The sequence below is a fragment of the Notolepis coatsorum genome (assembly GCF_963971535.1).
Source record: "Notolepis coatsorum genome assembly, chromosome: 4".
NCBI lineage: Eukaryota > Metazoa > Chordata > Actinopteri > Aulopiformes > Paralepididae > Notolepis > Notolepis coatsorum.
Genome location: NC_140168.1, coordinates 84,912,588 through 84,984,676, shown reverse-complemented (window position 1 = coordinate 84,984,676; position 72,089 = coordinate 84,912,588). Strand labels below are relative to the sequence as shown.

At 44.6% G+C, this 72,089-nt stretch overlaps 1 protein-coding gene across 1 annotated transcript; it reads left to right on the top strand.

The window, feature by feature from the left end:
* Positions 1-27,180: 27,180 nt before the first annotated feature.
* On the top strand, positions 27,181-59,368 carry LOC311227858 (lens fiber membrane intrinsic protein-like; the record flags this gene model as incomplete). Its single annotated transcript, XM_084313702.1, has 4 exons — positions 27,181-27,355; positions 55,758-55,907; positions 57,623-57,757; positions 59,307-59,368. 4 exons carry the CDS (start codon positions 27,181-27,183, stop codon positions 59,366-59,368), a joined length of 522 nt encoding a protein of 173 aa, XP_084169828.1.
* Between the last annotated feature and the right edge of the window lie 12,721 nt (positions 59,369-72,089).

Sequence of the window (72,089 nt, the reverse complement as noted above, 5' to 3'; positions counted from 1 at the left end):
TCCCGTTTCTGTATCCTGATTGGTTTATCAGCTAGAGGTGTCCAAAGATATGCATGAGCAAACATTTAATTTAAATGTAAGATTACGAAAACCGATGACCACCAGACGGCTGGCCAACAAACGTATTTTGACTCAACATAATAACTAGATATCACACACAAAGAATTGTGTAGTCTCCCAACATGGATCAATCAAGTTCACTTTAGACAGACTCGGCCTGCCATCTAACAGGACTAATGTTTTCTCTGGTCTGCATCCCCTTAATGATTGTGTGTATTGGGCTAGCCCATTCTGCAATATGATAATAGAGTTTTCGTTCATTCATTTATCCCGTCACGGGTGCACACTGCAGGGGAGGTTGTTGCATGCCTACTAGTGGAGCAGTGCTTCACTAGTAATAGACTTTGGTCAGCAGCCGCCACTGGTGTTCCGTGCTTAGTGGTGCAGGTGGCATCGGTCCTTTGCCCTGACATGGTGGAACGGTATCCCGCCCGGCCGACGCCAAGAGGCGAGTTGGCCCGGCAGGTGGCTGGTGGGCTGTTGAAGCTTATACCGCCGCGGTACAAAATTTAGCAGCAACTAACAACATTGTTCAATTGGCTGCTTTTCTGTCAAAAATGGTGTCGGGTGGTGGGGCCTTAGGGCTAGCCGACGTCAAAACCATCGCGCAAGGTTTTGAGGTTATTCAGTTTTTGACCCAGCCGCAAGCTATAACCGCAGGAAGGGCTAGGATGCTGTCAACGGTTGTTCACAGGCATCTTGGTTGGAGCAATCTCCCCTTGAGGAGGAGATTGGAGATTGGTCTGTCCACGGAGGCGCAGGCGGTATTTGACCTGGGCTCCACGCCGCCCCACACCGCGCAGCCAGAGGTGAGAGCACAGCCTTGCCAGCGGCTGCGGCGAGGCCCCCGGCCAGCGGCCATGTTTCCCCCGCCTGAGATACCCTGGACACAAAGGAAACAGGTGATCACAAGGCCGACAGCCTCGGCGGCCCGAGGGATTGGCTATATTAGATGGGCACACCCTAAAAAACCGTTGCCATCTAGCTGTGTCTAGCACGTTCTCCGGTTACTCCCCCCGCTACGCTACGGGACTCAGGGCTCTGATTTGTCCCCTTTGGCTGTGGGCCACGTTCTTCCAGTGAAGCGCAAGCAGCCCCACATTTCGCTTCTCATGGAGACAGGGTTTGACACCCAGTTGCTAGCTAGGCCTGGGTCTGTCTATGAGAATGCTGTGCTGTCAAGTGGCTCCCACACCACACGTCCTGCGTCTGTGTTTGGTGAGCCTGGTGTTGTATCTGTCGACGGAGCAGGGTTCCCTGTATCTAAAAAAATGTGTCAGAGACTTTTTAATTTATTTATATAGCACCCTTCACAGCACGAATGCACAGGGTGCTTTACACTACAGCTTAATAAGAGTCTAGGCCCAGGAGGTCGCAGCGTGGGTTCCCCCAGCCCCGCCCTCGCCAGGCCGGGTATTACGTTAGTTCCTCCCCCGTCTGGACTTCCGATCCTGCGGTGGTCAGCAGGCACGTGTAATTTTGGTGGTAGTAATATCACTACAGGGCTACGGTGTGTAGAGACCCACCCTATCGGGCAGTGTGGGACCACACACCATGCATGTCCAGCTGCAGAGCAGGCTGTCCTCAGCAAGCTAAGCCGGGAAGATGCTCAGCGGGGGAGCCTATGTCACCAGGGGTGATGGCCGCTCCTCCCGTATCAGACCGTCCTTTCTGTCGGGGTCCACCCCTTGGGTGTGATTGCCTCGTTGGGTGCGATATCCCGGCTCCGCGGGACACCCTGCTTGCGCGGTTGGCGAGACCAGGGTTGACAACGCACAGCGGTATCTACAATTCCTAGCGGACCAGCGGCAGTTGCCAGCGGGGGCGCTTTGGAATTTTTACCACGTATGGCTGCAGTAGTAGCCATGTGTCGGTGTGGATGGAGAGAACGCTGAGGGCGGCGCTTGTGTTACAGTTTACACACCCCCGCCCTCTGTTTTTGGGTTTGGTACAGACTCTATTATCAGAGTCCGTGGCAGTGACAGCCCTGGCAGAGGAGATTCGTTCTCTGGCGGCGAAGCAGGGCGTCGTCGTGGTCCCATGGGAGGACGCGATGAGCGGCGTTTCCTCCCGATATTCTCTGGTGCCCGAGAAATCGGGGGGGGGGGGTGGGTCAGACCCATACTGGACCTGTCCCATGGAAGGTTCAGAATGTTGACTGTCACCCACCTGTTAAGTGCTGTCAGGTGGGGGACTGGTTCACCTCCATAGACCTGAAGGATGCGTATTCGCATCCCGATCTTCCCTCCTAGTGCATACCTACGCTTCCTTTTTCAGGGCTTAGCGTACGAGTACCAGAGGCTGCCGTTCGGCTACTCTCTGGCTCCTCGCATCTTCACCAAGTGCGTGGAGACTGCGCTGGGGCCTCTGCGTCGTCAGGGGATACGAATTTTATTCTACCCTGGACGACGTTCTGGTCCTCGGCCGGTCAGAGAAGATCGCCAGGTCTCATACCAGGCAGGTGGTGGAATTCCTCACCAGTCTGGGTTTTGCTGTAGACTGGAAGTAGAGTACTCCTCTTCCCAGTCAACGGGTGGAGTACTTGGGCTTATTTATAAGCTCAAGGTCTATATGGGCATCGCTCTCAGAGCGGCGGCGAGTGGATGTTCTCGGCGCGCTCGGGAGGTTCCGTCCTAGGACGGTTACGCCGCTGTCCGTGATGCGCCTGCTTGGTATGATGGCATCTGCTCACTCTGTGGTCCCTCTTGGCCTCCTCTTCATGTGGAGGATACAGAGGTGGTTTTCCAGTATGGAAATAGACCCGGTGAGAGACGAGTGGAAGCGGCTGAAGGTTCCCAGTACTGGGGGACCTCGCCCTCACTGGGGCCCTCACCAGCGGGGTCCCCATGGGCAGCAGGCTGTCACACGTCACGGTCTTCACCGACGCCTCCCTCACGGGATGGGGGGGACGTGTCGGGCCAACGCAGTAGGGGGCAGCTGACAGGACCATGCTGCCCGGTCTACACTACTTTTCAATGTGTTGGAATTGAAGGCAGTCCTTCTGGTCCTCAAACGGCTCGGCCACCTTGTGGTGGGCAAGCATGTTTTGATCAGGACGGACAACACGACGTCAGTGTTGTATATCGACAGACAGGGAGGAGTACGCTCCCCCCGTCTGCACCGGGCGGCGGTCGAGCTCTGGCTATGGGCGTCTCTCAATCTGCGCAGCCTGAGGGCTCTCCACATCCCCGGCAGGGAGAATGTGGGTGCAGATGTGATGTCGCTGGGCGGTCCTCACCCCGACGAGTGGGGACTACGTCCAGACATAGTCAGACAGGTCTGGGACCGATTCGGGGAGGCCACGGTGGACCTGTTTGCGAGCAGACGGTCCCACCAGTACCCCTTGTGGTTCTCGGTCAGTCGGAAGGCAACCCCTCTCTGGGGGTGGTTACCTTCTCGATGTGTCCGTGGCCGCCCGGGATTCTGTACGCGTTCCCCCCCCATACACCTGATGGCTCAGTTGTTGGGGCGGGTACGTCAGGAGCGTGGGACTTTGATCCTGGTCGCGCCGGGCCAGGGCTCGGCTGTGTGGTTCCCGGCCCTGATTCAGCTCTTGGTGGCCCCGCCGTGGCCTGTTCCGTGGTCACTGCGGGCCCTCTCTCAGGCACGCGGAACTCTGTTCTCCCTCCTGTTCTGGGGCAGCCTCTAGGCTTGGCTGCTGAAAGGGTGAATCTGGTGGGGATGCGTCTTAACTCTTCTGTGGTTAATGCCATCCGGAACGCGCGTGCTCCGTCCACTACCGCGGCTTACGCAGGGAAGTGGCGTATGGTTCGAGAGTGGAGGGCAGAACACTGTTCAGCCACCCTCTCGTGGGACGTTCTTGCTTGGCGCACGGCATCTCAAGCCTGTGGAACGTTCTCTGTCTCCGAGTCGGGACCTCCAACTGTTCTGGAAAGGCTGTTGGGGGCCCCGTTTGAGCCTCTTGAGCAGGCGCCATTGGATCGTCTGTCTACGTCCTTTTTGGGCCATCACCTCCGCTAAGTGCGTGGGTGAGCCATGTGCTCTCTCGGTGCGGTCGGAGTACCTGTCTATTCGGGCCGATGGCAGGCGACTCTGTGGCCTGATCCGGCCTTCGTGCCAAAGAATATCCGGAGCTCTTGTCGCTCCTGGGATATTGTGCTTCAGGCGTTTCGCCCTCCTCCTCACGCTAGTGGGTTGGAGGTGAGCCTTCACCTATCGTGTCCTGTCCATGCACTGGAGGTTTACCTTAGTCCAGAGGTCAGCAACCTTTACTATCAAAAGAGCCACTTTTCCCCCGTCCCACAAAATAAAATGCTCAGGGAGCCACACAACCTATTTACCCTTAAAATGAAGATAACACAGTGTATAACGTTTTATATATCCCCAAGCATACCCCACATTTAGCATAAAACGCCTGACAAGTGCATACCCAAAGTAATTTGCGATTTATTATACTTTATACTTATAGCACACAGTTTGTTGCATTAACACTTTGGTCGCCAAAAACGCCTTTACCACGTCATTCCCCGCCATGCTCATAGTCTTTGAGATCAATATTTCAAAAATCTGTGATCGCAATCATATTTCTCCCCCGGAGACTTGAGATCTACTGTTGATCCTCTCTCAACTCTCCAACGGTTCAAGAGCGCCATCTGGTGGCGGATCGCCCAAACCGGAAACAGGAAACGGAAGCTGGTGCTCATTCCAATTCGGTCCGATCACTCGCTAATAGTCCCAGGACTCGAGCTAGACACAATGGATAGCAATCCGTTACCAATAACTCGATAAACAACATGATTTGGACGTATATACTATTATACAACCTGGAGATGGATCGCATATTTCTACATCCCATAATAGGAATATTTCTGCTCCACGCTCATCGCCCAACGCTACGAGGAAGCTACGGTGAGATTCAGCATTTTTTTTAACGTGTTCGATATAAACTGCTCTGATGATCATATCACCCACACTAGATGAATCATCTAATGTTGGCCACGGAATTATAAACGACCCCCCCCCCCATCCGGTCAACATCAGATGATAAGTAGTAACTTCTAGAAGCACGTACATTAGAAATTTTTTATCTCGCGCAGATCGCTATCAAACTGTATTTGATCATCAATATAATGCATTTAGGGCTATAAATCACGTTCTGGAGAATGCTGCAGAAAACGATAAAAACATACTTACCGTATTTTAGTATGAATATGTGAATGAAAAAGTATAACGTTGCTACACCCTGAACAATAGATACTTGATGTTGAATGGGCCATAGTAATGTCAATTTAGCAATACAATTTAAAAAGTTATAGCCCTGCAAAGAAGGGAAACTTCTCCATAGACAAATAGAGCTGGCATGGGATGGTTTATTATGAATATAAGGCTGGCGACCAAAGTGTTAATGGGATTATAAAGCAAAAAAAAAAAAAAAAAAATTGTATTGTTGTTTTTACCTGTTATAACAAAGGAAAACCTCAAACTCTTATGAAGAGGAGAAAAAATACTGGCTGTGTAGACCTATTTTTAAAATAAAACACAGAAGAGGAGAAAAAACACTGGCATCTGTAGACCTACTTTGAAATAAAACCCTGAGTCCTTCCCTTATTTGTGGAAAATCTATAAAATAAAAAGTAAATTTTTCGTTGTTCGCAAATTTCACACCACAAAACAGGTAAGCCTGCCTCGTTAGTCGTGAAAGCAAATTAATCTGTCCACGCTGAATTAAACCCTCTATTTTCCTCAGATTTTCCTTTTTTTGGATTTATCCATGGTTAGCTTAGTGGGGGGTCGGAAACTCAAGATTAGCCACTTGCAGACAGCAGGGAGAGGCGCAAGGTGTGACGTACTGTATATTTTAGTTGATGAAATATTTTTGTTGACTAAATATCTTAGTTGATGAAATATGTTTTCATTTCAGTGTCACAGTATGACATCGATCTCCAAAATAAGAAAAAATAATAATAATAAAAAAAAAATAGGCCAGTGAGCCGCAGCTGATTGGCTAAAGAGCCGCATGCGGCCTCGGAGCCGCAGGTTGCCGACCCCCGCCTTAGTCGCATGCGGGATCTCAGGGCTTCCGATCAACTGTCTGTTTGTTACGGTGGCCCTCGCGCGGGTAAGGCGCTGTCCAAGCAGCGCCTGTCACATTGGTTGTGCGAGGGCATTGCCCTTTGCTACACGTTGGCTGGACAGGTTCCCCCCGGGGGCGTCAGGGCGCACTCCACTCGTGGTGTGGCGGCTTCTGCTGCCCTGTTAGGGGGGGCCTCGGTGGAGGACATCTGTGCTGCGGCCTTCTGGTCCTCCCAGAGTCCTTTCGTTAGGTTTTACCTCATGGACATGACTGGGGGTTCTGTCTCCCAGGCGGTCCTGAGGTCCGGGACCTCTCCTGCATCCCGCCATCAGGTGGGCTAGCAGGAGTGTGTGGGTGTGGACCACGGGGTGCTGTGTCACACGTGGTCCTGCTTGCGCTTTGCGTTCAGGGGTGCCTGGTTCCCCTTTTTCGCACTTTGGTGGAGTTGACTGCCTCCCCCCCTTCGTTAGGACGGGCGGGTGGACGGGACTCCCCTCCTCCCTGGCTGGGGCTTACGGGCCCTCAGGGGGTGCATTTGTCGGGGCCACGTGTCCGCTCTGCCCTTTATCTCAGTAGGCAGAGCGAGATGCAAAGCCAGATGATATATAACGTAAGGTTATCCTATAGTTATATGAATAGTGGCTGAGCGTCTCGCTCTTTAGCGCCCTGAGGTCCCTTGGATGTTTTCCGCTTATGGAAATCGAACTGGGAAGGGTCAGGCGTGACCACTTCCGACGTAATATAGAGGCCGCATGGGAGTGGCGTGGTCACGTGCAAGTGGGTGCATTTGTTTTGTTTCCCAGAGCACACTAGGTGCTGGAGATAGTGTTGTATCTCAGTAGGCAGAGCAAGACGCTCAGCCAGTATTCATATAACTAGGGTTATAGGATAACCTTACGTTCTTGGTATCTAGGGACATCTATTCAAGATTCAAGAGTTTATTCATCACATACATACCAGGGCATACAGTGAAATGTGGTTAGCCATGCCCGCTATGATTTTGCAATAAAACAATAATAATTATTGTTAATAATTGTTAATAATTATTGTTAATAATTACCAGTAATAATAATTACCAGTAATAATAATAAAAAGATAACTAGAATAGACATGGTAAATAGACATGTTAATTAACTCTCTTATGTGAACTCTCCTCTTCAGTCTATACATATGTCAAGACTGTAGTAATTATGTATGTCGATGACACCGTCATTTTTGTGAAAGGTAAAGACCACTCTGATGCAGCTGCACAACTCACAAGAGCCATGGTTAAAATATCTGATTGGTTACATAACTGCTGTTTACAACTCAACAACACTAAAACTGTTGCAATGTTCTTTACAACAGTTAGAACAAACAAAGTGCACAGAGAACAGGATGTCTTTTTTGCAGGACAGAAGATCAAAATAGTGAAAGAATATAAATATCTAGGTATTGTGATTGACTGTCACCTCACATTCAAAAATCATATCTCAAAGAGAGAAAAAAAATCTCAAGTTCACGTTTCAAGTTTGTTTATTAATTGTCACAATAAAATACACATACTTTATGGTGAAATGCTTGGTTCTGTATGAGCCCCTGAGAGTGTGCTTCATACAGTAAAAAAAAAAGTAAGTAAGAAAGTAAGTAAAAAGTAAGTAAAGAGGAATATACAATATACATTGTTAACAGAATTCGGCTATAGGGCGACAATAATGTGGTCAAGAGGCATGGTTTCTTGAGCCTTAACTGGCGTGGTTTATTATTCACATGGCAGAGCAGCAGTTCTACAGTTCTCCTCTCACTGAGAGGCTGGGGGGAAGAGAAAGAAGTGGGAGGAGACATCTCTATTTATACTCGCCACCTGGTGGTGTTCCTGAGTGTCTCCGCCTAGAGCGCCCTCTAGTGGAAACAGTTATATATGCAGTTAGACAGTTACTAACAATCCTACACAGGACCTCTGCCTTCAACACTCCCACGTAGGGTTTAGCATACTGGATAACTTCTTGGAAAAACATTTTACAAAGAAAATAATATAATCCAAAAACATCAACAGGGTATGACAGTCAATATTTTCACATTAAACATGACCCTTGCAAATCCCTTCAATTTCAATTTGGAACAGGTTTCCTCATAGTGTCTGCTACTCTGTCGTCCGTTGGGTAGTAAACCGGTGTCATTCTTTCTTCTCTGATGACAGACCTGATGAGATGATATTTTCTATAATGGCATGTTTACATCTATGTTGACACACTGGGTTCCTAGCAATCACAATGGTTCCCTGGTTGCCCTCATAAACAACAGCCTTCATATATACACAGTGTTCATCATTTTTAAATGGTGTTGACAAAATGCCCCTCATCTTCAAAAACCACCTTATCTGGTATAGAGGATACATTCCAATTAGACGGTGGGCCGAAGGTCTCTAGAGGCTTCCGTTAATGAAATGATTGATCTGGTTAAACAGACTATATGTTATTGTAATATGAACTACATAATATACTATAATAACACATTTCCGTTTGTTGGCAACGGTTGTTGGGTCATATCTTTATGAAATTAATGTGTTGATAAGATAAAAACTACCTACGTTTGTGAAAAGGGGCGTTGCTGCGGAACCAATCAAAACGCGTTACAACGTCAGGTGACTTGATTTCTCCCAATGACATTCCTCAAGCTCCAGAAACTAGGAAGTAAATTTGCGACTCGTCTGTTGACAATACTGGATTTAGCTCTGCATCGGTAAGCTGAGCTCTCAATACTCATATACATTACTATTGAAATGCATTTTTACTTAACTCTACAGCATTATTCAAACGTGATAGGAAGTTATGAGTCATCAGCTGTTTATATGCATCCGTTTTGACTTCCGATTACACATTGGAAAATATTGTAGCCAGCTCACAGACTAACGTTACGTTAGCATTTTTACTTTCTCAGATAGCAATCTAACATTACGTTAGTGTAAATCAAACAACTCTAACCCACTACTAATAATAGTAACTTGTTTCACATTCTTGCTGTGTGTTACACTATGGTATAGCGGTATGTGTTGTTGCCTGTGACGTTGTACTGCTACATCTATTTATGACATACCAGATTTGTAAATACAGTACTGTTTGTCACAAGACGTTGTCACAACAGTTACATATGTACAAAATATACTGTCTCATAAATATACTCTTCCAATATATAAATATACATATAAATATATTGTTTTAGATGCTGTTGTCACTATGAATTACAAATGGGGGGCCCTGATGTAAACAAGACAAACGTCTTTCTCTGGTCTGCATCCCCTTAACAATAGTTTGATATTGGATGGTCCCTGTGCTGTTGTTTACTGTCTATCTGTATGTTATGTATGTAATATGTTATGATGAATTGAAAATGGGGGACCCTGATGTAAACAAGATGAAAGTCTTTCTCTGGTCTGCATCCCATTAACAATTGTGTGTATTGAGCTGTACTGTACTGTACCCATTCTGCAATCTGTTAATATGATGAATAACGTTATCTATTGTAGTAACAATGTTCCAAAATGTATTGATTGTTTTTCTGTTTCCCCAGATGCTCAACCCTGGACCACACGACAGATATATTCTAGGCCTAATTAACCCTAGCCTGAGGGTTCTATAGTAATCAATCATGCAAGCTCAAAGATTGAGCTCTTGAGGTGACTGCTCTATATCAAGAACCATTATCAGAGTGGCAACTGCAGGACCTGTATTTCCCAAAACAATGAATATCATGATTGAATGAGAGGCCATGGTAAACAGCACAGTGAATAAACAATGTGCAGTCCCTTTATATATTGTTCTGGATAGAAGTGGGGCCAGGCTAATCTGCAAGAGCTCAACTTTTGAACAAGGATGGTCTCACATAAGCTGTCCGGGGACGACTCACACAGCTCTCTACTCTCTGGGCCCTGGACTGGACACCCCTCCACTGTACTAGTTACACATTACACACATACAAATGACAATAACACTATGTAACAACCATCAAATGCACTCACAGCACACACATCCACACGCACACACTCACTATTAAACAAACAACTGACTGCAGCACCCACTTTAGAACACCTAAACACACTTTATATTTATTGGCAAAGAATTTGCACTACAACCCATACCTCATTACACCTTACTGTAAATTGTACCTCATCCCATTTCTGCATTGTACTGTATAGTATATTGTATTGTAACTCAGTTACTTTTCTACTCTGCATTGTACATTGTATGTATATATTGAACAATTGTCTACGTACTTGACTTCTATTTTATACTTATCTATTTTTATCTAGCACAATCTCTGGAGCAAAACAGAAAGAAGCATTTTATATAAAAGTATTCTGTACTTCTGTATGACAACTAATAAAGAAACTTGAACATCAAAAAATCAACATTCTGTTCTCTATGCCAGGCTAGATCTGACCTTGACTCATGTTACAGGATTAATACACACTTTATACACAAATTGCATATAGCATTCTCTTTGGTAGCATTCATTCTGTGTTTATTGTGTCATACTGGGGAATAATATTAATATTATTATGTCCTATTGGGGACATAATTTAAAATTCTGAGCAATTCAATCGTTTTTTTTATGGAGAGGACGTCTGACATTAATTGAAAACTGTATTAACAGATTGCAGAATGGGTACAATACAGTACAGCTCAATACACACAATTGTTAAGGGGATGCAGACCAGAGAAAGACTTTCATCTTGTTTACATCAGGGTCCCCCATTTTCAATTCATCATAACATATATGACATACATGACATACAGATACAGTAGGCCTACTGCTACATCTATACATTTAATTATGACATACCAGATTTGCAAATACAGTACTGTTTATGATACAAAGAGTCCAGAACAATTGCAGATGGGATGCAGACCAGAGAAAGACGTTTGTCTTGTTTACATCAGGGTCCCTCATTTGTAATTCATAGTGACAACAGCATCTAAAACAATATATTTATATGTATATTTATATATTGGAAGAGTATATTTATGAGACAGTATATTTGCAGTCCAGAGAAAGACTTTCGTGAGAGACCAACAAAGTGAGGTATGTAAAAACTTGGAATCAAATTGTGGTCGTAGATCTAACGTTAATATCACGTTAACAATCTAATGGCTAGAAAGCTCACCTGACGTCGATATGGCTTAATACAGTGCGAAATACAATCTTATAGTAAGAAACAAAACACAAGTTGAACATAGTTTTGAATGTTTTATTACAATAGTATTTAGGTCGGACCGTCGGATCTAACGTTAATATCACGTTAACCATCTAAAGCTCATCTGTGACGTCGTTATGGTTAATACAGTGCGAAATACAATCTTATATAGTAACAAAACAATACACAAATTGAACATAGTTTTGAACGTTTTATTACAATAGTATTTACTGTCTCATGTTGCGATGTTTAATACAGCTAGCGTTCCAGTCAGATTCTCCGTTCTTGTTGACAATTTTGGGGTCCGTACTTCCCGTTTCTGTATCCTGATTGGTTTATCAGCTAGAGGTGTCCCAAGATATGCATGAGCAAACATTGAATCTAAATGTAAGATTACGAACACCGATGACCAACAGACGGCTGGCCAACAAACGTATTTTGACTCAACATAATAACTAGATATTACACACAAAGAATTGTGTAGTCTGCCAACATGGATCAATCAAGTTCACTTTAGACTGACTCGGCCTCCCCTCTAAATTACCTATTACATATTAAACAATATACTCATAATCTTATCTCCATCACTTCTAGCAGTTGTTCTGGATAAATGCACTCATGTATGGTCATATCTAGAGCCGTATATTCGGCTTCACTAGTTGATAGTACCACTGTGGGCTGCTTCTTTGTTTTCCCACGAAACCAGTGAGCTGTCTGTATTCAAACTCACACAATATCCTGTACCTTTAAGATAACAAAAAAAAACGTGTTTGGCTGTAATCCAAATGCTCCTCTGTGGGGTCAGCAAAATGCTGTGACATTCTACTCTCTACAAACCATTGGTCAGGGCGGGTACACATTGTTAAATAAATGAGGCTACCCACAGCTTCTCCGTACATCTTTTACATGTCTCAGTTTCTAAGCATCCTCCTGATAGTCTAGTCTTTGATCACATGGTGTTTCCCTTGATCTATATTCCTACATGTCTAAACGTTTCAGGGTCTTTCCCACATAGTTACATCATTGAGAACCTGGTAAGTCATCCACCTTTGTATTTAAACATGGGATCCATTTTTGTATTTAAACATGGTAAATCATCCACCTCTGTACTTAAACATGGAATTAAACAATCATTCACCTCTGTACTTAAACATGGAATTAAACATAGGATCCATTTCAGTATTTAGACATGGACTCTAATCAGGTATTTAAACCTGGATTCTACTCCTCCCGTATTTAAACCTAGAGTATCCTCCTCCTGCCTTTAAGCAGTGTAGCCACCCTCCTTCAGTATTTAAACATGGGGTACCCTCCTTCAGCATTTAAGCAATTTTCTACGAACCATTCTTTGTATTTGTCGTGGCCTTCAATACCCTCCTGGATTGAATACACCCATTTCCCTCCCACTGTCTGTATGCCTTCTGGTAACTTGGTTGAATACACCCATTTCCCTCCCACTCTCTGTCTGCCCTCTTCGGGGGACAATGTGGCCTCTTTAAAGGTCGGGGTTACCCCACTGACTACCCTGTAGTAGTACTCAACGGGGGTAGGTGTACTGTCCTCCTCGTCACTCCCTTTCCGGGCATAGTCTGTCAGATATTTTGGGGGTTTGTGTTCCCTTGAGGGATACCTCCCACTGCTTGGGGCACTTGACGTCACCCTCGGGTGCTCCTCGTCATCGCCCTCTGGGGGTTGCTGACTGTCTGCCTGCACGACCATACTAAGTACACTGGGTTGATGTGTCTCTGTTTTTACACACCTTACTCTGGAGTCCAGCTCTGGCTCCTCTGTCTGTGTCTCGCTCTCACATGTTGCCTTCGTGACAAACTTGACTAGCATGTGTTTCTGCACTCTCCCGTTACCGGGATGATAAACAGCGGGGCTTCCCTTATCGTGTCCTACGAAAAATCCTTTTACACCTCTGGACTTGGGCTTTCCCCTGTCCTGCAGGTACGCATAACACACTGATCCAAATCGGTGCATTCTGGCTAGATTACACTTCTTTCCTGTCAGTGCTGTATACGGGGTGGTGCCCGAGTGCTTATTAAAACACCTGTTTCTGGTGTAAGCGGCTTCTTGCACCGCATAATGCCATAGGCTCTTAGGTAAGTTACTATCTGCTAGCTTACACCTAGCCATTTCGAAAAGTGTGTGCCATTCCCTCTCTGCCACCCCGTTCTGGTGTGGGGGATATGGACGTGACGTCTCGTGTCTTATCTTATACCTTCTCAACAGTGATTGGAACTCTCTGTTTGTGAACTCGGTTTCGTTGTCGGATCCCAAGCATCACTCTTTGCTTTGAGAAAGTAAACAAACACTGCCCCTGTGCACACATCTGTAAAAGACTGTACATATCTAAAACCTCCTATGGACTCGTTGCTTACTGGGCCGGCTAGGTCCGTGTCAACTAATGCAAGTGGTACCCTTACTCTGTCTGTGGGATTTCTGTATCTCGGTTGAGTAAATTTCCCCGTTTTGCACACAGCACAATTTCAGGTCAGGTCTACGCTTTTCTCCTTCAATGTGCATGCCTTCTGACACTACTTGCAGTTTCAGTAAATCCTCGTAATTACAATGACCTATAATCTTGTGCCATGTCTGAATATCGTGACTGGCCGTCACGCTACACATATCATTATTATCATTACACTTGTCATTGTCATTACACTCCGTTTTCAGATAATATATTCTCTGGTACATCTTTATGTCAAATCGTGTACCGTCAGGTTCTACAAGAAATGTTTTACCTTTATTGAAGAATACCTTGGCACCGCTTGCAGTAGCAGCTATTACAGAGAATAGTCCTTGTGGGAACGATTGGTACGTAGAGAGCGCTCTTTAACGTCACCGTACGCCGGCGCCCCTTACTGTCCGTGAGGCATACCTGTGCATCTCCTCTCTCTTGCGCCAATCCGTAGGTGCGCCTCCCGTCCGCCAGCTCCATGCTGTGCCTCTCCGGGTGGAAAGTGTCGTCAAAGTTCTTGAACCGACTCCTGTCGTTGATGACATGGGATGACGCACCTGTGTCCACGATCAGTCCCCTCCTCTGGGCTCGCTGCAGCTGGGCCGGTCCGGCGGTGCACGCCGCCTGCGCCCCCGCAGTCTTCTTGTCCCGCTATTCTCCGGGCGTCATCTCGATCCGTCTCACATCGACCGTCGCCGCCATCGTGTCCGCTGTCGTCATCCTGTCCACGGCCGTCTTCTTGTCCGTAGCCGCCATCTTGTCCGTAGCCGCCATTTTGTCCGTGGCCGCCATTTTGTCCATGGCCGTCATCTTGCCCATGTGCGTATTGCGCGCTCTGGTCGTGTTTCTTCATGCACGCTCTGTCTGTGTGCCCCGTGGATTTGCAGAAGCTACACCAGATAGTCTTTGTCCAGTCGCTTCTCTGATGGCCTTTCTCTCCGCATCGCCAACACGTCAGTTCCGTCGTGGTCCTGGTCCTCTCCCTTGGCGTCGCTCTGGCCTTTAGCACCCTCTCTCCCGCCTCCGCGGCGGCTGGGTGGGTATCTTCTGAGGCCTCGAAGTTCCTTAACTTAGCCTTGAACTGTCCCAACGTCATGTCCGTTGAACCGTGTGTTACCAGGAGTGTGAACGGTTTGTACAGCTCCGGTAGTCCTCTCATCATCATCTCCATCATTAGCCCATCGCTTGGTGCTTCTCCGGCACTCCTCAATGGCGTCGTGATCTGCTCCGCTCTGTTGACGTATTTGGTCACAGTCTCGGTGGGCCTCTTCCTCAGGGCCGTTAGTGCTATGTAGAGGGCCACGACTCTGGGTCTTCCTCGCCCGATGTAATGCTCTCTCAACACCTCCAGGCTTTCTCGGCCTCTGTCTTTAGTGTCGCGGAATATCAGCCCCAGGCTGGTGTCATCGAGCAGCGGCGCTAACTCACAGTACGCGTCTGCGTTACGCTGGTCGTCCAGGGCTTGCTCTTCCGCCGTCAGTTCTCCCGTGGGGGCTGCCAGGATCGTCTCCTTCAGTCCCGCACCGTGCATGCAGCATAGCATGCGCTCTTCCCAGAGCTCGTAGTCCTCTGCTTTTCCATTGAATGAGGGCCATTTGACCCTTCTCTTGTTTTCCATCCTCTTCGTTGGTGGTAGGCGTAGCTTTAGCTCTTGTTGGCCTAGCGTCTAGCCACGCGGTGCTCCCGGCGCTAACCTAGCCTATACTTCAGCTAAGCTTGCTACCCTTATTATTTCGCCCCGGCGTTATCTGGGCCCATAACCTGTTAACAGAATTCGGCTATAGGGCGACAATAATGTGGTCAAGAGGCATGGTTTCTATCTTGAGCCTTAACTGGCGTGGTTTATTATTCACATGGCAGAGCAGCAGTTCTACAGTTCTCCTCTCACTGAGAGGCTGGGGGGAAGAGAAAGAAGTGGGAGGAGACATCTCTATTTATACTCGCCACCTGGTGGTGTTCCTGAGTGTCTCCGCCTAAAGCGCCCTCTAGTGGAAACAGTTATATATGCAGTTAGACAGTTACTAACAATCCTACACAGGACCTCTGCCTTCAACATACATAATATACAATCTACAGGAACCACATGTCCACAGAGGCAGCTAAAATGTATATGTTTTCTCTCATACTATCCTACATAAACTACTGTCTATCCACCTGGTCTACTGCTAACATCACCACAATAACACCAGTTATTTCTCTAAACGGTAGATACAAAACCAAGATCTTTCCATCATTGTGCAATTTTACAAAAATATAGACTAGTATTAACTCATTCTGCGCCAATGACGAAAAAAGTCGGGTTAACTCGCCATGCGTTGAGCACCAATCACGAGAAATCTCAGGTTTTAATCGTTCATTAGCTATATCCATTCATTTTCATCCATCCAGCCTGATGTTATCATTGGGAATAGGTCTGAGCTCGCAAAGGGCAAATACCGCCGCCTACGCCTTCCAGCCGGTATTGCACTCCATTTGATGTAGTTTGTTTTCTGGGCCGAGCTGAGCCGTGCGGGCGGGGTTTAAATACTCCGACGAGGCAAGCGCTTACAACGATACATCTACGAGGCTGCCCCCCCCCCCCCCCCCCTCGTTCATATGCAATGCCAGAGAACGTGGGGCGGACCTCCGCGACCAGTACTTGGAATGGCGACCAGATAATTGGATAATTTCTTTTGCATTACATCAGAGACAAGGTAAGGACTCTATATATCCAATCTTGCGTTGATCTGATATTTTTTTCTCCTGCGATCGAAGCTGTCTGTGTGGACTATGTGTGTGCTGTTTACCGTTAGTGGCGGTCCAACACTGAGTTAATTTCTACATACTTTAGTTTGTGCGCTATTCCACACTAAACATAACCCTTTCCAAAATAATCCACAATTTTTTTCTAGATCGCGAGATATGACGTGTTATATGCATATGCCCAAATCGTTCGGGTTGCTTGCCTGAAACTCCAAATATTTCCAAATCAAAGGTATATACCATATATATATGTTTCTTCACAAAATCATCAAGGTCGTTTTACCTCGAAGCTGCGATCGTTACCAAAAGCATGTTTTAGGTTCGGTAAAATACTAATAATGGAAAATGGATCTAGCAGATCGACGTCAAATAATTGGAATTTCTTTTCTCCAGACGCATCGGCCAGAGGTAAGAGGAATCTAACGTTATTTCCAGCTCGATTGTCCATTTATTTCATTGCAATCTGTCCGATCAACGTATGGTGTCTTACTAAAGAAAGCCGTTAGTGACAATCAAGGAATCATAAACGACCCCCCCCCCTTTCCTTCACGCATGATGGAGCATAATGTATAGCGATCATATGCATTTGAAATTTTTAATATAGCGTGTATAGGGACGAAACGCCAATCGATAATGTATAATACGCGTCGGGGCCTATAACGCGCATTCTAGGAATTACTGCTATACAGTCTAAAAACATACTTATATTCTCGACAGTACTAACACGACAATGTATGAATGGAAAAATATAACGTTCCCACATCCGGAACGATAGATACCCGATGTTGAATGGGCCATAGTAATGTCGATATAACTATAATATTTAAAAAGTTATAGCCCTGCAAAGAAGGTGAGCCACTCCATAGGGTTACAGCACTGGCAGAGTGTGGTAAAGATGGGCATACTGTATGGCACCCAATGTGTTAAAGGGGAATGTCACCCATTTTAAGAATTCACATAATTCTTGTTCTTGTTTATTTGTTTATTTAAAGGATCCTCATTAGGTTATGCCATAGCAGTTTACATTAATAACAATACATTAATACAGTAAATAAATACAAATATATTTAACAACAAAATAAAAGAAATAAGTCAAATTAAGAGAAGAACATACATTTATTGTTACAGTAAAAATAAAAAAAAACAAATCCAGTTCAACCCAAAGAGTAATTGGGTCTCATTCACCAACATTACCATAAGATGTATCTTACGGCAACCACCTTGGAACCACCTAAGACAAAATCGCAGACAATTACACCCGGATTCACCAACGTGTGGAGAGCCTGTCTTAAGTGGCCAAAACGATCCCAGCTGCGATGCTCACAATGAGAAACTTCACTCATTGACAAACTTGAACGCGTGTTTGTGTTTACTGTGCAAATGAAATCCTAATGAGAGCGAAGAGAGTTGAGGCGCACCTGCTGTGCTGGGAGTGGAAAGGAGCTTGTTATATTATTTAGTAGCGTCAGCACACACACATCGACATCGACCTGCATTAAATGTAGTAAACTGCCATGAGAAATATAGGAAATGTGTACGCGGTGGTAAGCTTGACTGAAACCTCAAACGATTGCGGACATGCCGCGCAGAGTGTACTGTGTACTGTACGTACTGTACTACTATAGGGCAGCACAGTGTCTGTGATCTCCTAATAAAACAAATCATTAGAATAATACAAGCCTAGTGTTCATTCATTAGCAGGTAGACTATACAGTACGTGTGTGTGTGTGTGTGTGTGTGTGTGTGTGTGTGTGTGTGTGTGTGTGTGTGTGTGTGTGTGTGTGTGTGTGTGTGTGTGTGTGTGTGTGTGTGTGTGTGTGTGTGTGTGTGTGTGTGTGTGTGTGTGTGTGTGTGTGTGTGTGTGTGTGTGTGTGTGTGTGTGTGTGTGTGTGTGTGTGTTTAAACCATCAGGATTCACAACACCTAGAATCCATTGCACACATAACAAACGGATGTAATGCATACAAACACCTGTACACTGCTCGTCATGACCGTATTGTGGACATTGTGTCTGATGCGGTATGGAACATATCACCATCTAGTGCAGCAATGTACAAACATGCCAGAGTGAAACCAGAGTGGTTTGGCCTTACTAACGATGTCTTTGCTAACATACCAAATACACCGGACGTTGTTTTTGTTGACACCAGCCACAGGGAGGTGCTGGTCATAGAAGTAGGCTGTACCTTTGATCTGTACATGGACCAGGCCTTCTGGGACAAGTATATCAAATACCAACCACTGCTCAGTGTGATGGCTGACCTTGGGTATAGGTGTAGATATAGTGTACTTGTATTCGGAAGTCTTGGCCATGTATACAAATGCACCATGATCGGTCTGAGAATTGCTGCAATGTCTAAAAGAGAAGCCAAACAAATTGCCAAATATTGCTCTGTCTCAGCTATTATTGGCAGCTTAGCCACATGGAGAAGGAGGTGCTATGTGTACCCTTAAGTGTTCAGTGCTGCTTGGCCCCGATACATTTGATTCCATGTTTATGTAATATAATTTGTGGAATCAAATAAAGTATTAAAATGTGTGTGTGTGTGTGTGTGTGTGTGTGTGTGTGTGTGTGTGTGTGTGTGTGTGTGTGTGTGTGTGTGTGTGTGTGTGTGTGTGTGTGTGTGTGTGTGTGTGTGTGTGTGTGTGTGTGTGTGTGTGTGTGTGTGTGTGTGTGTGTGTGTGTGTGTGTGTGTGTGTGTGTGTGTGTGTGTGTGTGTGTGTGTGTGTGTGTGTGTGTGTGTGTGTGTGTGTGTGTGTGTGTGTGTGTGTGTGTGTGAGCTGAACAGGTGGCCCGGCAGGAGCGAACAAGACGGTATAAATATGGAATATTAATACAATCTATAGATATATCCACGCGATTAGCTTGAGTTCTTATTTATTTATCCACTGTCATTTCAATGCCGTAGAATGCCGTCTTCTTGTGTGAGCCTAGGGTGCAGAGTTGACCATTTAAATAGCGCGATTGCTCACTGTTAATTGGATGGCAGGGTTCAATGTACATGATTGCTGTTCAAGTCCACCGGCAAGGTCAAGGTTTTATTTGTCACACGCAACATCATACCGGTAAGATGAGCAGTGGAATGTGTATCCACTGGCTCTTGTCCAAAAATATAAATAAGAACAACAATAAATAATAACAACATTTATCTGATTTATTTATTTATTCAAAGTCATTTGCAGTGTTTGTGTAGTGCTATTATTTATTTTCGGACATCAAATGCGTCGTTGAGGCATGACTTTAAATATGAAGCGTAATTTGTTATCGTACAAATATTGTCATATTTATTTAAATTATGATTAATTCATTCCAAGGAGGCCTGTAGAGTTGACATGAAGGAATCACTATGATTCCTCCCAAATAAAGCCCTTAGGAATACGGCACACACCAGTCTGTCAATTTACGACTGCTAGCAGCTGTCCTAAATCCTGCTCTTAGTTAAGACCGAAGCCAAGACAAGGGTGAATCACAAAATCAGTCCGAAAAGTGGCGCTAAGACCAAGATTAGTCAGATCGTTTGTCCGAAGTCCGTTGGTGAATGAGACCCATTGTCCTCCTATACAAACATGAACCAAAAGCAAACATCTCTATAAGCGTCCAATCAACCCAACTAAAGAAACAAAGACAATTAAACAACCTGTCATCAAATACATATAATAAGTGCATCTTCAGTCTCCTTTTGAACAATATTTAGTTTTTATCTTTGCAGATATCAAGAGGTAAATGATTCCAAGTTATACTGGCTCTATAAAGCACTGTTCTTTTCAGGAAGTTAGTTCTTGGTTTGGCTGGCATAATATCACCATTGTCAGCCTTTCTGGTGTTATGGTTATGAACAGTATTACAAAGAACGATTTGATCTGGAAAGAACTGAGGTTTATGTGTCCACAGTGTATTGCTAAGAAATGTCACCGTGCTTGAGTTTAGCCTCACAATAGGCTAGAGTGCATCTTGTACCCGAGGACAGTTCAGTCAGTATTTGTGAACACTAGGGCTGACCCCGACTAGTCGAATAGTCGACTAATCGATCGAAAGGAGCCGTAGTCGACTGCCAACCTCTTAGCCGAATGCAAAAAAATATATATATTTATTACATGGCGTTTTCACATTCGCCGAAATGCTTGCTTGTGATTGGTCAATAGCCCCCCGACAGCGGTCATTATTTTTCAATAATGACCGCTGTGGGACAATAATGACCACTGTGCGCAGCTGTTCGCAATCAAGCCCACTGACACACACTGTTTCAGTGCAATTAGACACTGCCGGTGTTCTGCTGGCGGCGATGACAGGGGGCGGAGCGACGAGCGGAGCCAGAACGCAGCCAGAACCAGTGTTGCGAGTCGATGTAAAATGAATTAGGTATATTGTTAGTAAGTTAGCCATGTAATAAGCGGGATAATGTATAGCTATACTCGATCATTGTCGCAAAATAATTGACCTTCACTGACGTTTAAAACACCTCGCCGAAGCGGCTCGGTATTTTAAACTCCGTGTCGGTCAATTATTTTGCGACAATGACCTCGTAGCTATACATTATCCCTTACATAAATATATAATAATATATTTTTAAAAAAATCATTCTTTCCAAAAAGCAAAGAGGCCTGTATCCATCAGTGGACCAATTGCATGCTTTCGCAGAGGACAATATTTTTTATTTATTTGTTTGCACTATCGGCAAATCTTGGCCAATCAAAGTCGACTATACAAATCCTTAGTCGGGGACAGGCCTAGTGAACACACACCACTCTCCCCTAAAGCTAGGATTCAGAGAGAGAGAGAACCCTCCAATCTGTGATGTAACCGTAGGATATAAAATCTGGGGCCTCTCCATAGAGCGGGTGATTCGCTCCGCGGAGAGGGTGATCGGCTGTCCCCTGCCCTCCCTCAGGTCCCTGCACGACCTCAGGGCGCTGAAGAGGGCGAGGAAGATCATGGCCGACCCCTCCCACCCCGGTCACAGCCTCTTCACCCTGCTCCCCTCTGGGAAAAGGCTGAGGATCCCAAAGGCTGTGAAAGCTCGTCACAGACTGAGCTTCTTCCCCTCAGCCGCCACCTCAGCCGCCACCTCAAAGGCACTAAAAAACAAATTACAAACATCTCAAAACAAGCTAGTCAGACTACTACTTGACCTGACTCCTAGAACCCACCTCACCCCTGCCCACTTTGACAACCTAGGATGGCTTAGAGTAGACGACAGAGTACAGCAACTTGCAATGGGCCTGGTCTACAAGATACACTACGCGACCAAGGTACCCATGTACATGTCAAAATACTTCCCAAAGGTCAGTGAATACCACGATCACAACACCAGAGGGAGCTCCACAAATCATGTAAAACCCAGATTCGGATCAAACAAGGGACTAAACACGTTTCGCAATTATGCCACATCAATGTGGAACGCCCTGCCTAAAGCTGTAAAGGAATGTGAATCACTACCCACCTTCAAAAACACTCTCAAAAAACACCTACGTGAGACTGCAATTCGAAACTGGCCCCTACAAATGTCCTAACCTAGTTGTACAGTAAATGACCAAGTAAGGCTTTGTCAATATTCCAATGTACAGTGTAAAATGTGTGTGTGTCCCCTTCCCAACCCCCCCCCCCCCCCCCCACCTCCAATGTACAGCCCACACCCAACCCACCCAACCCCACCCCACCCAACCAACCTCCTCCAATGTACAGTTTCTATGCCAAATGTATATACACTCCTTTTCTGGACACTTTTGTATCACAAACAGTACTGTATTTGCAAATCTGATATGTCATAAATGTATAGATGTAGCAGTACTGTCTATCTGTATGTCATGTATGTCATATATGTTATGATGAATTGAAAATGGGGGACCCTGATGTAAACAAGACGAAAGTCTTTCTCTGGTCTGCATCCCCTTAACAATTGTATGTATTGAGCTGTACTGTACTGTACCCATTCTGCAATCTGTTAATAAACTTTTCAATCAATCAATCAATCAGGCTGATCAATGCCTCAGGTCCCCCTCTGCCCCCAAGTGACACTGGCACAATGACACTCACTGCACTGCACCAGTTCATACTGGAACTCTGCACTTATATATATATATGTATTTAAATGATTAATCCTCCACTGCACTGTTTTTTGTCCTGTGTCTGTGTTAATGTTTGTCGTTACTGTGAAAAAAGAAAGGAAAAAATGCATACACTGTAATGCTGCAACAATTACCAATGTGTTTTACACAAATGGCTTAATAAAGGAATCTGAATCTGAATCTGAGACAATGAATAAGGCTCTGTGAGGCCATCACATTTTTGTGTGAGCTCTTACACCCAAATTAGGTTTATATTCTGGCATTGCTCGACGGTCTGGACCAAAATTAAAACCTCATTTGGCTGTAAGAGCTCACACAAACATTTTATTGCCTCACAGAGTCAGAGCCCCATTCATTGTCTATGGAGCAGCCCCGGATTTTACATCCCAGATCGGAGGATTTCTCTCTCTGTTTTCTAGCTTTAGGAGAGAGAGGTGTGTATTTTCACAAATACTGACTCAACTGTCCTGGGGCACAGGAAGAACATTATGGTAATTTTTAAAATCGGTGGCATTCCCCTTTAAATCAGGGGAAAAAAAGGGTTACTGTGTCAAGGCATGAGTAGAGCGGAAGGCCTTGAACAGGGTTCGAGCCCTGGTCAAGGCCATTGTCGGAAAGTGATGTTGTTGTCCAGCAGGGGGCACTCTGTCCTCTGGACTTGTCAGTAACAATGCCCCTGTTACGGTGATAGGGACACTGTACAGCTGCGAGTGCCGTCCTTCGGATGAGACGCTAAACTGAGGTCCTGACTGAATTCGGTCGTTAATGAACCCAGGGCGCCTATCGCAAAGAGTAGGGGGGTTCCCCCAACGTTCCTGATCAAATTCCCCAAATTCCCAAACTGACATCAAGGCCACCTAATCATCCTTCCCCCTTAATTGGCTAATATCAATGCCTGTCTCCTGAGCCGTTCAGCCATTGTGTAGTGTGATGTGTGCCTGGTGCCAGTGTATGGCAGCCATTGAGCCTGCGTAGCCCAAGGTTGGGCACTACCAGTGGTGGTGAAGAAGGACATTTCCCTAACCCTTTGAGTGTCTAGAAAAGCGCTATATAAATGTAATGATCATTCATTCATTCATTCAAGGCAGAGTCCATGCAACAAACAAACTGACTTTGATCCTCGCTATTTACATATCCATGATGGCCGCCGCTCGGGCTGAGTACACGAAAAGGCCGCTTTGCCTCCCTTTGACCTTTTCTTAAGGTCATCTCAGCCGAGCCACCTGCCACGCGGCGGTGAGACGGTCGCGATTACAGCTTTGTCGCCCGCTGTGTCTCTCAATCTTCCGGCCTGTCTGTGATCAAATGCTAACACTGATTGTATTCAGCTGAAATGGCAGGGCCCTGTAATTGCTGGTTGTGATGCATTGATTTAGCAAAACGCCTCTCTGATGAAGAGGATGGCATTTGTGTGTAAAATATGACCTTCCATTTAGTGCGATGCGTTCTGGAGAACCGTGTGTGTGTGTGTGTGTGTGTGTGGCCGTGCGTGCGTGTGTGTGTACGTGTCACATTAGGAGATGAAGATTGTAGTTTTCTTCCGTCTGCTCTCTCCACATGCATTGTGTAACACGCTCTTCAGGGAGGAAAACTGCTGCCTCTGTGTCATTATACATTAGCCCCTATGTGAGACAGAGGGACAGGAGGACCGGTTGGCAGTAGGACTCGTCCCTCTCTACATGTGTCACCCCCCCCCCCCCCACCGTGGCATAGCGCAGCTGAAAGAGAAGTGTCCGCTTCAGCACGATGCATTGACTCCGGCCCAGTACTGCATACCTATGCATATCCGCGCGCTTCTAGAACACACCATTTACAAACAAACAAAAAAACATAAAAAGAAACATGTACCCCCCACCGGTACTACCCCCCTGCAAGGCCCCCTTAGCTCCTCCCCCCTAACCCCCACACGGACACATGCTGAAAGGTACAGGTCACATGCAAACGCGCCCCCCCTGCAGTGTCTCATTCAAGTTCATCCCCATACGGGCCGACCGATTGTTGCAAAAGGATTTTGCCTTCATCAACAGAAAAAAATACAGAGGGGATAACATTTTGGAATTTGGCCCAGTAGAATTCTCTTTGACTCTCTCTCTCTCTCCTAGCTAGCAGCATCTGTCTCTCCCTCTCTCTTCCTCTCCCTTTCTCTCGTTCCATCCCTCTCTCCCTTTTACCACTAACAGGTGGGCAAGTTAAGAGGGTGCTTTTCCCTGAAGAAACAAGGTAAGACTTCACTTCTGGAGTTTATTCCGTTGTAGAACCAAGGAACGATACTGTATCGACCCGTGGCGATAAAAGTAATTACCGTAATTGGACGTATGCCAGCGGAATTAGAACAAAATCTCAACACGACTTCATCAACTGCTTGATTTGCATAATTTCTGCATAGCAGGCGTTTGACTAACATGAGGATAAGACAAGGGGTCAAGGCTTTGTGCAAAAAAAAACTTGACATAAAGGGCCCTATTTATGAATAATGAGAATTCGTTTTTCTGGAATGTTCTCTGTAGCCATTGTTGCATTGTTAGAATGTTCAGTTCCCCAAATTCTGATCTCACATGAATTTGAACACCAGCGAGGGTTAAAAGCTGCAGTTATAGTCCTCTGTCATCGCTAATTGTGTTAAATGTCCTCACTGTGGGCTCCCTGTGCCTCAGAGACCCAGATAGACAGCCTCGCCCCCCCCCCCCCCCCCCCAGCACCGACGGCTGCCCCCCTGCTATAAAGAACAGTTTTTTTAACCACAGGATTTACATAAAACCACATGGTGACCTCTGAGTGGTGGTGGTGTTCAACCAGATCCGTTAAGATTCAGAGGATTCACCAGAGATCCGCGAGGTTAAGAATAATATCCAGATCCGTTAAGATTCAGAGGATTCACCAGAGATCCGCGAGGTTAAGAATAATATCCAGATCCGTTAAGATCAAGAGGATACATCAGAGATATATGGCCCGGAAAAAGTTTGTGGACTTTCATTGTCATTAAAAAAATATATATATAAATAAAGGTTTTCTTTCGATATAGCGCTTCTATATTTGAAAGGCGGCGACTAACCTGTTGTTCCAGCCTTTAAGTTCAATAAAAAAATATGTGTTACTCGACAACCAAACCTGTGACCATGTATAGTCTAGTGGACCTTGACAACGAATCCTATATTACTTGAAAACACTTTAATATAATTCTGTATTGCCCTGTAAAAACGCTGCTAAACCATATAGATGCACTTTATACCTTGTACTTTGTTTCTTGTATGTTTTTACGCTTTGTCTCGTAGTATGATATGCTTCACTGCCTGCCTGTTTCGTTTTTATGTTTTGTGTGGGGACTGCGGATGAAATCTAGCATCCCTGCTAAATCCGGTGTATTTACACATTGCATTTATTTGTAGTGTCCATTAATTTTCTCTGTCCCGTCTAAATAAACAAATAAAGTAAAGTACGTCGGGCAGCACAGAGACAGTATGGTTGGGGGATGTCGATGATGGAGTTGATGTTTAAATTTTTTTCCTCTCAAAATTTGTTTTATTTCTACGAGTGCTCACATTGTACTTGGGCTGATTGGTCGGCATTGTACACCGCTTGGATCAAATCCAAATTTGACATATTTAACAGTGTTAGCAGAAAAGATAACTCACCGTCGCGTCCTTTTTCATTCCGCTGTCAGCAAAAACCGTAGGGGTAAATGTCAGCGGGTGGGTTTTCCTCCGTGCCTCTCTCATCTTCTCCTCATTAAGCGTGTTCAGTGTCCCAGCGTCACCATGCCACAAGACCGGTACACTTATATGATTATGGGTTTTTGTTTGTGTATTTCTTTGTTTGTTTGTTTGTTTGTTTGTTTGTTTGTTTGTTTGTTTGTTTGTTTGTTTGTTTGTTTGTTTGTTTGTTTGTTACTGTATATTCAACCTAATCCAGTTTACAGGTTTGAAATCAGGTGTTTAGGGGCAGGAAACCACTTTTTATTCGATCCACTATAGCCACCGTGCACCTAGTTGATTGATAAACTCACAGAGCGCTTTCATTATTCTACCTGCAAAATAGACTTTTTGAATAGAAAAGTGTCTAGTTGTTTTTCTATGCCAAGGTGTCTGATAGAGTCGTTCAACTTAACAACCGCGGACAACATTTACCAGCATTTGGCGAGTTTAAGTTTATTTATTTTTTACCCAGCACATTAATCAACATCTTCAGTTTCCACATCAATGTAAATGTGCCAGAATTAGCTAATGAGCTAGTTTTCATCTGTAGTCCCTGCCTAACATGTATTTATGGTGGCTGGCGCTCCGCATTGAATGCGTTGATGTTTGATTGAACATACATGTATCATAGTGTGGACTGTGGGGGTGAGATTGGGAGAGAGCGTCTGTCAGTGTATAAGTGTATTTTGTTGTCCTGTGTTTTGTTTTGTTTTGTTTTGTTATGTATTGTATTGTATGTTTTGTATCTTATGCTAAGGACCCCCTCGAAAACGAGATAGCATATCTCAAGGGGTTTATCCTTCAAATACATTTCAAATAGTGTGTGTGTGTGTGTTTTTGTGTGTGTATGTTCATGCTCTTGCACAAAATGTGTGATTATACTTTTATACTGTTCTCTCTCTCGCTGCCCCCCAGGTGCTCCACAGTGGCTCCACTACCTCAACTCAAGATGTACAGCTTCATGGGAGGCGGCTTGTTCTGTGCCATCGTGGGCAACATCCTCCTGGTGGTCTCCACGGCGACGGACTACTGGATGCAGTACCGACTCTCGGGCAGCTACGCCCATCAGGGCCTGTGGAGGTACTGCATGTCCAACAAGTGCTACATGCAGACGGACAGCATAGGTGAGCCCAAGTGTGTTTCCTCCCCCACCTTAACCCTTTCACTACCACACGACCAAAGGGTTAACCCTTTCACTGCGTCAATGCAGAAGGTTTTTTATGTGCGTTTTTATTAAAGTTTTAGACGTTACAGTAGACATTACAGACGTGACAGACATAAGCGCACACACAAAACAAAACCAAGAAAACAGAAAAACAGTTCACAGAGCACTTCTCAATCAGTGGCGTCACGTGGGTAAAATAACTGGGGATGGTAATTTTTTTTTAATAAAAAATGTGTGTTTAAATATAATATTGTGACAAAATAAAAATGCACACTAAATAAAAATACACATTTCAAGTGTAAACATACAGCTATACTATTCCATGGGCTAGATTTAATAAGATTCGAGCTGAGTAAAGCGCTTCCCACACCTCCAGGGCGGCAAATGTGCAGAGGCTAGAGTACTTAGTTTGCTGACGGACCCGTTTTAAGGTGTGGGAAGGGCTTTAGTAAGCTCGAATCTTATTGGCTAGTATTGGTTTTGGACTCCACATACATGAATCACATGGTGGAAGCTGGAGAAAGACACCTCCCCTCTGCCTCCTCTCCTCTGCTGCAGTGACTGCCTCAGTGAGTCTGACAGTGTGTTAGAGAGAGTGAGAAGGAGAAGAGGGAGACATTAAAAAATAAAATAAAAATTATAACACAGAGATGAAAAATTATGATTTTTTATTATTATTGTAAACTATATAAAAAAAAATATATATATTGCTTTTTTATTTTTTTTATTTTTTTCTTCATATTTCATATTTCATATTAATTCATATTTTAATAATGGGGAAGCCTGGCTTCCGTTGGCTTCCAGGAGGATTCGCCACTGTTCTCAATACAAAACCATTACAATACAATACGAAGTGATTATTTCAGGAAGTGAGAGACACAGTCAACCGTTCCACATGTCTGGCCCTGTTCTTGTAGCGGTGGTTGTTGGTTGGGGTAGGTTTAGGTTCCGTCTGTCCCTGTTCTGGCCCCGGTTCTGTTTGTGGTGCAGGTTGTAGGACGTAAACTGCACTTAATTAGATACTTTGTGATGATAAAGGTGTTTTCTGAATTTTGGCCCAAACCTTCTTTATGATTATATTTATATATATATTTATATTATTATATGGGACAATTCTTTTTTTTTTTTGATAATTTTTTTTTAAATTATTATTCACATGAAACAAGACAACACATTAAACACAATCACAATACATAGAACTTCACAAGAAAATAACAAAAACAATAATAATACAGAATAACAATTTATACAGACAAAGAGAAAAGAAAACAGAGTTCAACCTTCTAAATTTTAAATCCAAGGGGTACTATCCAATAAATGGTCTTTCCCAGTGTTCAGCCCCGATTCCCGGCTGTGTGACCCTATATTAATAAAACGTACATCTCCAATTCACCACAAGGACCACTTTTTGAGAACACGACCCGAAAACAGAGCAATGAACCTTCATGACAAAACAAAAACCTGTAGAGGTGTTCCATAGACTCACAGAGACCATGTAAAAGTGACCAAACAGTGAAGAAATAGTTAAATAGCTGCCCCCCCATAAAATCCCCAGCTAAACTCAAGAGGACAAGACAAAAGACAAGACAGACAAAACATTTCCTCCTCCCCCTCCCAAGAGACCCCCGGACTCACCCGAACACGCACCTCAACCCCGCTCAGCCGCACACGGCGGTCCTGACCTTTTCGGCTGCTGCAAACCACAGGTCAATACGAGCCTGAGGAAGGGGTGTGGGTGCAAAGCTTGAGCCCACGGCACGCCATGCGCCCTCAGCGCTGACCTTAGTTGAAGGTAAAGAAAAAAGGACTCGCCGGGAAGATCATAACATTCTCTTAAGTCCTGAAACGCACGGAGGCCGTTCTTATCATAAATATCCTCCAGAGCAGTGGTTCCCAACCTTTTTCCCCCCAGGGACCCCCAAACATCTCTGATGAAATTCGCGGACCCCCTCCTAATAAGATACCATAAAATACGTTTTTTTTTTCATTTTAATAACAAACTGCTTATACACAGGCATATGCATCACAATTAGACCCACTATGCTTCTTTGACTTGTGCCTTCAATCAACAAATCTCATCTTGCACCATATGCATTTCAAAATGTTTGGCCAATATTCAAATGCTGTATTCATCCTCTCAAATCAGGCCCTAATGGTGAACGGTTTGCATTTATGGAACAAATCAATGCAACAAATTAAACTAAATATGAGACAGGAAATTCCAATCAGTAGCAGAGAGAATCTGTCCTAGCTGGATTTAATACCTTTTTTTTGTCATTTTAATAACAAACTGCTTATACACAGGCATATGCATCATCATTAGACCCACTATGCTTCTTTGACTTGTGCCTTCAATCAACAAATCTAATCTTGCACCATATGTATTTCAAAATGTTGGCCAATATTCAAATCCTGTATTCATCCTCTCAAATCAGGCCCTAATGGTGAACGGTTTGCATTTATGTTGAATGAAGTAAGAATCCACTGCAGTAAAAATATCCTCACCTCGAGTGGTGGTAGTAAGGTTGACTGACATGAGAATGTCCTGCTTCAGATCCTCATTTTCGATATATTGCACATAAACGATGAGCACAGCCTCGTCTGCGACAGTTGTAGTTTCATCAAGTTGTATGGCAAATGGACCCTTTCTAAGCTTTTCTGACAGCTGCTGCTCGCAATCACTTGACATCTTATCAATTCGGTCTTTCACTACATTGTTCGAGAGTGGTACTGATTTTAGTTTATCCGCCACCTGTGGGCCGCACAGTTTCTAAACCATTTTGATGCAGGCTGGTTTGATGAGCTGCTCGCCAATATTGTGCGGTTTCTTTGCTTTTGCAATTAAAAGCGAACACAAAGGAGGCTTCGGTAGCCTTCTGTAAATCACTGCCACCCCTGCTCCACGCTACTCTAACATCAACAGGCTTGTTCGCCTTGAGAGACTGTTCTTTCCTCCGAAAAAAGTCCGGATCCTTCCCAACGGTTTCTGGGTGCTTAGACGCCTGATGTCTCTTCAGCTTGCTGGGCTTCAGGCTCGAGTTTGCCAACTTTTCTCCACAAATCACACACTCAGGTCGTTTGTCTGGTCCCTCAGTGAAGCCCATGGTGATGTAATTTTCGCGATTGCTGTAGGTCCTAACTTTTTTTGCAGATGAGCTGCCGTCATCTCCTTTTCGTTTGTCACACATTTTCGCCTCTGGCGGCTGACTGCAGACGAGCCGAGAAAGTTAACTAGCGTGCTAGGCTAGCTACAGAAAGTGATACAGTCAACTGATTCGCGTTTTAGCGGCTACCCGGTAGCCTACTGTTAACGTTCAAAAATCATGTCTAGATGTTTATTTATTTATCTTTATTTTGTATTGTAGTGGAGAGACTATTCATGCTTCTGATGATACAAATATGCTAATTAAATATTTCTCTGAAAAAAAAAAAAAAAAAAAAAAAAAAAACTCAAATCATCTGTGGTCTGGCGGACCCCCTGCGCCCCCTGGCGGACCCCAGGTTGGTAATCACTGCTCCAGAGTATGAACTCCCCTCCTCTGCCATTGAGGAATATTAACTGGCTTGTGCCCAACAAGTAATTGCTGGTTATTAAAAATTGGAGAGTCCAGGTGCCATGGGCATTTAACCCCACACGACCTCTGTACATTACGCCACGTTTGGATCACGTGAGTTATGATCGGTCCATACCTCAGCCGGCATTTCGATATAGAGACAGTGGAGTACACCACATCCTGCAATCTTAGCGGTGAGACCGCCGCCGCTTCTAAGGTGCGCCAAGATACAGCATCTACAGGGTCTAGCCAGCACATCAGAGGTCTCAGTGAGAAGGACCAGAAATAAAGCTTAAAATCAGGGATTGCGAGGCCCCCATCTTGTTTCCTACGTTGAGTAGTAGCTCTTTTGATTCTCGGGCGTTTGTTATTCCAGATAAATTTAGATACCATCGATTGTACCTTGCGCCAGTGGTCTATTGGAGGGGGCAGGGGGAGCATTGAGCTAACAAAATCGACTACATGCAACAGCCTCCTAAGATTATCTGCAGCCAGGCGCCCCGGGATAAAACCAGTTTGATCGCAGTGTACCAATACCGTCATAAATCTCTGCAGGCGGCGGGCCAGCACCTTGGCAAACACTTTTAAATCGGCCCCGAGAAGACTCAAGGGCCTATAGCTACCACAATCATTGGGATCTTTGTCCTTCTTGAGAAGTAAAGAAATCAGCGCCATGTTGACATCTCTTGAGAACTCCCCCTGTTCGATAGCGTAATTGATCATATCGAGCATCAATGGGCCCAGTTGGTCCCAGAAAGCTAAATACACCTCGGGTGGAATACCATCCCAGCCTGGTGCCTTACCCCTCTGCATTTCAGCGATCGTCTCCCTTAGTTCCATAAGGGTGATCGGTTTCCCCAGTTCCTTAGCCTCTTCCTCAGAAATGTGGGGTATCTCAAGCCCGCCAATGAACGATTCAAATTTAGAGTCGTCGAGATTAACCTCTGAGCTATATAACTGAGTAAAACTCTTTAAAAGTGTCGTTGATCTTTTTCGAATCAGTAGTGATTGTACCCTGTCGCATCTTGATCGAGGGGATATCCGAGAAATGATCATTCGAGCGTATTTTCATTGCCAATAGATGGCTAGGCCTGGAGCCGTGAAAGTAGTAATTTTGCCTTGTCCTATGTATCAAGAACTCAGACTGTTGTTTAAGTATGGAGTTTATTTCCTTCTTGACTATCTTACGTTGTGTGTTTAGTCGTTCACTATAGTTAGTTTGCAAAGATGCGTATAGATCCGCATATAATGTTTCCAGTCCTTCTAGTTTTTTTGATCGGGATTTACGTAAGTTGGAGGAGAAAAGTGTGACATGACCCCTGATAAATCCTTTCAATGCGTTCCATAGGACCCTGGGGTCATCGACCGTGCCAACATTGATCTGCAAGAATTCAGCTAGTTTACTCCCGAACTCAGAGCAGAAATCATTGTTCTTTAATAAGGTTGAGTTAAAACGCCACCTGGGAGCTCTCGTGGAGAGCCTGCCAAAGGTTGCCACAAGGAAAATCCCCTTGTGGTCCGAGAGAGCCAGGGGAACCAATGAGACGTCGAAACTATCAAACAAATTAGGGGATGCGAATGCATAGTCTATTCGAGAGAAGGTTTTGTGTCTGGCAGACAGGTGAGAGTAATCCTTGAGGGTGGGATTGGATAAGCGCCATAGGTCTGCGAGCCCAGTGTCCTGGGCCCACATCCTGAGGGCCTTAGAGGACCGTTTTTGGTCGCTTGTTTCAGAGGGCCCAGACCTATCCATCTCCGCATCCCAGCACGCATTAAAATCGCCACCCACAATGAGAGCGTATCCAGTAAGTTCCAACATATTCTTCGTGATTGTATTATAGAACGCTGAATCATATGTGTTAGGGGCATACAATGCTATTATTGCCATCTTCCTATGAGAGAACTCAACTTTTGCTATAGTAATCCTTCCCTCCGTGTTCGACCTCACATCCAGGACTTTGATATCAAGGTTACGTCTTGTAACTATGACGACTCCTTTCGTCTTATCATCGGCTGAGGATGAGGAGATAACGTGATGTTGTCGATTTGCTAGCCTTGACACATCACCCACCAATAAATGCGTCTCAATAAGGAGAGCAATGTCAATATTTCTTCTCTTCAATAACCAAAGGACACTGGCACGCTTGTGTGGGGCGTTAAGACCTCCTGCGTTCCAAATTAAAATATTCAATTTAGCCATGGTCGAGTTTGTCTAAATGCGTAGAGAACATACCAGTGCAGCCAGGCTGAGTACAGAGGCGCTGATCCAGGCGGGCCCAGACGGTCAATCCCAGGAGTTCAGAGGAGGAACAATTACACACATATAAGACAACAGTACATAAAACACATAAAAATACCACCCCAGTTACAACCCCCCCTCCTTCTACTCTAAACCCTAACCCACCCGTCCTATTATAAGCCCTCCTATACCCACTCTCCAATCCCCTCCCTATGCCCCATCCACTAAGGATGGTCATCTTCCTATCATTTCCCACTGGAGTCATGGATCCAATAAGACGCTCCCCACTCCGACCCCCCTCTGACTAGATAAACCCCTGATTAAACCCCCACTAGTCCAATAAACACAAATAATAATAAAAATAAAATTCAATAAAGATATCGGTCGAAAACCACCTGAGCCTTGGCCCTAACCAGTGGTGCGTTATTGAAATCATCTGGGGTGACACGCACCACGTGCACGCGCGCTCCCGGCGCGTGCGCGCGCTCCCGCGAATGCGCATTTAATGTCCCCTCGCTAGGGCACAGACTAAAGACAGTGCCTAATTGCCTCTACGAATGGAATGTAACACGTCTTCACAACAAGTTAGGTGTGAATGTGTCTGAGAACGTATTTAACACACCTGACGACCGGCGCTATTGATATGCAAATAGCGAGTACTTATCATGGGGTGGCACACCGTGCTACCCCGTCCCATGAACAACGCATGCCTGGCCCTAACATGAGATAACCATAATGGAAAAAATAGCCATTATTATATAATAACTCAACATCACCCCTGCAACCATCTATTTCCGAGTCTGCGCATCAACGTCGCAATGTTATAGCACAAATGGATAAAGGAAAATTCAAAACAAAATTAAATTAAAGCATACCAGCAGATAGTCTAAGGCAGGATCGGATCACAGGTAAATTGTGCAAACAGATGTCATTTAAACAACGACAATAATAAGAAAGGGAAGAAAGGGGGTTATGGTCAAAGTGCACACCTGTAACAGCCCCTCTGAACAGGCACAACGGTTGGAATGACATAACCTATGTAAGAATAGAATTAAACACATTCATTAACCCGGGGATGGTAATAAGCAATACCTGACACAACCTGTTATCATATATTGTTTCAATAAAGATATCGGTCGAAAACCACCGTGAGCCTTGGCCCTAACATGAGATAACTATAATGGAAAAAATAGCCATTATTATATAATAACTCAACATCAACCCTGCAACCATCTACTTCCAAGTCCACAACTTGTTATCATATATTGTTTATATATATATTCAACCGATCTTCTCCTACCGGAGCCCAAAGCTCAAAACAGCCTGGATATAAAAATAAAAGCATAGAAGAAGTTAGTTAAGGACCTGATCACCGTTGAATTGTGCGAACCGATGACACTTAAACAGCAACAACAACCAAAGTGCGTAAATATTAACGGGTCTCGAATGTCTCAGCGCAGATGTTAGACGCAGCCCGCTAGCTAGCCCGAGGCTAGCGCGTAAGCTAGTGATGAATCCGGATAGCACGTTAGAGTCTGTTATGTACATTATTCAGCTAGCTCGTTAGCTTCCAAAGAGGCGATACACAAGTATGACCATGAGGTCAGCATTAGCAAGTAACAGAAGTCATTGGGAAGCCCCGCTAGTTGGATGGGCAGTGGACAGTTAGCATGTCTAGGCATGACAGCATGAATAGTCGGCCCTATCAATGTATTCAGGCCCACATCGCCAAGTCACTCACCCGTCATAGATATCAAGCTACAGTCTCGGCTATCCCCTCGGGATATTCCTTCGCTTTAGCCAACGACCAAAATGAACGCCGACCATCGACCTTATCCAACACAGATAATTTCGCGGGAGCGAATAGCGTGGGCCTCAGGCCTAGTTTCCATAGCTTGGACAGGACCACTTTGTATTCGCCTCTCTGTGCTTGAACCTCCGGCGTAAAGTCTTCGAAAATGGCCACTTTGTGATCGCCAAGCCTTAGATTACCCCTTCTGGCACGAGCCGACCGCATGATGAGTTCTCTCTGCTGTAGCCTGTTCAGCTTGACAATGATGGGCCTCGGTTCCTTTTTCACTCCAGGAGTGGTCCTGCCCGCTCTGTAGGCCGATTCACATACGGGAGGGGAGGGGAGGACGTCATTCCCCAGTATTTCTTGCAGCAATTCCGGCATGGTCTCAGAGAGACGGCCTTCCCCGCTGCCCTCCGGTACTCCAACAATCCTGATGTTGTAGCGTCTCTCCCGGGACTGTATTTCCACAATTACCGACTGTAGTTTGGCAACTTCGGCCTGCCTAGCCAGCAGGGAGAGCTCCAGATCCGCCATCTTCTCGCCCTGTAATAACGGCCTCCGTCGTTAGCGCAGCTAGTTCGATAGCATTAGCCGAGGAGTCAGCGTATCAACGGGATGACCGCCAACCTTATTTCCTCTGATATCTCTCGATGAAGGTTATCACAAAAATCCGCCAGCTCTTTTCTTTGTGTTTCAGCGAAGCGTGTCTCAGATTCTGCATGGAGCTTGGTCATGACCGAGAGCACAGCTTCGCTTATCTCCCCGACACCAGGCGATGGTGCGGCCAGGCCCGGTGGTAGTTTGCTGGCTGGAGCGCTCATGGATCTGGTTTCCACCACCGACATCGCAGAAAGTCGAAAAAAGTTGACGACAGTAGTTGAAACTCAACGACTTAACAAGCAGACAAAAAACAAATTAAAATAAAATAAAGACTAATGGGGAAAAACGTATATTCCGCACGGTAGAAGGGAGCTCACGTGAAACACGTCTACTCCATGGTCGCCTAGCTCCGCCCCCCCCGGGACAAATTATTATTATAGTTTTTTTCATACAGTATTGTTTTTCCCTCCTTTCTAATAATTATAAATAATCATTCATACAAAATTGTATTAATAAATAAAACATTTTTAAATGTATTGTTAATTTAAAGGTCCACACAGTATTTTATTTACACACAGGCAGAGTTGCTATCTAGCGCCATCTGCTGTCTGATCAGTGGTGTTGTATGTACATCAGTTGCTGGTCATCTAAGGTTAGCAGTGAGCAGGGAGCATTTCAAATGTGACTAAACGGCACCCTCTACGTTTTTTTTGGAGCTATTATGAATGAATGAATGAATGAAAACTTTATTTAACAGATTGCAGAATGGGTACAATACAGTACGGCTCAATACACACAATTGTTAAGGGGATGCAGACCTGAAAAAGTCGTTTGTCTTGTTTCCATCAGGGTCCCCCATTTTCAATTCATATAGACATTTATGACATACACAACATACATGACATTTATGGCATAGGGACATATAGGTATTTAGTACTGATACATTTGTGACATAAACGGTATTCAAATATACAGTACTGTTACCCCTAGATCCTGAGGAGACTGTCTATTAGGAGGTGGTGGGTGTTTTGGGCATTTACGGTGGCCAGTTTCGAATTGCAGCCTCCCGTAGGTGCTCTTTAAGAGCAGTTTTGAATGTGGGTAGGGATTCACATTCCTTTACAGCTTTGGGTAGGGCGTTCCACATTGATGTGGCATAATTGCGAAACGTGTTTAGTCCCTTGTTTGAGCCGAATCTGGGTTTAACATGATTTGTTGAGCTTCCTCTGGTGTAGTGGTTGTGGTATTCACTGACCTTTGGGAAGTATTTTGACATGTACATGGGTCCCTTAGTCGTATAGTGTATCTTGTAGACCAGGCCCATTGCAAGTTGCTGTACTCTGTCGTCTACTCTAAGCCATCCTAGGTTGTCAAAGTGGGCAGGGGTGAGGTGGGTTCTGGGGGTAAGGTCAAGTAGTAGTCTGACCAGTTTGTTTTGTGATGTTTGTCATTTTGTTTTAAGCGCCTTTGAGGTGCTTTGGTACCATGAGGTGCACGCATAGTCGTAGTACCCTTGAATGAGTGCTCCTGCCAGAGTCTTCAGGGTATTCTTGTTTACCAGAGAGGAGATCCGGTACAAGAATCTAGTTCGTTGGTTGACTTTTTTTATTACATTGGATGCCATTTTGTCACAGGAAAGATTTGCCTCTAGGATGGAACCCAGGTAGGTAATTTCGTCTTTCCTTGTGACAATATTGTCACCCACTGCAACTGAGAAGCCGTCGGTCTTGCTGAGTTTGTTATTTGAACCGAAGAGAATGGACTCTGTTTTGCCCATGTGTAATGATAGTTTGTTATCAGCGAGCCATATGCAGATTTTGCCTAGTTCCGAGCTGAGGGTTTTTTCAACCTGCAACTTGTTCTTGTCAGAGACCAGTAGGGCTGAGTCTTCCGCAAACAGGAACAAGTTGGAGTCACAGGCTGACGACATGTCATTTGCATAAATTAGGAAGAGTAGCGGTCCTAGTATGCTTCCTTGTGGAACACCACAGCTCACTGTGAGGGGGGGGATAGAGTACCGTTTACCTCTACCATCTGTTCTCTCCCCTCCAGGTATGATTGCATCCAGCTCACTGATAAGCTATCAAAACCAATTGCTTTTAGCTTGTCAATCAGAATGGAGTGATTGACAGTGTCGAAGGCCTTTTGTAGGTCCAGCATGACCATGCCGCAGTATTTGCCCGCGTCCACCTCTTGTTTGATGTGGTCGTTCAAATAGAGGAGGCATATGTCAGTGGAGTGGGACGTTCTGAAGCCAGATTGGAATTCGTAGATTAGATTTTTTTCCGCCAGGTACTTTTCGACCTGTTCGTAGACTATTTTCTCCATGACTTTCGAGATGGAGGTAAGAATAGAAACAGGGCGGTAGTTGCCTGGGTCTAATTTGCTGCCCTTTTTGTGCAGAGGGGTCACTCTCGCAATTTTGAAGTCCTTGGGGACGTGTCCCTGTTTTATAGAGAGGTTTATTATGACAAACAGAGGTTTATTAAATGACAAAGAGTTCTGTAGTTAAGGGTAAATTCAGGTATTCAGGTATTATTTTTTTTACCGTTGCGCATATATATTGCCCTTCCAACTGAAAAATGTCAGGATAGAATCAAAATATTAGGTAGAGAGAGAGATGCCCCGTATTCCATTGCAGTTTGCACGGCCTCCTCAGCGTGCCTCTCCGCGGACCTATATATTTTATGCATAGCGTGGGTGGTGATGATGATGAAGATGATGATGATGATAGAAACTGCTGTGGCCCATAGAGTTGAATGCTGGTATTACACCAAGTACTATATCCCCCTACCGTACATAGAAGTACTATATCCCCCTACAGTACATTTAAGTACTATATCCCCCTATAGAAGTACTATATCTCTACAGTATATAGAAGTACTATATCCGCCTACAGTACATTTAAGTACTATATCTCTACAGTACATAGAAGTACTATATCCCCCTACAGTACATTTAAGTACTATATCCCCCTACAGTACATAGAAGTACTATATACCCCTACAGTACATTTAAGTACTATATCCCCCTACAGTACATTTAAGTACTATATCCCCCTACAGTACATTGAAATACTATATCTCTGAATGAATGAATGAATGAATGAATGAATGAATGAATGAATGAATGAATGAATGAATGAATGAAAACTTTATTTAACAGATTGCAGAATGGGTACAATACAGTACGGCTCAATACACACAATTGTTAAGGGGATGCAGACCTGAGAAAGACGTTTGTCTTGTTTCCATCAGGGTCCCCCATTTGACTCTACAGTACATATATTATTATTATATATTACCATTCATTAGTAAAGTACTTGAAAAGATAGTTTCAGTTCAAATAAATTCCTTTCTTGAAGAAAACAACATCTTAGAAGAATTTCAGTCAGGATTCAGAAAATATCATAGCACTGAAACTGCCCTCACCAAAATAATCAGTGACCTCAGACTAAACTCTGACGAGAATAAGATCTCCATCCTTATCCTGTTGGATCTCAGTGCAGCATTTGATACAATCGATCATGATATTCTAATCGATCGTCTTGAAAACCATGTCGGTTTCTCAGACCATGTGCTGGGCTGGTTTAAAACATACATCAGAGGGAGGAAATTCTATGTTAAACTAGGAGATCACATGTCTGATATATACGACAACAACTATGGAGTTGCACAAGGGAGTTGCTTAGGTCCTTTACTCTTCTCCCTTTACATGTTACCGCTGGGTGATATCATCAGAGAACATAATGTAGATTTCCATAGCTATGCGGATGATACACAACTGTACATATCTGCTGAACCAAATGATACAGCGATTAGCTCCATTACAGACTGCTTACTGTCAATAAATAAATGGATGAGTAAGAACTTCCTGAAACTAAACGAGAACAAAACTGAAATTCTAATTATTGGCTCCAAAACTAAAAAAGAAACATTAATAAAGAACCTGGGGGGACTAACCCCTTGGATCAAATCTGAGGTCACTAGTCTTGGGGTTATCATAGATTCAGAACTGAACTTCAATTCTCATATTAGCAAAGTGACGAAAACATCGTTCTTCCATCTCAGAAATATAGCAAAAGTACGACCATTTATTAATCAGAACGATGCTGAGAAGCTAATTCATGCATTCATATCTAGCCGGTTAGACTACTGTAATGCACTTTTCACAGGTCTCCCTAAGAAAACCACAGAGAGGCTTCAGCTAATCCAAAACTCTGCAGCCCGACTGCTAACTAGAACCAAAAGGAGAGAGCACATTAGTCCAGTCCTAGCCGCTTTACACTGGCTTCCCGTAACATTTAGAATTGACTTTAAGGTCCTTCTCCTTACATACAAAGCTCTAAATGGACAGGGACCTAGCTACATCGCCAACACTCTAATAAATTACACACCAGCAAGAACACTGCGATCATCAGCTGCTGGACTACTAGAGGCTCCCAGAAGCAGTCAAAAGAGGATCGGTAATGCAGCCTTTATCAACTATGCCCCAAAACTATGGAACAAACTACCCCAAAACATCAGGGAAGCCAACTCGCTAGACATCTTTAAAAGACAGCTTAAAACCTATCTCTTTGCTCAGGCATTTCACTGATAGTTATCTGCTACCACCTAGTGGCAAGAGGAAACATCAGGGATATCCTGACACAACTTGTATTTATTCTTACCCTGCCTACTCTTTTACACTGCCTATCAAACTCATGTGTCGGTTATTGCACTTTTTACTTCTTACTGATGACTATTTTTAAACTGAATCATTTTAAACTATTCTTATTTATTGCTAGATCCAAATGTGAAACACTGCGGGTTGTGACGCACACACACACAGTCACACACACACAGTCACACACACACACACACACAATCACACACAAACACACACACACACCGACATACACACATACACACACACACACAGACACACACACCGACATACACACACACACACACACACACACACACACAGTCACACACAGACACACACACACCGAGTTGTAGTAGCGTTGTAGTTGTAGATCTAGGTTAACTGTGTCCTGGTAGAGTAGATCTAGGTTAACTGTGTCCTGGAGTGGTAGTTGTAGAGTAGATCTAGGTTAACTGTGTCCTGGAGTAGAGTAGTAGTAGTTGTAGCGTTGTAGTTGTAGATCTAGGTTAACTGTGTCCTGGTAGTTGTAGAGTAGTAGTAGATCTAGGTTAACTGTGTCCTGGTAGAGTAGTAGTAGTTGTAGTAGATCTAGGTTAACTGTGTCCTGGTAGTTGTAGATCTAGGTTAACTATGTCCTGGAGTGGTAGTTGTAGAGTAGAGTAGATCTAGGTTAACTGTGTCCTGGAGTGGTAGTTGTAGAGTAGTAGTAGCTGAAGTACAACCACACACACACACACACAACACAATAAACACACATACACACTAAACAACGATGCATACAGGATTATTTATGACTATTTTTAAACTGAATCATTTTATTCTTATTATTTGCTAGATCCAAATGTGAAACACTGTGATTATTTGTTCATGAACTACAGGAGTATTACTGAATAGAGAGCCTATTAAGATGCTAGATCCTAATGTGAAACACTGTGATTTGCCATATCTTGCTATGCTCGCTCATGCCTGTATTTTTTATGTCCGTTCTATTTTATAATTTTTTGACTATTTTTAAACTGAATCATTTTAAACTATTTTTACTATTTGTGTTACTGAAAACTGTAAGCGGAGAGCCTATTGGGATGCTAGATCCTAATGTGAAACACTGTGATTCTACCCGTCTATCTTTTTATGCTCGCTTATGCCTGTATTTTTTACTGTTGTGAAGCACTTTGAACTGCAACCTCTGTATGAAAAGTGCTATACAAATAAAGTTATTAAAGTTATTATATAAGTACTATATCCCCCTACAGTACATAAAAGTACTATATCCCCCTACAGTACATAGAAGTACTATATCTCTACAGTACATATAAGTACTATATCTCTACAGTACATAGAAGTACTATATCCCCCTACAGTACATAGAAGTACTATATCCCCCTACAGTACATTTAAGTACTATATCCCCCTACAGTACATAGAAGTACTATATCCCCCTACAGTACATTTCAATACTATATCTCTACAGTACATAGAAGTACTATATCCCCCTACAGTACATTTAAGTACTATATCCCCCTACAGTACATTTAAATTCTATATCTCTACAGTACATAGAAGTACTATATCTCTACAGTACATAGAAGTACTATATCTCTACAGTACATTGAAGTACTATATCCCCCTACAGTACATTGAAGTACTATATCTCTACAGTAAGTACATAGACGTTGTAGCTGAGGGGTACAATTCCCTGACTGTATTGTTAGATATGATATTTAATACCACTACCTCATGTACTTTAACTTCTGGCCACCCAGTACAAGATATAAGTATGATGAACACTTTCCCACCTGATGAAACGAACCAACACAAATGTACCAAATCGAATATTTAATACAGCAAAGGGTGTATACAACATTCACTTAATTACATTTATGATTTGAAATATTGAATATGCTCTTTTATGGCAAATGAGTATTCGTAGGTAAATCAACATTGAATGTCCAATCTCTGGTTGCGCAGGGAGTAAGTATACAACCTGGAATATTTAGGAAACGATAGCGATGGTACTTAAATGATTATAGCTGGATACACTAAGGGGGGGGGGGGTCCCGCTGGTTGTAAGACAGTAGGAAGGGGGGGGTTAGAGAAGCCGCTGGCGGTATCCCATCTGGCCGACGGTATCCCATCTGGCCGACGGTGTCTTGGGAGAATCCAAAGTCTTAGACACAGTGCCCACAGAACCTCGGGCAGCAGACGAATACAGCTGGACCCTCTGTGGAACGGTATCTGCCGGTCCACAACGGAGAGACGTGGTGCGACCTCACGTGTAGAGCGCCGCCTCACCTGGAGTCCTCTCCGGGGGGTAATTCCAACACTCGACAGTGTTGGCCTTTATCCATGGAATAATCAAAGCACATAAAGCATAATCCAAGAGCCGTGGAAGGCTCGCCGTCGTCGGGTAGAGTAATCCAATATACAGGTCCAGTCGCTCTTGACCCGGAGCTCCTCGGATGCAATCACCACTAGGGGTCTGACCAGCCTGGATAAGCGTCCAGATAACGTCAGGAACGATGGGGGTACTGATAACTGTAGAACTCGAACCGAACGATGCACCATACATAAATAGACTATTATTAGCTTAATAGAATACGTCCAACTCGACGGTATGGTGCCAAAACTATGACCATTCAACTATTAATCTACACGATATCTCAATGCCTATTCTGGGCCAAGTAGGCCCTACTACACCGCACGTGCTTCGTGGGGAGGCTTTTGCGTCTGTCACTCTGTTGGAGGGTAAAGAACTGGACTAAAAGGAAGTTCTACTTTACGAGCGCCATATATATATGCGCTATGAACAAATAGTACCACACGTATTTCGCCCGACATATTACTGCGCGGAACCGGGGGTTTGCCTCGACATGTTAGGCGGCACGATTGAACTTGGACCTAGGGGTATGGCAACCTGGCGCCAGGTTCTCGTCCAATGGTAGAATGAAACTATTATGGGCTGTTTAGTAGAAACGGGGATATTCAATGCATATTGTACAAGGAATATACAGGGGATATCAAACGATATACAAATACAATTAAATATATATATATAAATAAATATACATATTCGGTTTAATCTGATCCTTCACAACAGCCGCCCCCTAATTAGTCCCACCTAATTAGCTAAGCAGAGACAGATTAACCGCACTGTCTTCCACTCAAGGTCCGCTGTAAGGTCAGTCAACTCACAAAGTCATAGGGTCATGGTCATCATCGATAGTATCTGGGAGTCGGGGCAGTTCTATGAGCCTCGCCACGGGCCGTGTGTAGGTGCGCCCTTGGACGAGTACTTCAGCTGCTCGGACCTTGCCATCGGCACCGGTGATCACTTTGCTTACGCGGCCAGCCGGCCACATAGCTCTGGGGAGTGACTGGTCAACTATCATGACGACTGTTCTTTCTGTCAAGTTGTCTCTCTCTTTTACCCACTTCTGGCGGGTCTGTAGAGACGGTAGGTAGTGAAGTAGGAAGCTGCTCCAAAACTTGTCAGCTAGTACTTGGCTGTACCTCCACAGTCTTCGGCCGTTCGCTTCTTCGGGCCTGTACATTGTCTGGGGTAGCGCGGGGTCCAGCCGCCCCATTAGGAGTGTGTTGGGGGTGACTGGGTCGACATCTGCTACATCACTGGAGACGTAACCGAGGGGCTTTGAGTTCAATACTCCCTCGATCTCCGTGAGGACTGTCATTAGGACTTCCTCTGCCACAGTCTGGGCTCCGAGTACGGCATACAGGGCTGTCTTTATAGAACGTACTTCTCGTTCCCAGGTTCCACCGAAGTGGGGTGCGTTCGGGGGATTAAACTGGAAGTCAACCTGGGCTGGAGCGAGGTGGGTCTTAAGTTCTGGGCCCATAGCTTGGAAGCTCTCTCTCAGCTCTCTTTCTCCGCCTTTGAAGTTGGTCCCGTGATCAGACAACAATGTAGACGGTTGTCCTTTCCGTGATATGAATCTCCGGAAGGCCATAAGGAATGAGTCTGTGCTCATGGTCGGAAGGAGCTCGATATGTATCGCTCTGGTGGTCATGCATTTGAATACAATACCCCACCGCTTCTCGGTGCCTCTTCCTCTCTTTATATACAACGGGCCAAAACAGTCCATGCCTGTGGAGTGGAATGGCTTGTCGCCGATTCGGAGGCGACAGGGGGGTAGGTCAGCCATCCGTGGTATGCTGGGCTGCGCGCGCCACTTACGGCAGTCTAGACAGGTTCGCTGGAAGCGCCGTACTGCTTCTCTCCCTTGCAATATCCAATAACGACGTCTGATCTCCGCGAAGACTCTCTCTGCTCCGGCGTGGTGCACATCCTCGTCGTATTTCTTTATGATCAGCTCTGTGACCTTGTGTCGGCTGTTCAAGACGATCGGGTGCTTAATGTCATCTGGTAGATCGGGGGCTCTCCGCAGGCGACCACCCACTCTGATGAGATTATGTGCGTCACTCTCTGGTGCCAGGTGAATCAGTCTGCTGTCTGATGGGACGGGGTTTCCTCCCTGTAGACAGTCTAGCTCATCGGGGAACGAGTCTCTCTGGGCTCGTTGTAGTAGAAGAAGTTCTGCTTCTTCGTAGTCAGCTGCTGACATGTCAGTGGTGGACTGAATCTCTGGGTGGTGCCGCAGGAATGTTCTTTGTTGCGCACTCTCTAGGGTAATGCAGTCATCTATGTTCGGGTCTGTGGAGGCGACAGTGCTCAGTCCACAGAACATAGGCTTCTTGTTCTCAGCCTCCTCGCTACTTGCTTCCCTCGGGGTGGGCGTAGGCCAATCTCCTTCCGGGAGCTGGAGGAATGCTGGTCCGTCACTGTAGATGTTGCGACGGGTTAGGTCATCCAGGGACATTCCCCGGGTGATGACGTCAGCTGGGTTGTGTTTGGTATCCACATACCTCCAGCTTGCTTCTTCCGTTAATTCTTGAATCTCGGTGACTCTGACTCCCACGAAGACTTTGTATCTGCATGAATCGGACTTAATCCATGTGAGTACTGTCGTGGAATCTGACCACAAGATTGTTCTATGCACCGGAATGGTGAGTTCACGTTGGATTAACGTGGCTAGATGCGCTCCTGCGAGGGCTGCGCAGAGCTCTAGACGTGGGATAGATTGTTGCTTACGTGGGGCTATCCTTGAGCGGGCCAGTATGAAAGCAGTGTGTATCTCTCCTCCCATCTCTTGGGCACGCAAATAAGCAACCGATCCGTAGGCTACTTCGGAGGCATCGCTGAAGACGTGTAGCTCAATCTCGCATGTCTCTGGCCTCACTGTGGATGGGAAGTAGCTGCGGCGTATATTGACACCTGGGAGTGAGCGGAGTTCCGTCTCCCACTCTCTCCATGTTGAGGCAAGGTGTGCGGGTATTGGGTCGTCCCAGCCCTGGTCCTTGTCCCATAGTGCTCGTACAATCATCTTTGCCCTGGTGGTGTAGGGTAGAATACATCCCAGCGGGTCATATTGTCTGGCGAGTGTTCTGTACACACTCCGTCTGGTGGTCGGTATCGCCGCCGACCTTCCTTGCTCTGGAGCCAAGGGTTTGTGTCTATAGTGGAGCGAGTCTGTTTTGAAGCGCCAGACTAATCCTAGTGTCATTTCTTGGGCTTCTCCTGGGATTGTCGCCATCCAGGTCTCGCTGCTGGCAGCCTTGTCTGCGGAGGAGAGGCTGCGCAATACGTGCGGGTCACTGCTGGCCCACTGCCTGAGATCAAAGCCTCCTTTGATTAGGGAGGCGCGTAACTTGATTAGGAGAACCTCGGCTTCTTCTTGAGTCGAGACGCTTTGTAGACAGTTGTCTACGTAGAAACTGTTCTTCACACTGTGTTGGACCTCTTCATCTGCTGCTGGGTCCTCTGTGACGTGTTTCTGTAGTGCAAATGTAGCACAGCACGGGCTGCATGTGGTTCCGAAGGGGAGTACTTCCCACTGGTAGATGGATGGGTTCTCATCTCCGATCTTCTCTCTCCATAGGAACCGTAGCAGAGGCTTGTCCTCCTCTACTAGTCTCACTTGCAAGAACATCCCTTTGATATCCCCGCTTATAGCCACCTTGTCCTGGCGGAAGCGCAGTAGCACGCCTAGTAGGGAGGGGCCGAGTGTGGGGCCGGGCAAGAGCTCTTTATTCAGATTTTGGGATCCGATCTGGTAGCTGCAGTTAAACACAATGCGATCCTTGCCATTGTGATGGACCTTGTGATGCGGCACGTACCATGATTCGGTCGTCTGATCGGTCTCTTTAATGTCAATCTTTGTTACGTGTCCCGCTGTGATTAGCTTCTCAATCTCAGCTCGGTACACACTCTGTTGAGCGGGGTCTTTGGCTAGGCGCCGCTCTGTGTTCAGTAGATAGCGCTCCGTGGCGTCTTTCTTTGCGTGAAAGGGGGGCATTCCCTCTCGCCTCAGGAGTGGAGTTGCGTATCTCATCACTCCGCCGACTGTGACTCTCTTTGTCCCCTGCTCGAGTAGGTGGATGGCGTAAATGTCTTCTTTAGAGCGAATGTCTTTCTTTTCGTTCTTAAAGGGCATTGTCTCTAGGGTCCATAGCCTCTCGACATGCTGCAGGAAAGTGGTGTCTTCTTCTGTCGTTCTGGAGTGGAAGCAGCTAGTGGCTGCGGTTCGGTTGAGAGATTTAGCGAGGGGGCCTTGTAATGTCCATCCTAGGCGGGTCTCGACTGCTGCAGGACAGCCTCGGGGACCTGTATGGACCCGGTCAATCGGGACTATGAGTTCTGCATGGTCGGAGCCTATCAACAGGGTCGGGGTAGCGCCGTCTATGAGCGGAATAGGTAATTGGCGCAGGTGCACATATTTATCCATCAACTTGGTGACAGGGTAGGTGTACTGCGAGAGTCCTATTTCTTGGCTGGTGAAAGCATTTGTGATCTCGTACCGTCGCTCTGGCTGCCCGTTGGCTGCGATAGTGAAGGAGACATTCTCGCCCTTTATCGTCTTTAAATCTCTTCTTATTGTCCGAATCGTCATTTCGTTCTTGCTCCCCCGCAGTCCCAGTTGAGTCGCAGCGGAGGCGAGCAGAAGGGTCTTCTCTGACCCGTCATCAAGGACGGCGTAAGTGTCCATGACTTTATCCTGGTAGCTCAATGTCACACGGACTACCTTTAAGAGCACTTGAGCTCCGTTGCTGCTGGCGGGGTCAATGTACATGACACTTGCCTTGGTGCCGCTCCGTGGTGCAGGTATAGGCCGTCTTCCGTTACTATCGTGTAGTATATCTAGATGGGCTCCATCACACCGGCTGCACCTTTTCTTTAGGCGGCATTCGGCTGCCATGTGGGGCCGCGCACATCGATAACAGCGCCGGTTGGACTTTATCCATTGGCTGACTTCTTCTGCATTCATCTTTGTGAATGAGTCACATTGTGACAGCCAGTGTTCTTTCTCACAGTAGGGACACGCTATCTTCCACTTCTCCTTTCTCGAGGGGGTGCTGTGACTCTTACTGCTCGGTACTGACTCTGATTGGTGCATGACAGTCACCGATCTTCTTCCATCACTTATTCTCCTGGGTCCCTCTCTGGAGCTTGGCGTGCTCCGCCCGAAGGTGTCCAGTCGTAAGCTGCTGACCTCTCTCGCCAGGAAGTCGGCCAGATCAAGGAGGGATGGCTCGGGGCCGTCGGGATCTCGGTAGTCCCTCTGCCGCCGAAAGCGCTCCTGTCTTGCGGGTGGCAGCTTCTCCAAAATCCTCTCAACGTTAGAGTTGGCGTACAGCTCATGCCTGCCCTTCTCCCGTTGAGCTCCCAGCATCCCCACCAGGGACTGCACTTTGATTGACAGGTCGTCTAGTGAGCGATTGTCTGTGGCTGGGGGTAGGCGGTCAATATGCCTTATCTCCTGGATTACGTAATCCCATATACGTCCATATCTTTGATCCAGCGCTGCAAGGGCCGCTGTGTATGGGGTCGAGGAGGTAGCATAGGCTAGCGCTATATTGTGCGCTCGCGGTACTTTCAGGTGCTTCAATAATATCGCATACTTGTGGCGTTCATCAGCGACATCCACCATCATTGTCTCTAAGCACATCCGGAGCTCCGTGTACTGTGCTCGACTCTCATAGGCGAAGTCTGGGAATGACGGCGTGGCGTTGTATGACGCCGTGGATGGCTGATACATCGGCGAGCGTTGGGGGAGAGACCTCCTGGGCGAGTCCCCTCTTGCGCCTCGCTGTGGGCTGGTACTGGCAGGGTACCATGGCCCGCTGGTCCAGGTACTGTTCCTCGGGGCTGGTCGTGCGTCGTGCTCACCCGTAAATAGAGTCGGGGGTCTGTAGCGCAGCGCCGCGGGGGTATAGCCTGGACTGTATGGGACCTCCTGGTCCGGTGGAGTACTGTGCTGTCGTCGGGCTTGGTTCTCCTCTTCTCCCTCTTTCTTCCAGATCTTGTAATCGTTTATTTAGCTTCTCCGCAGTGTAGGCCGCTCCTTCCTTGTAGCTGGGTCTCGCTTGGACCGGTATGGGAAGGGGGTCTGCGGGGGGTCTAGACTCGGTCTGTTGGTCAAGTTCAGGGTCGCTTGCTCGTTGCGGTGACGCTGCTCTTGACTGCTGTCTCGACGAGTTCCTTGAGCCCCTGGCGGAGGGAGAGGGAGTTGTCCTTTTGATCAGCTGCTCTATTAGTTGCGCTTGTAGTCTGTCGCGCTCTGCGTCTCTTTGGGCACCGGCAGCGGCGCGCTGGGCGTCGGCGGCGGCGCGCTCTGTTTCTCTTTGGGCACCGGCAGCGGCGCGCTGGGCGTCGGCCCGGTCTCTTGCCATATTCTCTTCCATCTGGAAGCGTCTCATCTCCAGACTTGTGCGCTGTTCTTCGCTCCGTTGCTGTGCTTGGAGGTGTTCGCGCTCGCTGGTCGCCTGGGCTTGGAGACGTTCGCGCTCGCTAAGCGTCTGTGCTTGGAGCCGATCGCGTTCGGTAGAGGCTGTCAGGCTGACGAGGAACGCCTGTTGTAGTATCCTCTCCGCTTCGCTGGGGGAAGGTGGTAGTGGAGGTGAGCCGCTCCTGCGTGAACCGCTCCTGGGGGTACTCGTTGGGGAGTCCTGGAGCTCTAGTTCCTCGGCGCTCTCCTCTTCTTCTTCCGTGCAGAGTTCTCTCTCTGTAGGGTTGTCTTCCTCCCGGGGCGTGTCGGGGACTACTTCTTTAGTAGTGGCGGGGGGTAAAGGCATGTCAATTCCCTCCTGGTCCCCACCGTGGGCTTGGTCAGTTACATTAGGACCTACTAGGGCCTCTGTGGTCGGGGAAACCTGGTCGTTAAGGTCAGACATAATTTTACTTTCTACTTTTACCGCGTTTACCGTTTGTCGAAGGCTAGGTAGTTGACTGACAGTGTAAGCCTCTAAGTACTGAGGTGTCTGTCGTCTGCGCCGCGGGCGTTCTAGGTTAGGAGGATCGTTTCGTGGAGTGTTCATCATAGGCCATTTCGATATTAATAACACTATATTAATATTACACTAGTTACCATCCGGCTCGAAGGACCAATTGTAGCTGAGGGGTACAATTCCCTGACTGTATTGTTAGATATGATATTTAATACCACTACCTCATGTACTTTAACTTCTGGCCACCCAGTACAAGATATAAGTATGATGAACACTTTCCCACCTGATGAAACGAACCAACACAAATGTACCAAATCGAATATTTAATACAGCAAAGGGTGTATACAACATTCACTTAATTACATTTATGATTTGAAATATTGAATATGCTCTTTTATGGCAAATGAGTATTCGTAGGTAAATCAACATTGAATGTCCAATCTCTGGTTGCGCAGGGAGTAAGTATACAACCTGGAATATTTAGGAAACGATAGCGATGGTACTTAAATGATTATAGCTGGATACACTAAGGGGGGGGGGGGGTCCCGCTGGTTGTAAGACAGTAGGAAGGGGGGGGTTAGAGAAGCCGCTGGCGGTATCCCATCTGGCCGACGGTGTCTTGGGAGAATCCAAAGTCTTAGACACAGTGCCCACAGAACCTCGGGCAGCAGACGAATACAGCTGGACCCTCTGTGGAACGGTATCTGCCGGTCCACAACGGAGAGACGTGGTGCGACCTCACGTGTAGAGCGCCGCCTCACCTGGAGTCCTCTCCGGGGGGTAATTCCAACACTCGACAGTGTTGGCCTTTATCCATGGAATAATCAAAGCACATAAAGCATAATCCAAGAGCCGTGGAAGGCTCGCCGTCGTCGGGTAGAGTAATCCAATATACAGGTCCAGTCGCTCTTGACCCGGAGCTCCTCGGATGCAATCACCACTAGGGGTCTGACCAGCCTGGATAAGCGTCCAGATAACGTCAGGAACGATGGGGGTACTGATAACTGTAGAACTCGAACCGAACGATGCACCATACATAAATAGACTATTATTAGCTTAATAGAATACGTCCAACTCGACGGTATGGTGCCAAAACTATGACCATTCAACTATTAATCTACACGATATCTCAATGCCTATTCTGGGCCAAGTAGGCCCTACTACACCGCACGTGCTTCGTGGGGAGGCTTTTGCGTCTGTCACTCTGTTGGAGGGTAAAGAACTGGACTAAAAGGAAGTTCTACTTTACGAGCGCCATATATATATGCGCTATGAACAAATAGTACCACACGTATTTCGCCCGACATATTACTGCGCGGAACCGGGGGTTTGCCTCGACATGTTAGGCGGCACGATTGAACTTGGACCTAGGGGTATGGCAACCTGGCGCCAGGTTCTCGTCCAATGGTAGAATGAAACTATTATGGGCTGTTTAGTAGAAACGGGGATATTCAATGCATATTGTACAAGGAATATACAGGGGATATCAAACGATATACAAATACAATTAAATATATATATATAAATAAATATACATATTCGGTTTAATCTGATCCTTCACAACAGACGTACTATATCTCTACAGTACATAGAAGTACTATATCTCTACAGTACATAGAAGTACTATATCTCTACAGTACATAGAAGTACTATATCTCTACAGTACATTGAAGTACTATATCTCTACAGTACATAGAAGTATTATATCTCTACAGTACATAGAAGTATTATATCTCTACAGTACATAGAAGTATTATATCTCTACAGTACATAGAAGTACTATATCTCTACAGTACATTGAAGTACTATATCTCTACAGTACATATAAGTACTATATCCCCCTACAGTACATAGAAGTACTATATCTCTACAGTACATCATTTACATTTACATTTAGTCATTTAGCTGACGCTTTTATCCAAAGCGACTTACAAGTTCTGTACGACAAGACAGCAAGAAGGGTACAACTCTATCAGCTGAGTAACAATGTTCATCAAGTGTTGCGTGTTACAGTGTAGGTTAGTTTATTAGGACAAGTGCATGACAGTAAGGTTAGTCAGGGTTAGATTTTTTTTTTTTTTTAATCATTTCAGATAATGGTTGAAGAAGTGAGTCTTTAGTCGACGGCGAAAGATTGGACGGGATTCGGCTGTCCTAACTGGGATGGGTAGTTCATTCCACCATTGTGGGGCAAGGACTGAGAATAGGCGGCTTCTCTTTGATGACCCTCCGGGAGCTTGGATAGGAGTAGGTCTGAGGCGGCCAGAAGATGCAGAGCGTAGGGGTCTTGAGGGTGTGTAGTTAGAGACCATTGACCGGAGGTAGGCGGGAGCGGTTCCCTTTGCTGCACGGTATGCTAGGTCGAGGGCCTTGAAGCGGATACGTGCAGCAATGGGGAGCCAGTGCAGGTCCCTAAGAAGTGGGGTGACATGGGCCGACTTCGGTAGGTTTGATATCAGGCGGGCCGCTGCGTTTTGAATGAGTTGAAGAGGCTTGGTGGCAGTGGCCGGGAGGCCAGCTAGCAGTGCGTTGCAGTAGTCGAGGCGGGAGATGACTGTTGATTGGATGAGGAGTTGGGTGGCTTCTTTTGTCAGGAAGGGGCGTATCCTTCTGACGTTGCTCAGGAGGAATCTGCAGGTTCTGGTTGTCGCTGCGATGTGAGCAGAGAAGTTCAACTGGTCGTCGAGGACAACACCAAGGTTCTTGGCGGTCGGGGACGCGGTCACAGCTGCATTCTCGACTGTGATGGAGAGGTCGGTCAGGGGGGAGGATTTGGCCGGCAGGTGGAGCAATTCTGTTTTGCTTAGGTTCAGTTTGAGGTGGTTGGTCGTCATCCAGGCGGAGATGTCGGACAGACAGGCCGAGATCCGCTCAGAGACGTGGATATCTGAGGGAGGGAAGGAGAGGAAGAGTTGAGTATCATCGGCATAACAATGATATGAGAAGCCATGAGACGTGATAATGTTACCCAGTGATTTAGTGTAGAGGGAGAAGAGAAGGGGTCCTAGGACCGAGCCCTGGGGGACACCCGTCCGGAGGGGGCGGGTGGCCGACAGAGTCCCTCTCCATGACACTTGGTAGGAGCGGTCGTTGAGGTATGATGTCAGCCATGTCAGCGCAGATCCAGCCACTCCCATTCCTGCGAGGGCCGCGAGGAGGATCTGATGGTTGACTGTGTCGAAGGCTGCAGATAGATCTAGGAGAATCAGGACAGAGGAGAGGCCTTTCGCTTTTGCTAAGTGAAGTGCCTCTGTGACCGCAATGAGGGCCGTTTCTGTGGAGTGGCCAGTCCGGAAGCCAGACTGATTGGGGTCTAGGAGGTCATTCTGTAAGAGATAAGCAGTAAGTTGGTTGGATACAGCACGTTCAAGTACATAGAAGTACTATATCTCTACAGTACATAGAAGTACTATATCTCTACAGTACATAGAAGTACTATATCTCTACAGTACATAGAAGTACAATATCTCTACAGTACATAGAATCAGCAGAACATAGAGCAACACAGCATAATTATAGAGCAACACAGCATAATTATAGAGCAACACAGCATAATTATAGAGCAACACAGCAGATAATAGAGCAACACAGCAGCATGAGCATAGAAAAACACAACCGAAGCATAGAGCAACACAGAAGATAATAGAGCAACACAGCAGCATGAGCATAGAGCAACACAGCAGCATCAGAACATGAGCCTAGAGCAACACAGCAGAACATGAACATAGAGCAACACAGCAGAACATGAGCATAGAGCAACACAGCAGAACATGAGCATAGAGCAACACAGCAGAACATGAGCCTAGAGCAACACAGCAGAACATGAACATAGAGCAACACAGCAGAACATGAGCATAGAGCAACACAGCAGAACATGAACATAGAGCAACACAGCAGAACATGAGCATAGAGCAACACAGCAGAACATGAGCATAGAGCAACACAGCAGAACATGAGCATAGAGCAACACAGCAGAACATGAACATAGAGCAACACAGCAGAACATGAACATAGAGCAACACAGCAGAACATGAACATAGAGCAACACAGCAGAACATGAACATAGAGCAACACAGCAGAACATGAACATAGAGCAACACAGCAGAACATGAGCATAGAGCAACACAGCAGAACATGAACATAGAGCAACACAGCAGCATCAGAACATGAGCATAGAGCAACACAGCAGAACATGAACATAGAGCAACACAGCAGAACATGAACATAGAGCAACACAGCAGAACATGAACATAAAGCAACACAGCAGAACATGAACATAGAGCAACACAGCAGAACATGAGCATAGAGCAACACAGCAGAACATGAGCATAGAGCAACACAGCAGAACATGAGCATAGAGCAACACAGCAGAACATGAACATAGAGCAACACAGCAGCAGAACATGAACATAGAGCAACACAGCAGAACATGAACATAGTAAGAGTGTATGTTATTATTTGGCAATTAAAAGGTGAGGTTAGCTTTCAAAAATATCATTTATTCAAATAGAATTTCCAAAATGATAAATAATAATAATGATAAACAAAATGTGAAACATTTAACTCATTTTCAGTCACATTAATAACAAAGGGCATTTTGAGTTTCATATACTATTGAAACATGGATTTTCTTAGATTTCTAAAGACATCACATCATCTTTGTAGCTCAAATAAACAAGACATGTCACTGAACTGTGTAACTGTGTAAAGAAAAGTGTCCCAGTTTTGTAGCCTTTTTGACTTTACATTTAATGTTTTCAGAACTGTGCAAAAAAAATGTGTCCCATTTCACTTGTTATATTTCCACATTTTAGTGTTCTTCAGTTTTTTTACTGTGCAGAAAAAAAGAAAAGGATCAAGTGTCCCATTTCACTTGTTATATTCCCACATTTTAGTGTTCTTCAGTTCTTTTTTTTCATTCAGTGTGAGAAATCCAGTCTCTTTTGACCTTTAACAAGTCCATCAAAGTCAGGTTGAATGTCTGAGGTGGAGATGCGAAGCACAGCTGACATGTTCATCAGTGAGAGAGGATCTGTACCTGGATTTGGTATACTTCATGACTGAGAATATCTGTTCACATGTGTAGGTGGATCCAAAGAGAACCAACATCTTCTGAGCATGTCTCCTCATGTTTTGAAAGTTCTCCTCCTTCAGAGCAGAGTAGAACTCTAGCAGTGATGCTGACTTAAAGTGCTCTCTCAGTAGTGAATCAAACTGCAGGTCAATGAGTTCAAGCTGAACATCAGTGGGTGCACTATCAACACTGCAGGTAAAGGGAGAGGAAACCAGCTGCATTTCATCCTCAACCTTTTTAAAATCTTGAAAACGCCTTGAAAATTCATCATGCAGTTCTCCTCTCCTAACCTGTGCCGGTGATCATCTGATGGTTTGACTTCTTTCAGGGTTTTCATGTGTTTGAGATTGTTGCTGCCTAGTTGCCTTGAAATTAATTGCAACTTTGTCATGAAGGCTTTCACATGGCTATGCATTTCATGAGCAAAAATGACCTTGCCCTGCAGTTGTGTGCTCAGTAGGGATGGGTACCGTTCACATTTGAACCGATATGAATCGATACCGGTACCCAACGGTACCTTTTTTCGGTACTTTAGTCTCTAAAAATTTAATCTACCTACCTCAGTTGTAAAAAAAAAAATCCAAACTTCAAATAACCACACTTTTGACAGTTTTTGGCCTGCCATTGCCCCGACTGCTTTGTTGTTGAATCAAGTAAAATCCTAGTTAAGCGTATATTGTGCGTGTGAACGTTGACATAAAAAAAAATAAAAAAAAAGATAAAAAATTAAATAAAAGACAAAATAAATGTATTTGAATTTTTTTATGATGTAATCTTTTGCGGGCCGGTCAGAATCATCCCGCGGGCCGTATTTGGCCCGCGGGCCGTACAATGCCCAGGTCTGACATAGAGCAACACAGCAGAACTAGGGCTGTCAGTTTATCGCGTTAATTAGATTAATTAATTACACAGCAAATTATCGCGTCATGAAAATTAACTGTGTCGCTCTCTCTCTCTGCCGCTCTCTGTTGACCTGTGCCTCTCTCTCTCTCTCTCTCTCTCTCTCTCTCTCTCTCTCTCTCTCTCTCTCTCTCTCTCTCTCTCTCTCTCTCTCTCTCTCTCTCTTCTCTTTCTCCATCGCTCTGTCGCTCTCTCTCTCTCTCTCTCTGCCGCTCTCTGTTGACCTGTGCCTCTCTCTACCTCTCCTCTCAGCGTACTGGAATGCCACCAGGGCGTTCATGATACTGTCGGGGATGTCGTGCTTCGCTGGGATCATCGCCGGCATCATGTCCTTCGCTCACTTCTCCTCCTTCGAGAGGTTCAACCGCTCCTTCGCTGCAGGCATCATGTTCTTCATCTCCAGTGAGTACACACACACACACACACACACACACACACACACACACACACACACACACACACACACACACACACACACATACACATACACACACACACACACACACACACACACACACACACACACACACACACACACACACACACACACACACACACACACACACACACACACACACACACACACACACACACACACACACACACACACACACACACACACACAAACAGGGAGCGAAATTAACTTTTTGACTCACCGGCCAGTGGCGGGTAGATGGGAAGAGTCTACCCGCCAAGCATATTTCTTACCTGCCAACATTTTTTTGATTAAAAAAATATATATATATTTTATATAAATTTTTTTTTTAAATAAAATATATATTATATAATCATACTTGTAGTTGTATTATCTGCGAGACATCGCCACCACGCAATAAGTCAAAATGCTTGCTATCTGCAAACAGCTCCACTGTCTGTGTGTATACTTGAGTAGCCTCCAGCTCCAGCAAGGATTCTCCGGCCCTGCAGCTAGACCCTATATTCAGCTAGACCCTACATTCAGCATGCAAGGATTCTCCGGCGATGCAGCTGGACCCTATTTATAACGTTACGTTACGGTTCTTTTGTCAAATCACATTCAACATGCCCTCAGCTAGAATACGCATTCAATCAATGTTATAAGACATTGATATCAGGAGCTATCTGTAGCTACTGCTAGCCCGGTAGATAACGTTAAGACAATTTAGTTTACTGGGACATTTCGATCTAACGTGAGCTAGCTAACGCGAGCTAACGAGGGAACGGAGGTATTATGCACTCGAGTAGACTATTGCTGGAGCATTTGTTGATATCAGCAGCTATCAGTAGCTAGCCAGCTAGATACCGTTAGACAATGCCTCGTCATGTATTAAACTAAAAGTGAATAGTTGACTGGGTCATTGTTTAAACAGTACGTTAGCTCATGGAGGTCCGATATAGACTAGAGCAGACGGAAGTAAACAAGCCAAATGATAGCTTCCGATTGGTCATTTGCTTTTTTTTCTCATGAAACCAGTCACGTCACTCTACTGTGATTGGACCGTTGACTTGAGTGCGATGTGGGACTTGTAGTTTTTTAACGATCTCGCGGCGGAGAAAAAAAAGACGAGCGGCTATAATCTGTACTCGCACAAGAGTATCGTTATGAACTACACGTCTACACGCCACACGGCGGGCAGCCCTCTAAGTGTCATGCGCCAAAGGTAAAAACAGACCGCCCCTGGCGGGCGGCGGGCTTTAGTTTCGGTCCCTGCACACAAATAAGCACCCACACACAAACAAGTACACACACGAATAAGCACACACACACATGCACAAACAAGCACGCACACACACACTCACACATGCACAAACAAGCACACACACACACACACTTACAAGCATAAACAAGCAAACACACACACACACATACATGCACAAACAAACAAGCACACACACACACGCACACACAAGCACACTCACACAATTTTAATAAATTCGTAAAAACTGTGAAATGGTAATAAACTAAATGCATCATATTATTAGTCCATAACCCTAAACATGCACACAATCCTGAGTATACTATATACACACAGACACAAACATGTGTAAAGAGAATAAAAGAGAGAGAGTAAAGAGAATAAAACTCTTGACTTGACTTGATGTATCAATAAACGCTTTTATTTTATTATCCCTTCTAGCTTTCTTTGTCCTGCTGGCCATGGCCATCTACACGGGGGTGACCGTCAACTTCCTGGGAAGGCGTTTTGGTGACTGGCGTTTCTCCTGGTCGTACATACTGGGCTGGGTGGCTCTTCTCATGACGTTCTTTGCAGGTAAGGGGCTGAACCAATCAGCAATACCAACTGAGTCACGTGACTACAAACATACCGTGTTCGAGCCAATCAGCAATACCGACTGAGTCACGTGACTATAAACATACCATGTTCGAGCCAATCAGCAATTGCAACTGAGTCACGTGACTACAAACATACCGTGTTCGAGCCAATCAGCAATACCAACTGAGTGACGTGACTACAAACATACCATGTTCGAGCCAATCAGCAATACCAACTGAGTCACGTGCAGGGGTGTAAAAAGTACCCCGAAATTATACTTAAGTGAAAGTATGGCTACCGTCTCAAAATCGTACTCAAGTAAAAGTCAGAGTATCTGGCTAAAAATACACTTGAGTTAAAAGTAAAAAAGTTTCAACTTTTAAATGTACTTAAGTACTAAAAGGTCAAAGTAAAAACTTTTTTTTGTTTCTTCAAATTCGATGGAGAATTTTTTAAGGCAGAAATTTCATGGGATCGGGGGAGGCAAAGGAGACACTACATTCTATAAGAATCAGTGTTGACTGCGGCCAAAGAGAACATTTCATGGAGATAGGGCCAAGGGTGCTCGTCTTGTCCTAGCCCCTTTCGGGACTGTAAAATCACACCAACATTATATGACAAATAACGAAAAATCTCTAAATTAAGTCTGTCTCGCTTTTCTCTATCAAAACACTTGTCGTACAGGTGTTGCACAGACATTTCAAAGGTACTCACAGTTGCACGAGGGTTTCAGACAGACAAACACTATAGGTTTGACAGCGCAGGCGCATCAGGCAGCCAAAGCCGGAAATAAAGCCGTGTTGGTAAGTTTATTAAAATTATTTAAAATGTTTATTAGCAATGCCAAGCTTTCAAACCCTAGCGTTTGTCTGTCCGAAACCCCAGTGCAACTGTGAGTACCTTTGGAATGTCTGTGCGACACCTGTGTATATAATATTATTTGGCTGCCTGGCTCCACTCAGTGCACTGCAGTGTTGTAGTCGAGTCACAAAATCTCGAGTCTGAGTCGAGTCTCGAGTCCCCAGTGTTCGAGTCTGAGTCCAAGTCCGAGTCACCAAAGAAGAGCCAGAGTCGAGTCCCCATTACCCTAGTCCGAGTCCCAGTCATCAAGGTTGAGTCCACTCCACTCTGGCGGTCAAAGAGCTGACATACAAATAAAAAAAGGTCTACAATAAACTTAAATGACACAGCGGTCACCATTTCAAAGGAAGTTTATTTACTTTGTGACACAATAGCCAAACAAATGCACTAGCCATCAATATCTTATGCCAAATGATTAGGGCCTATTACAAAAAAATATAAATAAATAACTGTATTCATCAATTAACAAGTCCGAGTCCTCGTCTGCACCTTCCAAGTCTGATGCTCGAGTCCAAGTCCGAGTCATCAGTGCTCAAGTCCAAGTCGAGTCACGAATCCTGAAAATCAGTCCAGGACTCTGACCCGAGTACTACAACAAAACATGATACCAAATACGAATTATTACATTTCTATCCCTGACTGTATTTCCATCAAGTAACACGTCTGCCCTCTCTCTCTCTTTCAGGTATTTTCTACATGTGTGCCTACAGGATGCATGAATGTAGAAGAGGGACGGGTCCGCGCTAAGAGGCCGGACAGCCGCGGTTCACTTTTTAGAAAAGAAAAGAGGACAATGCTCTGAATGGATCCTTAATCCAGGAGGAGGGAAACCCAACTATTTCAAAAAGCAGTCTGGACTGATCGATCACCCAAGAGATGATGTCTGACCGCTTCTCACCCAGAGAGACCCAGTGCATGTATGAAGATTATGTAAGACTCACGACTTGGTCCTTGGTCCTATGGTCTCGATATAGGTCTCGAGGACTTTCTTTCTATAGGAATAATTATTACGGTGGCGGTGAGGGCAGCATACTCAGACGTTGAGGGTTGGGATAAGAGTTTGTTGATGGTCTGATTACTTTTATATATCACCTCACTGCCTTTTTTTTCTCCAAGTCCCTTTTTTTGAAAGTATGTATAAGCGAGAAGTGGGGATAGTACAGATTTGGCATATCCCCACGTTATCTTTTAATAAAGTTCCTCTTCGAATGTTCTCTTTGGCGTACTGTTTTGTTTCTGCCCGTTTACATCGGATCGATGATGATGATGATGATGATGATGATGATGATGATGATGATGATGATGATGATGATGATGATGATGATGAATTGTTTTATTTTCGGTCTTTGTTTACAGATCAATCAAAAACACACATGTGTGGACTTTCAAAAAGGAAAGAAAAGAAAAATCACAAATGTACATATTCAAAGTAAGCTCACACACAAAATCCAAACTCAATGACCGAAAAAAGGAATAGGCTGAAGCACATGCTTATTTTTGCCTATCCTTTACAATTCATAAAAACTAAATATACTTTAATATAAGAAAGAAAAACCCCAAATATGCTGTAAGATATACTTTTTTTTTGATGTTTTACTCAAAACTGTACTCCTGAATTATTTTATCCTTTAGGGCCTTTTTAAATCTCCCCTGAGAAGTACACAACTTCAACCTGTCACTAAGGCTTTATGAATAATGGGTTTGTCGATTCAAGGTAACTAGCTTTGTTTATTATTCTAATAGCTCTTTTCTGTAGTTTAATAATAGGATCTATATTTGTTTTATAAACATTCCCCCAGACCTCAACACAATATGACATGTATGGCACAACAAGTGAAAAATACAATATATGCAAACATTTGTGATTTAAGCAGCAGTTCTATAGGTCTTCTCTTACTGAGAGACATGGGGGGAGAGAGAAAAGTGGGAGGAAACATCTACTTATATACCCGCCACATGGTGGTGTACCTGAGTGGCTCCGCCTAGAGCGCCCTCTAGTGGAAACATATATATATATGCAGCTAGACAGTTACCGGTGGAGACAGTTATATATGCAGGTAAACAGTTACTAGTGTAAACGGCCATATATACAGTTAGACAGTTACTAACAATCCTACACAGAACCTCTGACTTCAACAATGTCATTATGGATCTGTGTTGTTTTATCATTTTACAGACTGTTACACTGAGATCAGCGTAATGTGTGTGTGTCTCGATAATCCTCTTTTCTCCCCGGCCAGCCAAAACAATGTTGTTATTAACTCCTGTAGATGGGAGCCATTTCTGTTGACTTTCATCATATCCTTGTGTATTAAACTATGTTATGCCATATAGGCCATAAGCCACATAGACAGTTACAATGAGTATTCTATTATAAAGGCCCAGACTATAGGTCACGGGATTGTGTTTCTTCAGAGCCATAACCCAAGGTTATGGGAACTGTTAGACGAAGCTGTTTTCCTTCCAGGCTATAGCATAACATAGTAGTATTATTAATTTCTCTAACCAGCCATTTTGTTTTTTCTACGTCATTTCATGTATTTAATTGTATGTCTGACCAGGGCTCGCTCTCACTTCGTGGTCAGCCATTTGTTACACTGGTCTGATTTTGAACATAGCATTTCCTTGTATGATCAAATAAGGGAATACATTTATCTCATTTTTATTCAACTTTGGACTCAGACAATTGTCATTTTGCTCACATTATATTATAAATTCCCATCACACGCCTTATAAATAAAATGCATTATTATTATTATTATTATTATTTGGGGTGTGTGCGACTTGGCTATAATAAGGTAATTTATAGGCCTGATATTCTATATTCTATAATAATATTTCAAATTGCATGTGTCCGGATTGGCAGAAGTCAGTACTGTATCTACAAAACCTTCTGTTAAATCATCTTCCCTTTATTAATTTCCTTAGATTTTCTGTACACATGCTCAAGAAGGTGCCGAACGAGCTCAGTGGCAGTTTCTCATAATTTATATTCTCCTTTGTTTCATCACAATTTACTCAAGTAACAGACACAATATTTCTGACACTGGGAATACATTTCCTGAGATCCATAGATGTCCATAGATACCAAGAACATGTAGAAGGATCTTGTAGAAGTGGAGCAATCTTCCATTTACTTAGGTATGTATTTCTAGGCAGATTTTCAGAAAATAGGGCTAGGGCTTAACCTTAAGATATTAAAGGTGCACTGCATTTATTGTAATTGTTAGAATAATTATATCTTATCATAAAACTAAATATTATTTTAGGCACGGTGAACCAAACATAAGCCTAGAATATATTTGTTAACAGAATTGTGGGCCCTGCCTTTGTACAATAAAATAGTAACTTTTCAGGAAGCTTTGTTTGAAGTATGAAGCTTTCCAGCTTTGAACAGTGTTCCAGGGATCCAATTTTTCTCCAAGGACAGTTTGTTTATTCAGTTATGCAAATATACCTTAGAGATGATAGATTTATCTGACTCTCACAAAACTACATAGTGCACCTTTAAGGCTTTATTTAACCATGTCAGGAAAAATGTGCCTCATTAGTGCATTTAAATCTGAAATAACATCAGGTTCACATCAACATCATCATCATCATAAACATACCACCCTCACGGAAATGTATTATGGCATTTCTATAATTTTCTTGGTCACTACCAAAATGATGTCAAAGCGATCAGTATCATGGTTTAAACTGGATTATACAACAGGTAGTTACGACCACGCGTTGTGATTGGTGGAGAGCGTTCTAAACAGTGAGTATATTCATGATACACTCACGGTTAAATCACCATGAATATACCACTGCGCTGGCTTTAGAATGCTGTAGAAAGTTTCAACTACCATTCATCAAACGGAAACTGTGTCAACATGACCTACTCTGCGGACAACATTACATTTGATTTAAAACGAGTGGATAGATAAAGAGGACGGGCCTACATCTACCGGTATTCAGAAAAACAGCATTTTTAGATATGCCGCAGGGATGCGTTGCTCATGGGACGGAGTTGCACGCCGGGCAACCAGCTTTTGTGAGCAGAAGCGCATGCACGCACATGCATGGATGTACGCGTGCATGCGCGTGCACTCAAGAATGCGCTGCACTCGACTCGTTGCGGGTACCTCGCATAAGCATAACAATAGCGCATGGAATGCAAGTATGCAACCCATTTCATGGCAATCACATTCACAGGTTTGGTGTGAACGGTGCTCTGCCTGAGTCAGACCATCGTTCACACCAACCTGAGGGGAGGGGGCAGGGAGCTCTGTGTCTATTCCATCCTATCCCATCCACTACACAGTAAAATACTTATGCACAAAAGTAATTCCATGCAGCACTGCAGAATGTGAAAGGGGATTCAGCGCCATGAATCAAATGATCACCCCAACTACAATTAACTACAATTACATTTAAAACATTGTTTGTTTTTCCACCACAATATAATTTCTTTATATATTGAAGGCTACATCCCGTGCGCGAGGGAACATTTATGCGCATGCGTGGGAGCGTGCGTGCACGTGGCGTCATTAAAACATTGTGCAAGTTGCAACCAGCTTTGAAATCAGCAACGCAAGCCCATGCCAATCCAACGAGCTGGACGCGCTGGAGAAAAGCCGCAATGAAATCAACACCACCAAGTCAACTGGCCCAACTCCCGGAACTGTCCGAGGTGCTGATCCTCCAAGGTGCTGATGACTTTCTCTGACTTTCGCTTGCATTATTAGACTAATACCTCATTAGTTTGTGTTGCCAAGCTTGTTGATAATGATAGGCTACTCCATTTGAAATTCCATAGCAACGAGACATCTTCAGGAAAAAAATTCTAAAAATTTCGAAGTTAACTGAAATCGATATAAAAGACCCTAGAATTGTCTGTATTCATCCTATATTTTTCCCGACGGTGCAACCTGCTGTATAAAAGCAATAATACACCCGGAAGCCTGTGGTATGTGTAGAATATTGCCAGTGGTGCAGTCGTAATCAGGCATGCGTTCTTCATGGGACGGGGTTGCACTCCGTGCCACCCCATGATAAGTACTCGCTATTTGCATATCAATAGCGCCGGTCGTCGGGTGTGTTAAATACGTTCTCAGATACATTCACACCTAACTTGTTGGGAAGACATGTGTTACATTCCATTCGTAGAGGCAATTAGGCACTGTCTGTAGTCTGTGCTCAAACGAGGGGACATTAAATGCGCATTCGCGGGAGCGCGCGCACGCGCCGGGAGCAAGATGATTTCAATAACGCACCACTGGTCGTAATATCAGAACTGCCTGGACGCCGCCACGTGCACGCGCGCTCCCGCGCACCAGTGTACGCGCACACGCACGCGCATACATGTTCCCTCGCTTGTGCACAGAACAGATGATTATGATGCATAAATAGTAGGAAACATGTTTGTATAGCAAATTACTAGTTTTAGTTTAGTTTTTGTAAATATTGCCTTGAAATAGAGAAGCTGAAAAAGGTAGCAGGATGTAGCCTTCAATATATAAAGAAATTATATTGTCAACAGATATGGTTGAAAAACAAACAATGTTTTAAATGTAATTGTAGTTACAATTTCTTTAATTGAAATAACTTAAACTAGAAAAGTAAATACAAACTAAATTAACAATGTAACTTAGTTTACAGAAGGACAGTTTCCTTCTGAAGCACAACTTAATGCCTCATCCTTCCAGTCGGACATAGTGAGAGGTTCCACAGATCAAGCAAACCCCCACAGCGCTTGTATTTTGGTTTGGCTCTTCTCGTTCTTTGTTATGATATCGGTATCCTATTATTATGCAAAGTCTATAGGTGATAGATAAGTGCCGGGTACTTGGCGCACGGCGCTACGAGTCCAGTGAAAATTGTGAACGCATTTCTGTGTGCGCGCGTGTGCACATCCGTGCGCATACTTCTGCTAAAAAAAAACTGCTAGGACGCTGTGGTACCGAGTGGGACCACCACTGCATCACTGAATATTGCCATGACATACCACAGCTTCTTGTGTATTATTGCTTAAACATTCACAAAATGTTGTGGGGAAAAGCAATACTTATATTCCACACATTTCTAAAAGCTCTGTCGATTTTTTAAATACATAAAAAGAAATTTAAAAAAGTATTACTCATAATAGTAATAATAATGTTATCTATAAATTGGTAGTGGTACCATGGCGACACATGAGCTGTTTGACAGTACCATGATAAACTATTTATACAATGGTTGGTACCATGATGAAACTGATATTAGGCCTGGAAGGTATGTATCCAATATGAATTTATACAGTCATGGATTCATGTGAAGGTATGGATTTTTACAATACCGCTGTCCACCTGATATATATACGTAAATATTGTATATTGTATATTTTTTTATTTATAAAAAACAATTGTTCCCTGCGAAAGTATTGATGAAATACAATTGTATTACAAAATGAAGACGTAAAACAAATATTTGTATTTAAATAAACAAAGAATATTGTGATGTAATATTTTGGCCATATTAATAATAATAATAATAATAATAATAATAATAATATATTTTATTTGTAATGTGCTTTATAATTGTGGAGCAAATCTCAAAGCGCTACATTTTAAAAGAACATAAAAACTAGCAAGAGTAAAGGAAGAAAGAATAAAAAATAGGCAAGACTAAAGCTAGCAAGGAGTCAAAACAACACTAAAACTAGTAGCAGAGTGAGAGAAACATAGAATAAATAAAACTGGTAAAATAAATTGGTAAAATAACATCAAATGTGTGGAGCTAAACATTTGATAAAAACCAACAGAAGGCTCTATTAAAAAGATGAGTTTTGAGGCCCTTGAAAGCATCCACAGTCTGTGGTGCTCTCAGGTGGTCAGGGAGAGCGTTCCACAGACTAGCAGCGGAAGAGCAAAAGAGCTATTTTGCCCAGCCCTAACTGAAATGACTACCATAATAATAATAATAATAATAATAATAATAATAATAATAATAATAATAATAATAATAATAATAATAATAATAATAATAATAATAATAATAATAATAATAATAATAATAATTTCTTAGATTTATATAGCGCCTTTCATGAGACCCAAGGCGCTTAACACTAAGGGGAAGGAGATCAGAGGAACAATTAATTAAAAAAAAAAAAAGAAAAGAGGGAAATCAGGCAGAGTCATTAATACATTTGTTGAAGAGGTGAGATTTGAGTTGAGATTTGAATGAGTCCAGGGATGTAGCAGCACTGCGGATGTTTGGGGGGAGGGAGTTCCAGAGGGTGGGTGCGTCAACAGAGAAGGCTCTGGGACAGACAGGTTGGTGGTGGATGGAGAGGAGACCGGAGTCAGGACCGCAGCCTCCGGGGTGTGATGTAGGGATGGAGGTCAGCCATGACTTTTTTGTAAGGACAGACAATCCACCAGATGGCCACAAAGCAGCGAGCTTAACTCCAGTTGGACCTGCACTCTCTCCACAGAGTCTCCCAGAAGGTGGCAGCACCTGACTGTCATGTTCCCCCATGCAGCCTAACCTCGTTCCCAGCTTTATCTCGAGAGATACATGCAGCCTCAAGTTAATATGTCAACCAAACCCATAGCGACTATAGGCCAAGCCCATTTCACACAATATGATCCCATTACAGTAATATATGAATAAATGATCGCCTATATTACACCTAATAGTGCCTATATTATCAATAAATCCAATTATAGTCAGTTCAATTCAAAATATATCTATCCATATGACAAGGTAAATTGTCATAATAAACTCAACATGAGTTTCATTCAAATTGAGCTTCATACTGCCTCGCCCTTTTAACTATACCTAACCCTGTCTAACCCTCACCTTAACCATGGAAATGGCATGCCTAAACCATACCAAAATGTGTCACATGTCTTTAATGGGTTAAACTGTGTTTCATATATCTTGACCCTTTCACTGGACTATTTATTCATGAAAATGTACATGTAGGAATGCAGTCTCTCTGGCCTCGGATTGAATTCAGTTTCTGGAACCACAGCTGGCCTCAGATTGAATTCAGTTTCTGGAACCACAGCTGGCCTCAGATTGAATTCAGTTTCTGGAACCACAGCTGGCCTCAGATTGAATTCAGCCTTCTGGATGAGTGCGTGCCCAGTGCCAGTGAATGGCAGACATTGAGCGTGCATAGCCCAAGGTTGGGTGCAACACTGTAATGGTGATGGAGGCAATTTCCACCCTACATTGTAAAGCACTTTGAGTGTCTAGAAATCCAATGGTCATTCATTCATTCATTCATCCATCCATTCATTCGTCCATACATTAATCCGTTCATTCATTAATTAATTCATTCATTCAACACTGTCCTCAGATTGAATCCAGTCTCTGGAGCCAAAGCTGAATCTCACCTGTTATCTCCACCTACTCTGTCTCTCCTCTCTGCTCTCCTTCTGTCTCAATACAATAATACAAACAAATATATATATATATAATAATAGTAATAATAACTAAAAACAATATGTCCTGCTGACAAGATTGCAGCTCATGAAGATAACTGTATCCTTCCTCTGTCTACATCCCTGCACTGAATAGTGTTTACATTATTTTCTATTATGAGAACAACCTCAACCCCAAGGTCCTCCAGGAAAGGCTTTGTATTATTATTATTATTGGTGCTATTACAGCCGGGAAAGGAGCTGTTGGGCAACACAGCAGAGAACAACACATCAAAGTTAAACTCAGACTACACAAAGATTATTTTCTGGTTTTCCCTGAAGGCTGTTTTATTTGGCAACACTTCAATACTTTTATTCTGAAATCTCCTCGGTGCAACAGAGAAGCCCTTATTATGATGTTGTTTACAGGAGACGGTTTCCCTTTCGCTCTCTCGTCCAATGGAAACTTGTATTGTCCTCGAGGTGTTGGTGTTGACGTCTGAGAACACTCAGGTGCTGTGGAACGACACATGGGAAACTGACGGGGGGGCCGGAGGGTGTGTGCGTGGTTACTGTGTGTTCTCTAATCTAGAACTCTCCCCGGAGTCAGGAAGCTAATGGAACCTCCGCCAGGAGCACAGCAGGCCCCCGGGGTGGAATGTTTACACACGTTTTGTTCCAATACCTGGCTTTCCCTAATCAGAGCTTTAATCAGAGCTTTTTATCAGAGCTTTAATCATCAGAGCTTCCCCTTCTTCTCTTCACTGTGGCACACTTCAACGTCTAGGAAGGTTACTTTGAAAATGTAATCCGTTGCAGATTTACTGTAGTCACTTAAAAACGCCCTCAACCAGATTACGCACGGTTGGTAACATAATCTGATTGCTTTGACTCAATATTCTATAGCTAACCCCCCGCTTGAGGGATGAGGGTTAAAGGGCAATATATATATATCAATGTACTCATTTGATATAAATAAAAGAAACATAAGAGGAACAACATTCAACAGATGTACGACAACATCCACAACATTACCAAACTTTAGGGGACTTTGTGCTTTTGCTCCACTACATCTATCTGTTACACCTGCAATAACCAGTTATTCACTAAAGGTTTTTGCCAGACTAACCAAAAACATTTAATTCAGTTGAATCATTTTCAGCTTTGAGCCAGACAAAGCATAACCACCAACCAACTGCAAACCCTTTTTTAGAAGGTGAATACAGTACATCAAAGATGTATAAAAGCCAATAAAAGCATGTTACTTCCTCATACTGACAGATCAGGACATGATGTCAGCACAGATACTTTTACTTTTGGTATTCAAGTACATTTAAGCACTTAAGCATTTGAAGCACTTGAAACACTTAAATCATTTAAATTAAATATAATTATAATTGGAAGACTTGGATAACTTGCAAGAGTTCTGCATTGTTTTCGTCCGCCATGTTATGCTTCTAGCGTCTCACGATTGTGATTGACAACCACAGTAGCCAATGAGGGACGGACAGGCCTTTTACCCTGACAGCTTCCCTGATTGGTCAGAAGCCCAAGCCACACTTGAACTTACTTTCAGAAGGCATTACTCAATATTGGGGCTATGGTGGTTACTGACACTCACGTTACCCTACTCATCATAGTCATAACCTTTTGATTATATTTTCAGTGCCAGAATTCAAACAAAATGTAAATTAGAAGAAGTTCCCTACTGCAGGATTTGGGTACTTCTTCCTCGACTGGTTACATCACTCTGTTACTTTATATGTACTCCATTACTTTACTTATACTGTACTCTGTTACTTCATACTTCATACTTCACAAGCCACTGACTCACTGTTTAAAGAACTCTGGTTCTCTGGTAATAAATGGCTCTCTGGGTCCCAGAGGTGTCTGTCCTGATGAGATCAGGCCCTCAGCCCGGCCACACAGAGAGACTTTTTTGTTGCCTTTTCTCATTTTGCTCCCATGTCCCCAATTTAGTCATTATGCCAATTCCCTTCCTGTCGTTGCACTGCCCTACTGTCAGTCTGGGGAGGGTGTAGACTACCACGTGTCTCCTCTGTCGGTCTGGGGAGGGTGTAGACTACCACGTGTCTCATCTGTTGGTCTGGGGAGGGTGTAGACTACCACGTGTCTCATCTGTTGGTCTGGGGAGGGTGTAGACTACCACGTGTCTCCTCTGTTGGTCTGGGGAGGGTATAGACTACCACATGTCTCCTCTGTTGGTCTGGGGAGGGTATAGACTACCACATGTCTCCTCTGTCGGTCTGGGGAGGGTGTAGACTACCACGTGTCTCCTCTGTTGGTCTGGGGAGGGTATAGACTACCACGTGTCTCCTCTGTTGGTCTGGGGAGGGTATAGACTACCACGTGTCTCCTCTGTTGGTCTGGGGAGGGTGTAGACTACCACGTGTCTCCTCTGTCGGTCTGGGGAGGGTGTAGACTACCACATGTCGCCTCTGTCGGTCTGGGGAGGGTGTAGACTACCACGTGTCTCCTCTGTCGGTCTGGGGAGGGTGTAGACTACCACGTGTCTCCTCTGTCGGTCTGGGGAGGGTGTGTCTCCTCTGTTGGTCTGGGGATGGTGTAGACTACCACATGTCTCCTCTGTCGGTCTGGGGATGGTGTAGACTACCACATGTCTCCTCCGTCGGTCTGGGGATGGTGTAGACTACCACATGTCTCCTCCGTCGGTCTGGGGATGGTGTAGACTACCACATGTCTCCTCCGTCGGTCTGGGGAGGGTGTAGACTACCACGTGTCTCCTCCAATACATGTGGGGTCGACAGCGAGGACTTTCACTGGGAGAGCGCGACAGGCATGGATGTTCACGCTATGTCCCCCAGATCTCCTCCCTGCTGAACAGGCATCCGTCCTGCCAGTAGGAGTCGCTGTTGCAACGACCAGAACTCATACCCCCATTGGCTTGAACCCGGGTCTATGCGGTGGTAGGCGAGTGCTACACTACGCAGCTGCACCCCACACAGAGAGACAGAGTTATGCCTGGTAATCTGGTAAATTTGTTTAATGTCGCTTGGCGGTGGAATTCCCCTTTAGCTTAACCCCCCCCACACACAAGCAGACAAGACGCTAATGGAGCAGAGGGATTATATTGGGGCACTGTCAACCACAACTTCCTCACATGTCAATCAGACCCCTATGGAGATCAGAGACCATAATCCGTAATCATCTAATGGACCTGTCTCAAACCCCGCCCTCTTTTCTTGATCCTCCAATCACGACCATTGCAAAGTTTGTCTGAGGGAAGTCTGAGGGAAGTCTGAGGGCTTGAGATAAGGTCAATTCCATTATTGTCCATATTAGCTGAAGTCGGTCTCCTGTCGGCAGCAGCAGCTCTTGTACCCGCCACTCGCCGTGACGTCCTCTCACGAGCGGCCAGGCCCTCGAATATCTCCACACCCCTGGAGACTATAGCCTCCAGCCTCCGTAAAGAGGGTTAGAGACCGTCAGATTACAAAGAAAGTGATGGTCACAAATGTAATAAAAAAAAATTATAATAATCTCAAGTGTCCAAATAAATTATTGTTGGACAGAGCATGGTACTAACCCTGTTGACCCCTAGCTTGGTGATGTAGTTAGTGTCCTGGGGGTGGGCGCAAGGGAAGGTCAAATCCAGGAGCATGTCAAGTCAAGTCAGGGACACCCCTGTTGGAAATGTGCCTTTGTAAAAGGGAGTCCTTTGCAATAACAGAAGGTCCCTGTGTAACTAATATGAAGTCCTGTGTGAATATAGTCTGTTCTGGTGACTGCATTACACTCGACCACAATGTACTCACTCAGAAATGCTCAAGTTTGAATTTCAAATTCCTATTTAGGCTACTTTTGTATATGGACGATAATAGGCCTACTTCAATTACTTAAAAATACACAATACCTATTAAATAGTTTACTCTGTGGCCTTGCTATTATTTATTGATACATTTGATACAAAACACTGAAGGCACGGTGGCACAGTGGTCAGCACTGCTGCCTCACAGCAAGTAGGTCCTGGGTTTGAACCCCAGCAGGGGGCCTTTCTGTGTGGAGTTTGTCATGTTCTCCCTGTGTTCACGTGGGTTTCCTCCAGGTACTCTGGTTTCCTCCCCCACCATAAAGACATGCATGTTAGGTACTGGGACTACAAATGGAAACTAGCTCATTAGCTCAAATCTGGCACATTTACATTGATGTGGAAACTGAAGATTTTCATTAATGTGCACTGTCCCTGGGTAAAAAATAAATAAACAAAAAAAACGAGTGCTGTCAGGCGATAATTTTTTTTTATCTAATTATGGATGGCAGAATTAAGTACTGTATCTACAAAACCTTCTGTTTAATCATCTTCCATTTATTAATTTGCTTAGAATTTTCAGGTCTGGTCAATTTTAGCATGGTGTTATTCACAGTCAAAGATCATTTTTTATTTATTGATATTCTCATTTGTTTCATCACAATTTACTCAAGCCTAGTAACAGACACAGTGGGCATGAAGCGATATAAGAATAGATTTCGTTCTTAACTAGCATTTCCTCTTACGTTGTTCTTACCTGGGATTCAGCAAAGTTTTCTTATTGTTGCTTTTTTCTCAGGCAAGAACAAATTATAAGAGTGGTCTTACTCTTACCGAAATAAGAAACTCGTACCCAAAATAAAAATAAAATAAAAAAGCATACCATTGGTTAATTGCCTCCAAATACGACTTTAAAAATACAGAACCTTTCAATAATAATAATAACAATTAACTTATTGCGTGCGTACTGTCTGAAATGGATTATATATTACTGTTAGAACAGTTATGCTCTGGCCGCCCAGGCCATTGATTGATTGAAGATTTTATTAACTGATTGCAGAATGGGTACAATACAGTACAGCTCAATACACACAATTGTTAAGGGGAGGCAGCTAGGTGGTGTAGTGGGCAAGGCGCTCGCCACCAATGCAGGAGAAGCTGGGTTCAAGCCCAGCTCTCGGCATTGCTACCAGCTTGGCTGGTCGTTCATACTAACACAATTGGCAGTGTTAGGGGTGGGAAAGCTGGTGGGTGGGTCCTGGTCGCGTGTAGCTTATTCCCAGCG